General features: G+C 34.0%; 1 protein-coding gene across 1 annotated transcript; it reads right to left on the reverse strand.

Moving 5' to 3' along the window:
- Positions 1–34031: 34031 nt before the first annotated feature.
- On the reverse strand, positions 34032–44109 carry LOC117322972 (homeobox protein SIX6-like). Its single transcript, XM_033877942.1, has 2 exons — positions 43251–44109; positions 34032–34915 (listed from the first exon to the last, which is right to left on the reverse strand). Exons 1-2 carry the CDS (start codon positions 43820–43822, stop codon positions 34708–34710), a joined length of 780 nt encoding a protein of 259 aa, XP_033733833.1. The 5' UTR covers positions 43823–44109; the 3' UTR covers positions 34032–34707.
- Between the last annotated feature and the right edge of the window lie 27980 nt (positions 44110–72089).

The following is a 72089-nucleotide window of genomic DNA, read 5'->3' on the forward strand; positions in this document are numbered from 1 at the left end:
CATTTAAATATGAGCGCTGATGTGCCTTGGTATTAACTATCACTTAATTCCAAAAAGAACCTTGCTGTTGTGAAAAAATCAGTTTTCCTGTTTTGCGCATTATTTTTCTTTCGTTCTAGTAAAGAAAATTTTGCTACGAATTGAACGAAAACTAAATAAGAGTACCAATTGCTTAGAGCCATTTTCGTCATCAATATTCTTATTTTACATTATAAAAAAAAAAAAAAAAAATGAGCATAAATTTTCCACAAATAGCAGTTAGCCAAGTTGTTTATTTAATTACATTTTGTATAAGAAACTGTGTCCCATCACTTCTTTTATAAGTAAATAGGACTTCGAAACAATGTTTCTGTGTGTGTGTGCGTGCGTGCGTGAGGATGAAGGTGTGTGTGTTTGTGTGTGATTTATTGTGTTAAAATGGTACTTTTTGTGATTATATATCACATATGTACAGTTTATAACTCTTTGATTAAGAAAATATCTGTTTGACGTTCCGGTAACGTCACAAAGAGACGACGTCATGATTATGTTACCGATTCCTGCGCTTACTAGTCCGCTTAGCCTTTTTTTCACCTCTCTACGCTTATTTTAACGCAGTCAGAGTTTACTAAGCTAAAGAAGGGAGAGCTGTAAATATATATTTTTTTTTCATATACAAAATTTATATGTATGCTTTTTTTTGTATCGATATCGTTTCGGGAATTAATATATTGTATTACTTTATCTGTTAACTGGATATTGATATTTAAATCTCCATAAAATTGGGACGATTTACAAAGTCGGTATGGGTTTTTTCATGTCACATGCATATCAAATATAACTCACGAATTATGCATTTACTGCTCATTAGTTAATTAAATGTTGATTGGTTTGACTATATACGTCTACGTATGCTTATGCAACTGCATGTTTGTGGACTGTTATAATGTTAGGAACCAACAGCGCCAAAAACTGGCATTTAAGTTCCGAAAGGATACAATAAAATAAAGATAATATACATATTCCACGTGTATACGTATTATTTAATTCAATATATATACATATAATGTAATTGACATCCCGAATACTCAATGAAGGTTTTCATCGAATTGTAAAATTTGCATGATAAAATCCTGATTCTATTCCGCATTAAGTACTGTATGATATAGCATTAGGGTGGATGTTCTGTTTAGAAATAATTCACACGCAATCTTCACGCCATCTAGTAATGGTATTATCATATGTCCGAATGACGCCGCACTCTGCTATGACACCCGTGTTTCGAGATAGTAATTTGGTTGGATAGTAGTATTTGTAAATTATATCATTATCACATTTTACCGGTGACACCGGTAACCACCCTTCGCGCCCCTAACTCTACTTCCCGTTAAACATGGCGGTCGCGACTTGGGAGGGATTTGCTATCGTAGGAGGGCCCTGCCTATTAGAGAATGGTTATAATAGAAATTGTTATGTCAGAACGCACGCTGTGGTGTCTGTACGATACCCAGTGTTTATACCTACCCACTAATCGCCAAGTCTGAACACCTTAATTTATTATGTGGGGCAAGACTCATTGCTGAGGTGTTGTCATGTGTTATCACAGAATGAAACCCATACGTGTCATCCTTCGCGCCAATTGTGATCATAGCGTAATCAGTGAGGATAAGGCCGAGATATCCGGTCAAGAACAACGGACAACGCCGGAATGACCACAATGTGGACAGTGACTTGTGGTCAGCTAATTCTCTGGGTCTGACTGACCAGGGATTTGTGTATATAGTGATATACACGTATATGGTTATAAGGTAAATCCAATCTACAGATTTAGCCCATGGCGACCTACATCATTGAGCTTTGCTGGTCAAGTAGTCAAGTTTATACAACGTCACCGGCTTTGTGACTTCAGTACATCAATCGATCAAGGAGCTGGTGGCAGAACGAGTCTTTTGTTGTATGACAAATGTGCCACTTAACATTTCAATAATTGTTGAAGTTTTTGCTGCATATGCAAATTTGTGTATTACATTTAGTTTTCAAGATTTTCGTTTATATTTCAATTCTCATTACACATACTTCAAAAACTTGATCCTAAGCGACCGAGAGATAGTCTTCGTTTTTTCTCAAGTAATTAAAACATTTATAATAAGTTTAAGTCAGAGATGAGAGAAAAAAGCCTCTGACAAGTTTTATCTGAATAGAAATTCAAGTTCGAAAAAATAAAGAATAAATGTGGAACGTTTTTGGCTCCTGTAAACTGAATTTGTCCCTTTCAGCAAGGCGGACTTAACAAAATGTCACCTTGTCGTGCAACTCGTGTAAGATAAACTTTGTTAAGCGTAATCTAATAATTTAATTATTGTCTGTTGACCGTCAGGTCAATTTCTGGATTATTTTTGTAATCTCTGCTAGAACAGTATGCTACATTTCAACGAAGACTTCAAGACATATGTATCAGTTTGATATATAAATCTCTGATTTTGACGATAATGTTGAAATTACATCAACAATACGCGTGCTCTTGGATATACATATACAATACTATGAAAAGTATTTGCAAGGACTCGATCTAAGCAAGCAGAGTATCTTTTTCTCTATTTTATTTATTTATAGCCCTAAGGAATCCGTGTGCTCATTCCAATCTTTTACCCTTTAGCCTGGATCTCGGCTACAGCCGTATTACGGAGTACATTCGACGTCCATCAAAAATAAACCAAAGGATACATAAACTGTTTTCAGGTAGAAACAGAACCGGCTGTATTTCACATTCGTACCAGCTTCTACGCATTGTTTATTTGTTTTAGTAATCTATAAAAACTTTCTCCAAGTGCGGCTTGAGACATCGACCCCTAATCTGAGTGCTATCGGTATACAAGATACGTGTACCACTTCAGACTGTGGCTTTTCTGACAGCTCTCTAGCATGCACGATTAGATACAAACGTTTCAGAGACCGTTTATACACATATCATGTGCATCTCGTTCTGACGCTTGGCAGTGCATAGGGTTATGTAGGTCCTACCCGCTGAGCTGCCAGTTAATCCCCCTTCGGAATCCAGTTTGCTGTTCGACCACCAAAATATACCTCACAGCCCCAAAGACCACACTCACAACGGCAAGATATTATTACGCGTCAAATCTCGTGTAAACACGCGATATCGTAAATCCGGCTATGGAATCGGTATAAACAACGAAGAAATAAGCCGGGGTAGATTGTCTTGTAGCCGAGTAGGCGATAAAATACGGACTAAATATATAACTTTGGGGTTCCAATGTCTGACGGACATGGCTAAGCGAGATTGTCTACAATCGTTGTACACAGTTAGGGCTACTTAGTGCATAAGATGCTCACATACCGAGCTAAGATAAACATTTATCTCGATAAGAACGAAATCTGTTTTTCTCCATGATTGATAACATCTACGATACATACATTCGGTCATAGTAACGTTTGACTATATTACTTTCCTCGTGAAAAAGGGTACATGTACATGGTAACTAGGTTAAAAAAAAAAACTCACACACACATAAAAAGAAAACATCTTGTGTGGTTTTAAAAGAAATTGTTTTACGCATAAGAAAAAAAGAAATCAAATCTCTATGGCACCACGATTAGGAATATGTGATCTCGCGAGATCTTCTGACCGCGGGATTTTAGAAAGAATATACATAGTCTAAATCTTGATTTTCAAAGAAATTTTGTAAAAGAGGACCCATGACTTTTCTTAATGCGTAGGTTAGCAGAAAAGTTTTTTTACCCGTCAATATCAATATTTCATAAGTGTTGCTATTTTGTAAGCTAATAGAAGGTTGTATGTCTGTGTACAAGTCGAAGAAACTATTATATTTAGAGAGAAGTTTTGATTTTAATCGCTACAGCGAATAAATGAAAAACAGCGTTCAAAGACAAAACCTCTCCAACTACTGCTGATAGAATTTCAATAAGCGTCAAAAATATGTTATTTTACACTTCCTGAAATTGTGTCTCATGATCCTAATAAAAATGATGTTGGTAGTTTGGGACAAAAGTTGTTGAAAATGGTATTTCTGGAAAGGAATTATTAACATCATCTCCAGTGAATCGCTAACGATAGGTAATTTATGTGAAATTTTGAAATGGGTAATTATATTATCTAGCTTTTTACTGCAAACCCCTTTTTTTAAAATTCCGTAAATTCTTGCATAAATTATAATGTATAAATTCTTTAGAACTATAAATTTCAGATCGTAATAAAACTTGCTTAAAATTTTGATTTCAGTCATTAGATAGCTTTATCAACCGGAAGCAAACTTTGAATCTTTGACTTCGTCCTGCATTTACTTAGGTTGATAAATCTAAACATTGACCTCATCTGAAGACTTTAGTTGTATAATATAAAATGATTGTTGTTAATTATTAAACTGTTCGACACAATTCCAGCTGGTTCTATTGTTATCCGATAAGTTTTGTTTGAAGAACAATGATCAGACGTGTATTTGATTAAAAGCCGTCTTGTAAGCAGCAAAACAACCGCGTATTCTACCCTGCTTTGTTTGCGTCTGATCAGAAATAGAAAGCATCATATGATATACAGTGTACAAAAAGTAGGATTATAAACTTGTATTATACATTTCATTGCTAATGTTTCACATGTAAAGCACGATAGAATAAATGATTTCAGTCTTTGACTGTATATAATATGAATATTCATTAGCTTCTTGTCGATATATATCTTTGAGTATTCATGTACGTTTCCGTTACCGTATTCGACCTAATAAGAGCACTGTGGACTCGCACACACCCACAAAACATTCGGCTCACCTCGGCAGATTCCGGTACCGCCGATTCAGGTACCGGAATCTGCCGAGGTGAGCCGAATGACACACAAAAGAGATGCGCTAAGTAAAAGTATGTACTGGACAAAGTTTTCATGTTAAATCAGGGTGGAAATATACTCATCATTTAAAAAAAAGCTACATACCTATATGTAGCGAAAATAAGATCAAGAGTCTTTGATGAAAGGACTAAATGTTATATTGGCAGATCAGTGAGGTAAGAAGCGTACGTAGGGACGGGTGCGCTTATTATGTCGAAACTAACAAACTGGATTTGGATCCTTATACATTGTGTAGCATTCAATGTAGTATAAATTTTAGTGAACATTTTAGTATACAGCATAGTGTAATTTGTAGTATATATTGCAGTATACATTGTAGTATAGATTTGAGAATATATTGTAATATACATTGTAGCATTTATTATTATTTACATTGATACATATTTAGTACATTGTAGTACCAAGTAGTGTACATTGTAGTGTAATTGTAGGCTACTTGTAGTGTATTGTAGTATACATTGTAATGTAATTGTAGTATACTATTACATTGTAGTATATACATTCTTATACATGTAACATACATGTAGTTACATTGTAGTGTACATTGTAGTTTCATTGTAATGTACTTGTTATACATGTGGTTACATTGTAGTATCATTGCATACATGGCATTGTAGTACATTGTAGTGTACATTGTAGTGTACATTGTAGCATACATTGTAGTGTACATTGTAGTGTACATTGTAATGTACATTGTAATATACATTGTAGTGTACATTGTAGTATACATTGTAGTGTACATTGTAGTGTACAGTGTAGAGTACATTGTAATGTACATTGTAGTATACATTGTAGTGTACAGTGTAGAGTACATTGTAATGTACATTGTAGTATACATTGTAGTGTACATTGTAGTGTACATTGTAGTGTACATCATAGTATACATTGTAGTGTACATTGTAGTGTACATTGTAGTGTACTTTGTAGTGTACAGTGTAGAGTACATTGTAGTATACATTGTAGCGTACATTGTAGTGTACATTGTAGTGTACATTGCAGTATACATTGTAGTGTACATTGTAGTGTACAGTGTAGTGTACATTGTTGTATACATTGTAGTGTACATTGTAGTATACATTGTAGTGTACATTGTAGTGTATAGTGTAGTATACATTGCTGTATACATTGTAGTGTACAGTGTAGTGTACATTGCTGTATACATTGTAGCGTACATTGTAGTGTACATTGTAGTTTACATTGCAGTATACATTGTAGTGTACATTGTAGTGTACAGTGTAGTGTACATTGTAGTGTACAGTGTAGTATACATTGTAGTGTACATTGTAGTATACATTGTTGTATACATTGTAGTGTACATTGTAGTGTACATTGTAGTGTACATTGTAGTGTACAGTGTAGTAACATTGTAGTATACATTGTAGTATACATTGTAGTGTACATTGTAGTGTACATTGTAGTGAACATTGTAGTGTACATTGTAGTGTACAGTGTAGAGTACATTGTAGTATACATTGTAGCGTACATTGTAGTGTACATTGTAGTGTACATTGTAGTATACATTGTAGCGTACATTGTAGCGTACATTGTAGCGTACATTGTAGTATACATTGTAGTGTACATTGTAGTGTACATTGTAGTATACATTGTAGTATACATTGTAGTGTACATTGTAGTGTACATTATAGTGTACGGTGTAGTGTACATTGTAGTGTACATTGTAGTATACATTGTAGTGTACATTGTAGTATACATTGTAGTATACATTGTAGTTTACGGTGTAGTGTACATTGTAGTAAACATTGTAGTAACATTGTTGTATACATCGTAGTATCCATTGTAGTGTACATTGTAGTGTACATTGTAGTGTATAGTGTAGTATACATTGCTGTATACATTGTAGTGTACATTGCTGTATACATTATACGTACATTGTAGCGTACATTGTAGTGTACATTGTAATTGACATTGTAGTGTACATTGCTGTATACATTGTAGCGTACATTGTAGTGTACATTGTAGTTTACATTGTAGTATACATTGTAGTGTACATTGTAGTGTACATTGTAGTGTACATTGTAATTGGCATTGTAGTGTACATTGCTGTATACATTGTAGCGTACATTGTAGTGTACATTGTAGTGTACATTGTAGTATACATTGTTGTATACATTGTAGTGTACATTGTAGTGTACAATGTAGTGTACATTGTAACGTAGATCCATTGTAGTATACATTGTAGTGTACATTGTAGTGTACATTGTAGTGTATATTGCAGTATTACATGTAGTGTACATTGTAGTGTTGTACAGTGTAGTGTTGTATAGTGTTGCCAGTGTATACATTTGTAGTGTACATTGTAAGTGCTTGTAGTGTACAGTGTATTATATGTAGTGTACCAGTTGTAGAGTGTACATTGTAGTATACATTGTAATGTACATTGTAGTATACATTGTAGTATACATTGTAGTGTACATTGTAGCGTACATTGTAGTGTACATTGTAGTGTATATTGTAGTTTACATTGTAGTGTACATTGTAGTGTACATTGTAGCATACATTGTAGTGTACATTGTAGCATACATTGTAGCATACATTGTAGTGTACATTGTATTATACATTGTAGTATACATTGTAGTGTACATTGTAGTATACATTGTAGTTTACATTGTGGTGTACATTGTAGTGTACATTGTAGTATACATTGTAGTGTACATTGTAGTGTACATTGTAGTGTACATTGTAGTGTACATTGTAGTGTACATTGTGGTGTACATTGTATTATACATTGTAGTATACATTGTAGAATACATTGTAGTATACATTGTAGAATACATTGTAGTATAATACCAGAGTTACGTCCATTTATTTCAGAATTCCTACAGCCATTGGAACCGAGGACGGTGTCCGCTGGCTGATACTACCAGCGTTGGTGTTTCAAATATACAATTTTCGTTCAATAGTATATTAAAATTTCAAGTAGCTTAATGATCTGTATAATGGATTTCCTTATTGTCGGTACAGACTTTATTCAGCATAACATTCTCAATTTATCTAAATGTTAACTTTTTTACGGCGACCTCATCTTACTCGATGCAGCAGTATTCAAGTAAAAATGACGGTGATGCAATTGCGTTCATAACAATATGAATACCTTTTCTGAAGGAAGAGTTTATGCAGCAGAAAGATAGATATAAGCAAATGTCAAGTTAAAATTAGCACCTAACAGTTGATAACAAAACCTCAAATGGATTCTAAACTGAAAATGTAAAACGTCAATTGTAACAGTTCACTCATTTGAATGATCTTCTTTAAAGTTATGTTCATGATAAAAAAATTAACTTTTCTACTTTTACAAGAAAACGTGACAAAGAAAATTTTGTATTTCCTACAGCAAACACTTCCGGTAAATTAATTATAAGACATCCATACAAAGTTAAAATACCGGAACCGGAAATGATTCTGATATGTTCTAAAGAAGCACCGGATGGCCTTGTTAAAGTCACATCCGTACGTATATTGTACCGAATCACCCCTCACAGAATGTAACATAACAACTCTGAACAGCTTCGCTCGTAAGATCATTTAAGTTTTTCTGATGGAAAGATTAGAAAATGTATATTTTGATAGCGATACACAATCGATCCTATGATTTATTTCGTAACGATATTGGTTTCACGAAGAACGGAAATGAAAATCATCTGAGTAAATACAGGATCGACAGGGTTTGTCTTCCCCGCTGTTCGACAGTAGCGACATTTTCACACCCCTGTGGCGAATAGCCTTCACCGCTTTGCCGTAATTCGGTATCTAGCGGTTCCCATAAGAATGTTTAGTCAAATACAGCTCCCTGTTTCTGGTTATGTTATTGGACAGCTCATCTCGTGCCAGAAATACTAGTAATAGCTCGACTAGGCCATGTTCATTGGTGCTATCATCAACTCGGCGGGTGCCCGCCATTAGTACGCACCCCGTTCGATGCCATATCGCCGTTATCAATAGCGGTGCCACAGGAAGCTATTGTTACGCGCGACCACGGCGGGTTCATATTATGAGATTAGAAATTTTCTTTACTAAACCAAGTGATATTTGTGTAAAGAACTAGTGAGTAATATGTCAAACACTTTAATTTACAAGGTGTGTGTTCCAATCAGGTATCTTGAAAAATAAATATATCTATTTTCAGTAGCAATTTCCCGATAAAATGATCCTATATTTGCCACCTGCTAAAACGTTCCGGCGGGCATCTGAGGAAATCGGACCTAGCATTGCTAATTGTGATAAAATATTTAAAATAAATTGATTCCATAAGTTCCGTGTTGATATTGATAATAATCGTGCCATTGCGTACATTGGAACTGACTGAGAAAAAACAAACATTGGACCGCACAGGGACTTGGGAATGCAGAAAAATATGTATAAAAATTTTGTAGCACAGTTGCATAGAAATATAAATGATTCATTTCACACTCTGACACAGGGACCGTGGAATATTTTGCGTTAATAGCAATATGGCAATGTGGAGGATAGCACAGGGACCTGAAAATCGAGATAATTAAAGAGTTTATGACATAGTTGTCAATATAATTTTTATTTTAAATATCACAAGTGTTTGGGGATATTATACATTGGCAGCATAGGGACATGGCAATATAGATCATATATATATATATATAGCTTATATCACAAGGGACTAATGGGAGTATAAACCATTGATTTTCACACCCAGACACAGGGACCTTGAAATATGATGCATTGATACCATAGGGGATTCGATATACAAGCTCAAATTTAGTACAGACGATTTCAATAGGGCTACAACAATCAATATGAAAGCTTTTTGTTTTCGTAAATTATAGTATTAAAGTAGGGTTATAAATCGTTTTCATGCATGCTTTTTTTATAACCTTTTTGCATGATATCAATAACTCAGACATGTAATTTCATTAAATGCATGATCGATTTCTCTTTGAAAAAAAAAAAATTGTCTGGTCATAACATTGACTAAATTTTCTATTTGAAGGATTTTCAAAAATATCCACGTGTATATTGGCTACATATTCTTATGGTTATAAAGGTATCAGGTTGAACGCGTTTGGAAAATCACAAAACATTCTTGAACACAAAATGTTTTTTTTTTAATAATTTCCCGTTATTTAATCCGGTTTTTATCAATTTTTTCATTGAAAATTATAATTCGTTTGCAGATAGAACTTGACAAGTATGAGGGTTAATTTTGGTATACATATGTATGTATATGGATTTTCTTCAGTAAGAAATTGATTAATTAACTAATTAATTATTGTGTCATTAGTTTTTACTATTTGTCTGACAATGACTGACATTGAAATACATACACGAGTCTTTGGTACTCAACAAATATAACATTCGTTGAATGAAATTCATAACTATTATTATATCACAAAAATGTAAAAAATTCTGTCCTTTCTATCTTTCACTCTTTATTCAAAGCAGTGAAATTTACAACGGACGTAAGATTCAAAGGGGGCGAGTTTTCATCGTTAATGAGATTTTGTGTGTGTGATGTATTAAACATTTCCCGTTTATCTAACCGAGTCAAATAAATGTCCTTGGCATTGACTAATCGAATAAAATTCGCTAAGAAAACTTTTCAAGAGTTACATATAAAACTTCTGTTCCGTCCGGTATCCTTTTACAATATATATGACAATCCCTACCTGAGGGGAATGTACAAAATCACGCATGCGCATGTAATCGTGTTAAAAGTACTAGTATCATTGGTTGAGATAGAGTACTATTCAGATAAATATTTACACCTAATGATTGTTATTTTTTCAGCTGATTGTGTTATCCGCTGACCGTAAAGTTTTGAATAAAATTTTGACCAGACTGGACATTAGTCCGTATACCTCACTACACAGTTTTAATCGGCTTTGGTAAATTTTCCCTCGGAATACATCATTGACACTATATAAACATATCGTTTTCTCAGGCGCAAATTTCTAGATCGCCTGACCTGTTAAGACCACTTAATACCATTTATTTGTTTATTTGTTTAAAAAATGACCCACGGAATCCCCTGACATATCCGGCACATGTATACGCCAAATTGTGAGTGTTTTTAGAAGGAACGTCTACCGACATTGGGAGGATCAAACCAACATTTGGTCGGGAAAATAATCACATATCTGGATCAGTTTAGTGGTATTTGTATCCTATGTGTACACAAGGAAATGAGATCGCAGATTATATGTGTCAAATTATTTCCTCCCCTTGAACAAACCTCTCCTTTCCCCCTCCTCTTTCTCCCCATCTCTTCCAGCCCATCCTTCTTCTACCAGCTATCCGTTTCTCTCCTGCTCCTTCACAATTAGAAGATATATTCCATAAGGTAGCATACAGCCTTAACTTTATGGATTTTTTTTGTAATGTGTGAATTAGCATATGACATGATTTTAAAATAAATCACAAGTATAATAAAATTGTATCAGGTAGCATACAGCCTTAACTTTAAGGTAATTTATTATTTGTAAATTAGTATATAACATAAGCTTAAAATAAATCGTTAGTATAATAAAATGGTATCAGGCAGCATACAGCCTTAACTATAAAGTAATTTGTAATGTGTGGATTGACAAGTATATAACAGTTATAATGTATAATAAAGGTTAAATACTTCTATTAATGTTTTTTTTGTTATTTTAATATTCAATGTATTAAGATTTCAGAAGCCATCACAAAATCCTTTCTTCTAATAGAGCGTGTTTGATTCTTAATAGATCCTAAATTGACTGTAAATTACTAAATGTTTGATTTTGGACTAATTAATCTTTAAGATATGTAAAATTACATATATAAAAATAATTTTCTTAAATCATAGTGTTTATAACTGATCGCATAACAGCAACATACATGTAACATTTAAACTCGGATCCAATAGAAAACAGTTTTAGAGGAAAGGGAATCAAGTTTTTGAAATGATAATTACGCAAAAGAAGAGGCCTTATTTCTTTCCTCGCTTAAAACAAACAAAACCAAAGTAAACATTTCAAAACACACAACAACAAAGAGATAATCCCCCAATACTAATAGATTGATTTGTTGTGTTTATTGACGACACTAAAATAGTGATCGAGTAGGAGAAATAGAGCCCTATAGCTGTGATAGGATAATTTACAATAGGAGGACCCCTAGAGTATTACCATGTCGAACACCTACTACAAGTCTGAATTGCGACCGAAACACAAAAGCCATGTTCTATAAAGATTAGTTAGCTTACTACTTTTCTGATCTGCCTTCCTTTTGCTTCACTATAGCGTTAAACGTCACAGCCGTGGGGTTGTCAAGTAGACAATGCTGGCATAATCACGTCCATGATTCCTCGGGGCACACGGGCGGATAAGGTGTTCATATTTTCGCGCATTATCTACCATTACAATCGGAATTAACCTCGGCGATGTAATACAAATATTTCTTTATGATAACATCTTAATGACATTGTTTTGCCCCGAGAAATGTAGAAGACCCATCTTTCTGTCCACCGTTCGGGCAAATTGAGAGACCGCAATTGTCAAACGATCCTTCAAAAATATCATTTTTATTGATATAAGAAAGATTGCTACAACTTTGCCTTCGGATAAAAAGATCTTTTACTTAATATCAGAACATAAAAAAGTATCTTTTTGATGTAATACAAATCGTTTTATCGATAGGGTACTAAGTATACCGAACTAGGTGCATTCCAAAACGATTACTCTATATTTTCTAAAAATGAACTTTATTGTTTTGCGTCGTTTGTCATAAATATTGCTTTTGATGTGACAAGGCCTCGCAAAAATTGTCACTTCTAAACAAGAATGATTGAAAGTTAAAACATGCATTTTTCAGAACTTGCAAAAATTATAAGAGTAATAAGAAACGAAACCAGAGTTTTACGTTTGATCTGTATCAGGAACGAAAAGCCAATATCAAGCTGATTTTAAATCATTCCAAGCTTTTGAACTTTTTGGTTTGAGGTCTGTTATTGTATTTAAAGATAATTTTAGAATATTACATTCCATTTCGACATCGGTGTTATTTCCAAAGTTTATTCTGCAGGTACTTCATAGGAAATTGGTCTTGGCAAAAATCAAAATTTGCTCAGAGGCATCGTGCTGTCAATCTGGATACTCGTTGTAGCCTATATTTAGTATGAGTTTACCGCAAATGTATGTACAACTTGAGCAGTGGTCTTATTTATAACCCATTTTAATTAATCAAGCTGCAATATGTAACATGTTGACCAAGCGCTAAAACTTGTAAATATTACGAATCCTCCAAAAATTGACTTGTTTCCCATTGGAAAGTAGGACTTCATAAAAGGAAATTCTTCAGTTTAGAAATTAGTCTCTACATGTGCAATGTCTTCGATTGAGAAAACCTAATTGAAATAATAATAATAAAAAAATAAAAAAAATAAATGAATCTATATCATGATAGGCAATTCTCACGATTTTGATTCCCTAGATTTTTCAAAAACTACTTTTATACGTTTTTTTTTTATTTTCAATATCTTCTAGCAACACGTGGTCAAGCCCCCTGGTTTCATGTCAAATGTCAACTTAGAATTTCACATGACAAACTGTTTATTTAAAAAAAACCTGTAAACACGTGTATATCCTTATTGATATTAGATGACTAATAAAATCAATCTTTTGACACTTTCACACACACACAAGATACACATTATTTAGATATTAGGTGTTTACTTGTTTGCAAATGAATAACAATTCAACATGTCAATTGTATTTGTTTTCACAAGATTTCTTGACAATGCAACGTTTGTTTTTGATTTCCTGTCTTTAACTTGAGCCCGAGGCTAGTCAGTGTCATGTCAACTCTTTTCTCTGTTGTATGTTATACTGTATATGTATATCCTAGTCAGTGTCACAACAACTCTTTACTTGGTGGCTGTAATACTACCATACTCAGTATCATGTAAACTCTTTTCTTTATCGTCTGCAATGCCAACTAATCAGTATCATGCCAACTCTTTGCTTGGTCGTCTCCAGTACTATCTTAGTCAACGTCATGAAAACGCTCTTTTAGATAACTGAGTATCGGCGACCAACTCCAACGAAGAAATATTTTCAACAATGCTTTCTTTACTTACTTAGTAATTAGATCAAACATAGTGCCCGGATCACGTCTCATGCTACAGAATTATAAGTCATTCTTTACTTATGTAACCTTCTCCGCTACCCCAAACACTAACCCCCCTCCCCCCCCAAAAAAAAAAATCAAAAAAAAAAAAAAAAAAAAAAATCAACATATTTGGTTTAGCGAGGTATACGAATTTTCGTTAAAACATTTTATTGCATAAACAAAATTAACAAAATGATCGGACACAGGCCTTACTCATAAAAAACCGAACGGATCTGGTCTTGAAAATTGTTAAGACATGTATATGTACATGTATACCAGTACTAGGGGTTCGCTATTTACCGGTAAAATTGTTTGTACTTAGACAATTTAACAGAATGCTTAGCAGTATAGAAGTCTAGATATGACTTTCTTGTGTCCATAAAAAATTATGAAATTAAAATTTATTAAGACGTTGTTTGTGCATTTATGAAACGGTAATTCTTATGCCGGTCATAAGTTATTAACACTAACTTGTTGATTCATTTGAACAATATGATAACCAAGCAAAATAAAAATGTATTGATAAAAAGACAGTTGATTTCAATACCTGTTATAACACGAATACAAACTATGCGATTTAGGTAGATGAATCAATGAATGAAAAGATTATTTAATATTTACATATGTATATCCCTTAATTGAAAAATAGATTTCTTATTTTGAATAATGTTTTAACATACATTTTACCATTTAAAGCCATACTTAATATCTTTACAGAAAATCGTTGTTTTTGCTTTTGAAATTATTTGGCTTATTACATTTGTATTACTGAAAAAAATCTATAATCAAATGGTAAGAATTAGAAAGACTAACAGTAAAACTAAAAATAATTCTTTCTCTAAAACCGTCTCCTTCATTTTGCATCTTTTGAAATAAGTTTTCAGTATTTTATTTCAGTATTCGCCTAGCTATATGAATTCAATGTTAGTTCAAGGGCAAAATGAATGTCACGTGACAACGGTGGCACAATGCTTGAATTAACGGACTTTGACAAAGATAAAAAAAGATGTTTCTAGCTACAATAGGTTGTGAAGTTATACATTAAATGCATTATATTCAAGGTTACTTACAAAATATTGAAATTCAATGCAGTTCGGTAATTATATGTTTCTAAGCGAAGAACAATAGTTTGCATAAAAAAAAATGTATTTTTTTTGTCGTGGGCGCCATTCCAAGGCCCATATCCTGTATAATGTAGCACCGGGATTAAACTTTAGCAACAAGGAAGGAAATAACATCATGATTTTAGTTGAAGTATAAGTATAGAAAAAATGGCGATAAATGCTACAGACTTTCGGATACCACATGCATAACGGTGTTGTTATCAATATTACAAAATAACCGTGACGCCAGTCTCGTGAAAGCAATGACTGACTAAAGAATATTGGCGAGTTGTAAATAAGATCGATAGCGAGCCGTTTCATAGGCACGGAAGCTGCCGACAAGCTTAGCAATTTCAACAAAACTAATAGTTTGCTTAATTTGTCAATATTATGAAAAAATATCGTCGTGTTTTAAAACTCCCATCCTCTCGTTTTCATCACCTTGTTTTGACAGCTTAGAAAATAAAACATATTCAATTGCTTCGCCACAGCGTCGCCTGTCGAATACTTCAGTGTTAGCACAGGATAAAGAACGAAAGCCTTGTAGCACTTTAGAGAGGTTCAAAAGACAAACCCATGCTCTCACTTGACACAGCAAGTTCAAACTAACCGGAGACTTCATTGTAGCTCATTAAACAAACACTTGTCTCGTAAAGGGTGAAATAAATATTTTAATGAAGAAAAGTGATAGGTATTTAGTTAACTTTGCCGTATATGAACAGGCGGTAGTCGATTCGCCTAATATTGTTTGCATAACACTGTTGTCTATACGTACTGCATTCTGACACAAGAGAGGGAAAGTGATCCCCTTTCAACAGCAGCCACTCTTCTGTCTGCCCCCCGCCATCTTGGTGCCGAGAACCAAGGTTCAACAACGTTTTCTTTTCTTCCCGTGCCCGGTTTTGTTACAGTTGCGATTGTTTGAAAGTATGTAAACATTTAAGCCCCGACAGTAAGCAAACGTTCAGAATTCTTCACACTCTATCGCTTCCGTTTTGTGAAGTCGAGTTGAATTGTGTACTCTTAAACGTATACAAATGAAAAGTGCGAACTAATTTTATTAATTATTTAATATGGAAATCTATTATAAATCTTGTTATGCAAGGATAGTGAGTAGAAAAATCAAACATTAGATTTAAAACTGTAACAGCTCAATAGCGTAATTACACTATTATGATAAAATTAGTCAAATATTGATTAAAGAACATTAGTCGAGCTTAAGGCGTCCCATCCCACCATTTATAAGGGTGGGAAATTATAACTTAACAAGGTGCTGTTAGATTATGCGGAACATTTCGATTTCATATCAAATCGTTAAAGATGCTCGAATGATAGCAAGTCTAGTCAAGTATTGATGCAAGTTATGAAAGAAATAAGATCAGAATGGTTTTGCACTGAAGTAATCTTTCTTTAATTATTCATCACATCGGCTGTGCAAAGTGGTTGAGCATCGAGAAAATATCTCAACTATATTGTGCTGGTGTAGTCCGTTACTCAGAAGAAACGTCTGTTTTACAATGGCTACATCCTGAATGATCCAGTCACCTTTGCTTCCAGTAAACGTGGCTGGATGGTGAGAAAGCCGGATGACTGAAGTTCCGTTCGAATCCAAAGATATTTTCGGAGTAATAACCACATTTGCCTTATCAATACCAATGGAATTCGAATTTGTAAGTCCAACATACATTGGAAATCTCATTTTAATATCTATCTAGCTACACTGTGTAGAGAAACAGTTTATTTTGTAAGTCATTATGACGTAGAGTTTGAGAAGTTGAATGCATGCATTTGCTTTTGGCCAAAGATTTGGCTCTGTAGGTTGTGAGTTCGAGGCACGGACAGCGCGTGTGAAAGATCCTTTGTCTTTAACATTAATGTATGTATATATAACGCATTAGAGTTTTAAAACGAGATTGGAAAAATTCGTTCTACACTTGTTGCAGAATAAAAAGAAACAGCAAATTCAAAATGATGTCACCCATTCTCAAATCTAGCAGTGTCGTTGTATTTTTAACAAAATGGGAGCTATATTCAATAATCAAATGAGACGTGAAAAGTAAATAAAAATGTACGAAGTTAAGTAGACATTTGATTTTAATGAAATAAGAAATTCCTTTATATTTGTGACAAAAAATACCGTGATTGTATTGCTTATGCTGATTCACGAAAAAGGAATTTCGAAATGTATAGCGAAGAACAATTTTCATTATCATGTGTGAGTACTTAAGTCCATTGATGGCTTGATACACCTTGGCGTCCTTACGTGAAAGCCCGGTATCAATTGTCCAATTCGGCATGTTAAAGCGAGTCATTTAATGACAAGAGTCCATTAACAAACCTGGACAACCAGGAATATACCGTACTTACTTATCTCGTGAGATTCCTATCAACACTAAGAAGCATTAGACGCCTTTCATCGGTACACGGCCATGAAAGGTTTAGACAATATTTGATATAGATCTGGATTTTGAAATTGACCACCGCCTGATAGAGAAAAGTCGTAAAATCTCAAACAATACCAATAACTTAGCTGGTGTTATACCGTGTCATGAGCCGTGCGCTTAAAGTTGGAACACAAAAGTTTTGAAGATTGTAAAAATAGCCCGCGGTCAGTGCCAAGACACTTTTTATCGATCGAAGAGCGACATAACAAAATTCTTGCCTAGAGTACCCTAACTTCTCTCTCGAACTAATGAAATCAGATCATCATCAGAATCAATTAATATGAATGGGTAACATCATTTTCTCTAGAAGGTTGGCAATATGAACTACACCAACCACGTAAGGCTATAGCAGAAAATTACCATAGCGGACCCTAAGCGTTTAACGGCATCTATTTCATCAACCGATGTTTAGAATTTCCATATAATAATTACCCTTCATTTGCATTCTTGACTCTTGAGCGTGCGTAGACGATGTCTTGTTCGAATGCTCTGGAATATCTCATCAGTTTTCTCCCTGAAAATGGCCAAAGTAAATTGACCCTTTGGCATCTTATTTTATCGGGACTTTAACTCATCAGATATCCAGCGTTTATTTTTATCGGGTTTTTATACGTTTTCAATACTTCATCGGCAGCAATATTAGTCGCATAGTTTGTGAATGGCTCGCAATGCCCTCTTTTGACCCTTCAAAATCTCCATCTAGAATGCACGCGATATCAGCAAATACCGAATCTCTGATTCCATCGTTAGTCCTCTTTTCCTTCTCTCAAGCTATTAAAGAGAAATTATATTATGGTTGTCTCTTAACCTTTTCCGATAACAATCGCTGTAGGCAAAGACGTCATAACAGGGACGTCTTATCCATGATTTTTCTGACCTTTTCCTGAAAGTTTTCACGTGCTCGGATCAAAACTATATTCGTTCTCTAATTTTATCAGACGAGGATTTCCTGAATAAAGCTGAATTTTTGCTGCTGAATAATCTAACCGCTTATAGTCTTGCATGCTTTGTAGTAAAACCACGTTTGAAGTTGGCACGTGTTAAAAGATATTAAATAGTGATATTAGCGTTTTTTTTCCTTTTAAATTTTATCAGTGTTGTACATGTAAGTTATTATTTATGGTTTTCATTCGATCGGATGTCGTGTTTTTATTTTGTGGAGGTCGCACTTTCACTTAATAAACTGCTAAAGCGATTATAACTGTAGATTTCATACCCATTAAAACGACTATAACTGTAGATTTCATACGCATTAAAACGACCTTAACTGTAGATTTCATACTCATTAAAACGACTATAACTGTAGATTTCATACTCATTAAAACGACTATAACTGTAGATTTCATACTCATTAAAACGACTTTAACTGTAGATTTCATACTCATTAAAACGACTATAACTGTAGATTTCATATCCATTAAAACGACTATAACTGTAGATTTCATACTCATTAATGCGACTACAACTGTAGATTTCATACTCATTAAAACGACTATAACTGTAAATTTCATACTCATTAAAACGACTATAACTGTAGATTTCATACCCATTTAAACGGTTATAACTGTAGATTTCATACCCATTAAAACGACTATAACTGTAGATTTCATACCCATTAAAACGACTATAACTGTAGATTTCATACTCATGAAAATGACTATAACTGTAGATTTCATACTCATTAAAACGACTATAACTGTAGGTTTCATACTCATTAAAACGACTATAACTGTTGATTTCATACTCATTAAAACGACTATAACTGTAGATTTCATACTCATTAAAAGGTGATTTCTCCTTTTATATAGCGATACCCGAGTCTGTACCGTAAAATTTTCTATGCATACAAAATAACGTATATGTTTAATAGTTTATGTTTAAGAGTTCATGTTTAATAGTTTATGTTTAATAGTTCATGTTTAATAGTTCATGTTTAATAGTTTATGTTTAAGAGTTTATGTTTAGAAGTATATGTTTAAGAGTTCATGCTTAATAGTTTATGTTTGATAGTTCATGTTTAATAGTTTATGTTTAAGACTTTATGTTTAGGAGTTCATGTTTAAGAGTTTATGTTTAAGAGTTGATGTTTAAGAGTTCATGTTTAAAAGTTTTATGATTAAGAGTTCATGTTTAAGAGTTTATGTTCAAGAGTTCATGTTTAAGAGTTCATGTTTAAGAGTTCATGTTTAAAAGTTTATGTTTAAGAGTTTATGTTTAAGAGTTTATGTTTAGAAGTATATGTTTAAGAGTTCATGCTTAATAGTTTATGTTTGATAGTTCATGTTTAATAGTTTATGTTTAAGAGTTTATGTTTAGGAGTTCATGTTTAAGAGTTTATGTTTAAAAATTTATGTTTAAAAGTTTATGTTTAAGAGTTCATGTTTAAGAGTTCATGTTTAAAAGTTTATGTTTAAAAGTTTATGTTTAAGAGTTTATGTTTAGGAGTTCATGTTTAATAGTTCATGTTTAAGAGTTTATGTTTAAGAGTTCATGTTTAAGAGTTGATGTTTAAGAGTTGATGTTTAAAAGTTTATGTTTAAGAGTTTATGTTTAGGAGTTCATGTTTAATAGTTCATGTTTAAGAGTTTATGTTTAAGAGTTCATGTTTAAGAGTTCATGTTTAAGAGTTAATGTTTAAAAGTTTATGTTTAAGAGTTTATGTTTAGGAGTTCATGTTTAATAGTTCATGTTTAAGAGTTTATGTTTAAGAGTTCATGTTTAAGAGTTCATGTTTAAGAGTTCATGTTTAAGAGTTCATGTTTAAAAGTTTATGTTTAAGAGTTTATGTTTAAGAGTTCATGTTTAAGAGTTCATGTTTAAAAGTTTATGTTTAAAAGTTTATGTTTAAGAGTTTATGTTTAGGAGTTCATGTTTAAGAGTTTATGTTTAAGAGTTTATGTTTAAGAGTTTATGTTTAGGAGTTCATGTTTAAGAGTTTATGTTTAAGAGTTTATGTTTAAGAGTTCATGTTTAAGAGTTCATGTTTAAAAGTTTATGTTTAAAAGTTTATGTTTAAGTGTTCATGTTTAGGAGTTCATGTTTAATAGTTCATGTTTAAGAGTTTATGTTTAAGAGTTCATGTTTAAGAGTTCATGTTTAAAAGTTTATGTTTAAGAGTTTATGTTTAGGAGTTCATGTTTAATAGTTCATGTTTAAGAGTTTATGTTTAAGAGTTCATGTTTAAGAGTTCATGTTTAAAAGTTTATGTTTAAGAGTTTATGTTTAGGAGTTCATGTTTAATAGTTCATGTTTAAGAGTTTATGTTTAAGAGTTCATGTTTAAAAGTTCATGTTTAAAAGTTTATGTTTAAGAGTTTATGTTTATGAGTTGATGCTTAGGAGTTTATGTTTAGGAATGTATGTTTAAAAGTTTATTTTTAGGAGTTTACGGTTAGGCGTTTATGCTTAGAAGTATATGTTTAAGATTGTAAGAATGCTGTACAGAGAAAGCCGAAAGGAGTCACGTGATTTGGACTGATGAATCCTCACAACCCTCTACATAGGATTTGTGACATATGCGTTCTAGTAGGAACTACCAAATTAAAATATTATTATTTTTTGTAATTTTAATTTTCGTAATTAAAGGAAAGTAATATTTTGTGAAATTCAAAAAAAAAAAAAAAAAAAAAAAAAAATTCCAACAATGATTTTAACAGTTACAGTCTCTTTGAAATTAGGTTAATAATTAACAGTATAGCTATATACGGATCACAGTTTAGCCCAACGCATTATTTGAAATAGATGATATATTTTCCCGTGTGTTAAATGGTTTATGTGAAGATTTAAGTTTTTAACGGTATTTGAAATTATTCATTTCGATATGATATTACAAAGTAGTTTGAATATTGTAGAAACGCAATTAAAAGAAAATCAACTACGCCAAAAAAGACATTTTCATTAAAGGTAAATATTTGCTTCGGTGGAATTAAGATTAATGCTTGGGTTTTTGAAAGAAATCTGTCTCTATCATGATAACATGGCTTGTATATATACATGTATACTATATATTAATAAGACGTATTATATTTCGATTTATGAATGGAGCATTTAATATATCGAGCAAAATTATTGAAAGAATCAATTAAGTTGAATGAAAGAGAATGCAAAGAAATCAAGTCATTTCCAACCTTTATCATTGTAGGGGAGGGTACAAGAAGAAAAAGGCGTAAAACCAAATTGTTGGGTTATAGCTAAGGTATGTTTACAACAATCGCACCGGCGATGAACGACGCGCGTCATTGCTATCGTTTTACTGAATGAATTATTTGTCCATGACAAAGCTCAATAAACCATTTCCTAGTACATAATACCACATCCATACCATTATTGACAGGGGGAATTGGACAGGATCGATTGAGTTTCAATATGATCAATCCACATATTACTGTACTAGTTGAGATCCTTTATTAGAATAAAAATATACTCAACCATATGTATGTATTTTATTGAGGGAACACTTTTTTGTTATTGACATTCAAGCTCCTCATATTGCAAACAATGCTGATTTCTAAAGCTAACACAAGTACACGGGTCTTAAGTGAGAGATCAATGTATTTAATATGTATTGAAACAAACTATTGGCATTTGTAGATTGACCTCTAGCTGAATAAAATGCATTCCAAAGTATTCTTTTATAAGCTATCAAAACAAGTGAATCATTCCGTTTACACAATGGTTATTTATATTCATGGCATTTTGAGGTTAACATTTCCTTTCGGCTGGTCTATCATGCCAAGCATTTGCGATACTGTCCTGATTTTTAAATAAACGATCCCAATAAAACATAAAATAAATTAACAAATCTAAATTCCATTTAATGGTAAGAATAGAAAGTGTAACTGGTACACAAACACCGACGGTAAAAATGCCAACAAATGCTGAGATAATAGTCTATTATTGAAGCCAGGCAGTCTTCGATATATCCCGCCCCTCTCATCAGTGTGAGACTGTGATCGGCTTTCCCTACTTCTTATGGCCCATCAACTTCGATCACGACTCCGTTGCCATCTTGTTTGCAGCAGTGATGAAATTCCAAGCTTTGTTTTGCGAGTATTATGAATTAATATCTTTGCCAATTTGTCACAGTAGGAAATGGGAATCCATTATGACAGTGTCTAGTAGAGAGGCCATCTGTCTGTTCCTCTAAAGAGATTGTAAGTCGGGAGAAATCCTTCCTTCTCGTCCCCACGAGTCAGACGTCGGGATTACCGAGTCAGGGATGATTTCAAACATATTTGCAAACATATAAATACTTAAAATGAATACATAGGCCCTAATTATCGGTCAAAATGTGTATAAAAAGAGATTAATACGACGACTGATAGAGTTGGGGATTCCAACATCAACGGAACTTTAAAGTCTGTCTCTCGACGTTTATTGGCTGTGAATAAGAGACATTATGATGTGTTGTTGGGGACTAGACCGGAATTTATATATAGCTTTCTAAGCAATAAAATCCAGATCAATTTGTCTGTTGCACTAAAAGTGTTTTAACAAAGGAAGCGACATAAATAAGGATATTTCACTATTCCAATTCCATGTTTTGATTTTGAGAATTTTAATATATTTTTATTATTTTTTTTGTACTTTTGATATTTCAGGTAAAAAGGGAAAAATGATTTATAATTCGAATCATGCTCAAGATGCTTTATGTAATATGATTTTACGCCTACCTTAGCATTGCTTTTGTTTTGTTCATGAATTCTTAAAGAATACGTAAACGTTAAAAAAAGTATATATATAATTATCTGCGCCAGCTGCATGATTAATGTATTAAAAGCGAGAAACCTACAGACAGTATAATGTTTTTGCGTCATGCTTGTCATTTCATCATGCTAGGATAAGACATCTTTGCCATGCTTTATTTTTGAATTTGTATTTCACATATGATTTTTTGTCAAACAATTAATCTGGGCTATTTTTATTAGCCTTGTTTCTGTAACCATGAGAACTGCATTGAAGAATAACTGTTGAATATTTTAGTGAATAAGTTAAATCGTTCAATGTGATATAATTTTTTTAATATCATCAAAATAATAATATTGCTAATTACAAAGGAGCTACACTTCATGTTTATACCACACATAGTAAAATGAGTTTTCCTATATATATCAGTAATAATGTAGATTTAATCAAATTGATTGTTTGATACTTTGCATGTATTTGATCATTACATAACTTGTATATCTATGTACATAAATTTTACGAGAAAAATTGACATAATTGAGAACCTCCAATATAATGAATCATATCCTGCAAACATGCAATAGTTTAAAAAAACTAAATTTAAACTTATTGTCATTAATATATATTTTCAATAAATTGATACGGCTTGTTTATAGGACGAGTTGGGTAATTTTATGTGCTAGAATTCTTAAAATTCAGTCTGAAACCTGAAAACACATATTTGTAAACTGAATTTATTGAAATAGCGAGATATACTAGATTTATGAACTAGGTACGAGGATTCGGCTACTGATTCTTTTGTGGCTTTCTTTACTTATGATTTTGATTGAATTCAAAAGTTTTTTTTTAAATATGATTTTAATGAACCGGGTTTTGTATGAAACTTCCATAATCTTCGTCGATTGTCCTTCTGGCTGTGACAATCAGGAAATTGAGTTTAACACATGATTCTCTATCGGGTTTAACAAGCTCTATTTGGGAGATTTACAAATATTACTGTAGAAGCAAACGAGCGTTGATGAGTATAATTGTATGTGGTGTATATTTAATTCTCAGCCCATCATTCTCGTCAGCTGCCGTTCCAAACCTTTGGCAGTGTCTGCACAGCTCATCAGGGCTCGGGTCCTGTAATCAAGGTTAGAAGGCAGCTACTTTAGCTTCTCGTAGTGGTAAAGAAGTTAGCACAAGTGACACTGATTTGAAGAGAAAGTGTGGAAAGGGTTGTTCCATCCACCGAGGGTTACCATTAAGATAGTAAGGTAATTGATACTGGGGTCCGGAGCAATTCTAGGCATCACCGGCACGATGGGTAACTCGGAACGACAACCAATAGCATGGCTGAACGCTATCTAAGCTCCCGGACTTCACTGGCATCAAAATGTACCAATCTTCTAAATGACAAAGTGATAATTACGTATAATTTAGGTGTCGGGACAGGAAACACGCACCGATTACAGCAAGCGCGGCTCCCCGATAGCTCAAACACAAAAAAGAACTATCATCATGTCACAGCGAAATATTGTGTTTGACAGAGTCGTCAGTTGGTGAAAATTACACTTCCTTTGCCATATAGAACACACGGGGACAGGAGCCTGGGTCAGGTCTATGGAAGTGACACCTAATTTGGGGACAGACGCTACCACAACAGGGCCGCAGCATTACCCATCTCATCACTATTCTGGATTTTGTATTACAATATCGCGTTGAAATGTCCTCTTTACTGAGAGCCCAGCTGAGCGGCCTCCCCACCAACTATAATAGTCCCAACAAATCTCCACTCATAACCACACACAATTCTTTTTGTGGAATTTGTGTCATTTACATTCTAATCAAACATTTGAATTAAATCATATTTTATATACTTTTCCGATTCTCAATGCCATAATTGTATTCTTCATTCTTATTCTGAACCGAAACATAATGCACTTCATGAAATAATACGGCTATGAAAAATATTTTTGATTCTGACATTTCGCCTTTTCGTACATGAATGATTTATAGATTTATTAATATTCAATTTGAAAAAATAAACGATGTGACATTTAATATATGCAAGCAGATTTAAAGGCGAACCTCGTTGACCTTTTCATTATGAACAATAAGAGTAATATTGATGCATAACCCAATTACCTTTTATACGCTGATGTACGAATAATTTGCCTGTCTTCAAAATATACCGAACATCTTATCATATACATATCAAAGGGAAAAACATTAGTATTCTATCATCAGACAAACTCGTGTCAAGTGTAAACATTGCCTGACATATTTACAAGTGATATTGACTTCGTTCCACATCAAATTGTTATGAAATCAATTTTAAGAAATAACACACACTATTTTTTTTTCAAATTTGACTTGATTTGTAACTTAAAACTCAAAATACTTGGCATATAATAAAAAACAAAAAAAAACCAAAAAAAAAAAACAAACAAACAAAAACAAAAAAAACATCAATAACATTTCAGCGATTTTCCCTGGTCACGACATGCCGAATGAAGGGATATAATCTAACTGATAACGTGAATGGCTCCGCTGGCCATGGTTCCTGGATAATCTAATGTTCGGTTCTCACACCCTGTCGGTAAAATTGTTAAGTAGAAATAGTTTCATATCAATAAAATTATCACATAGAATATTCAGTAAGACATGACCAAAACTATGAAAGGATAAAGAGGATATCTAACATTGTCTTCAGTAATACACATTCGTGAAAAATATCAAAATATTTGCAACACTCGTGGTATTACTGAAGGTACTGTAAGATATTCTGTTTATTACTTTTTATAGCAAAATATACTGGGCAGCTCAATCTCTACCAGAATTCATCGCGGTCCCCAGTCAACGGCTCACAAATCGTGACGTTATGTATTCTGTCTGCATTAAGACGTCAAGTAACATGACATGACGGAGAGCTACACATCTTTCCCCCGTTGTCGTTTGTAAGCAGTGTTCTGATTGGTTAAACCAGAAAAAGCGAAAAATATAAATAAAGAAGTACTATTTTTCACTAGTGACAAATATTACTTTTATAGAATGAATAGTTTGCGATATTTCACTGTTTAAAATGTAATATTTTTTTTTTTAATTTTCTATACTGTAAACAACTGCAGGTACATGTATAAGCATTATAAATGCTACTGTAAAGTTATATCATTTTTTTCTGCTTTATGTAAAATATGCAAGTTTTGTTTTTTCTAATTAATCCCGTCAAAGCAATCATTTATTATATAACAATTAAGTTTATCTTTAAAGATACATTCACATAAATCATAATTATAAAGTCAACTCATTTCTTAAGGTCGGATAAAAAATAAAATAAATAAATAGAAAAATATCAATAAAAAAAGATGTGGTTAAAGGTCACATATAGATAAAATAAAAACCTGTCTATAACAGTCACCTTTTTAAAACTAATAAAACTATCTATAAAAGTCACCTCTATAAAAGAAAAACCTGTCTTGAAAAGTCACATCTATATAACTTGTCTATAAGTATCATTCTACATAACAAATATATTTATCTATAAAGGTCACCTTTGTAAGATATATGTAAAACTCACCTCTATATAACAAATAAACAATCTATAAAGGTCACCTCTATATAACAAAAATCTGTCCATAAATGTCACCTCTGTATCATCAAATATGTGCAAAAATCACCTGTATATAACAGAAACTGTCTATGAAAACCATCGCGGTTCTCGGGTCTTTCCCAATAAAAGAAATTAAATTAAATCTATATAAGTGTCCTGTTTATTTAGATAATTTTTCTAAACTCAAATGAGTAACTCTCAACAAGTAAATTTAGCTTGCCAGTATTTCGAATTCAATTTCATTCATTGAAATTTTGCCAATTTTGTAATTTGATATATTTTACGGACTTGTTTGACCAGAGATGGCATTCTTACCAATATTCATTAGCTGCAATATAAATCGCGTTCGAGTAATATAATTTAAGGCAAAATAAGATAAAAGCAGAGTATTCTTTTATCAAATTAATTTTTTAACAAATGCGTTATAGGGCACGAAATCGACTCATTTACTCAATGTTGTATGAACAATAGGTCCTGATAATAGACGGGTGTTGTTGTTGTTATTTTGCATGTTTGAACGGATATCATTGTTCTTTGGACGCATGCCGTGCAACTTTCTCTTGTCATAACATCTTTTATATATGCAAATAATGGCTTGCATGAGAACAATAAGAGATCGGTGACGTCTATAAACTGTTTACCCATGGTTTCATTGTCTTTCAACTTTGATAACATTATACACATGCGACTCTCTTTTGACGTATTAAAGGGGAAGTTTTGCTAATATTGCCCTCCTCACTTCTCATTGTAATTTATACTTTGTTATCAGACGACATATAACATTATACGTTTTATTGTCGACAGAATACCCCGGGATAATTGTTACATTTTGTTTAAAACACTCCATAATACTGTATTCTAACTCTCCGGTATCATTATGAGTCCTTTACATCCTCTCCACGGGAACGCACGTGAAGACTTGGTGCGCGTCAGATGGCTCGCCCGAGGACATCACTATACTACCCACTTCTTCTTCATCGATGGTTTCAACACTATTGAAATGATAATGTTAAATACACAGAATTCGCCGGCGAAGAATTATACGGTTAGAGTCGAGCCTACTTTTCCCGTTCACACGAGTAAAAAGCTAATATCTTGAAGCGTGTATCCTTTGCAATTCAAAAGGGATTGCGATTTTCTTCTCTGTCAAATAAAACCTACTCAATAATTTAACAAGGATAATCTAGTCCCAAGAGAACTCTTGATCACTATTCCGTGCCGTCCCGGATTTCCAGACTTTCCCGGACCCGGATACGTCACATGAAGCTTAGTCTCAGCCTGGGGCTTTGGACAAATCCGTACTTAATCGTTAGATTCACAATCCGTCGCCTCAGGGAGGATATCAAACGGTGAGCTCACGGTGAGATGGGTAAAGTTTTGAAATCAAGAATACACGGTATCAATGAAGGAAACTGGAACCCATGACCTGGGATGCCCCCCAAACATCCTGTCATTGGATCCCTTTTAGTGGAATCAAAATTAAAATCAGCTGTGTGAGGTTAAACATAGGATTCTCTTTATACACGATCAAAATTCCTATAGGTTTCACAAACGACCCCAAATAGTTTACTTAAAATCTTAAGAAAACAATTACAAAGAAGTGGCGAAGGATATGTAGTAAGAATAACGATGGTAAATTATCCTTCAGTATAGTGCCCAGGAACACATGTAAAGCCTCGTTAACAGTACACCAAGGGATGTATTCATATGTAAAAGAAGGGTATGGACAAAGAAATTCTTTTTTTTGATTGTCGAATTTTGGGTACAATAAGCTCTTTCAGGCAGAAAAAAACACCAGACAATACACATGCATTGCAAGTCTAATGCAAAATCATAAGACAAGGTTCAACAACATAAAATATATATATAAAAAAAAACATTCCTTACGCCTTATTCCTAAACTTTGCCTTTCTACCAATTTGAAGGTCAAGGCCAATGAAACGAAGAAGTTTATCACTATATCATAAGGATTGATGATACATATTAAACACAAGGGTCTGTCAAGGATTGGTGATTAAGTAAATAAAAATGTTGGAATTTACCTTCAACACCTTTCAGTATAATAAGACGTCTGTATTGGTAAATACACAATCGGCCAGTAAGTGGTGGAGTCGGTTAGGAGTAAGGGAGTTGATTTACCTGTGTACCGTAAGTTGGAATGTGTTGTGGTAAAAATATGTTACGAAAACTTTTAAATGACACCAATCCGCAAAATACATAAATAAATTAATAGAATCATAGACTCGAAAAGTGAAGAGATGCTAAATCCAATCATATTTCATAAAATCTACAGAAATGACCCAAAGCGAGTATTTCCCGGATTGTTGTGGGTGTTAAAGATGAACTGTTATAGGTTGCATAACATAAACTTTATCATTAATTCCTGTTTGTGTTCATACCAACCGAGTTATCTTATTACACATCATCATGCTATACTTGAATATAAACCTCAATCACTCAGAAAATAAAAGTGAAACCAACCAAGTTATTAATACATCCGTCATTTCATACCGGGATATAAACATCATATCACTCACAATATAAATTCAGAATGATGTCATGATATCAAAATGTTACTTAACCCCATCACACCAACAGAAATTTAGTCTATGACAAGAAAACAACTACCCAAGCCATGTTTAAGATTTAACCACACAAACATTGGTAAATGTGGTCAATATCAAGGTATTAAAACCAGTATCACACTGGCCAAGTCAGGCCATCCTTTCTATTGTCTGTAAATGTCAATGCAATAGCACAATCTGTTCATGTGTCACTTAAAGCATGTGTTACAATACTCGTTTTGGCATGATGACAATGATACACTCAATTGAAAATGAAGTTCACCTGGTGTAGCTGTTGTACTATGGTGGGTTATTATATTCAGGCAGATATGCATCTAACCATTTTATAGGTGGTCGATCCGAAGTCATATCTGATAAAAATCACAATGGTTACGGACTTAACAATATTGTATCCACGTGCATCTATCGCAATGAAATAATTACGTCTAATATTCTCGTTTCTTTAATATTTTCAGGTCAAAATGCTAATTTAACAAATTTGACAGAAAGTTTACGTTTATAAGAAACACCATTGCATTATGGGAAGCTGTCTTTATAAAATATGAGGGTTGACTTAGAAAATAAGCTAATTTTTATAATTCCGATAATATAGGTGACACACTGTAAAAAGTTCACTGTACAATGTTCAGTATTTAACGCAATTCAACCCAAGACGGAACTAATACGACATATGAGGATGGCGTCACAGAACGGCGTCACAGGGACGGTGTCACATGGACGGTGTCACATGGCTGCGTCACAAGGCTGCGCCCTAGGGCTGCATCACAGGTCGACGGCAGATTAGAAGCCATAAGATATTAAGTATCACCAAAATGGTTCTTAAAAGGGTTAACATATTCGCCATTAAGAACAAGTGTGATATACATGTAGAAGTGAAGTATGAAAAGTTTTTCCCCAATGCAGGCGCGCAAGAAATATCTTATATCATCGATATAATACTGTTACTTATGTAGTTTTCATCTATTTTTTTAAATCATTATTTTTTGCTAAAATCCTGTTTTAACACTTCAAGAACAAAAACATAAAATATACAAATACACAACGTTTTGTCCTCAAAGCATCAGTTAATTACATTAGGTTTGAGTATTCTTTTGTATCATTTTGTGTATGCTTTTTACACCAGTAAATTACAATAGAGAGGTAGTGACCTTTTGTTCGCTACCAAACAATTATGTTAATACAGATGTAATAAAGATACTGACCAAGGTCACATTAGTGTTGTCTTACATTTGAACTGCATGAACGATACCTGATCCAGGTACCATTTCCCTTAATTAATTTGTTTAAGACCGGAGCCGATCAAACCTTGGCCATTTAATAGTGCGATTTGTCATGGCAATGTCCAGAAAATGACGGATCCTCCTTCCTAACAAATACATCGGTTGGGCAATTGACGGCACATAATAGAACATGACTGCCCGCAGTGCTTCACTCGCGAAGGGGTCTCAAACGGAATTAGTGATTATTGACTGGAGAATAGAGATTGTAAATTAATTTGCTCACGTGCACAAAGGGTTTATAGAAGTACAGACACCTGGTACAATAAGAAGAAAAGGCAGACATTTTGCACCGCCAAACATCCCGCTAGTCGCTTTCTATAAGACAAACTAACCGTGTAACTCCTGGCTTGATGTTGTAACAATACTAGCGCCTACTAACATAAGGTAGAAAGGGCACAAGGGCTTGGATGTTTCCTTTTCTGTAGTTGTTTCTGTGATAATTTCCAGGTGGTTTAACCGATAAGTTGGCAATGTGTTCTATAAATCATCCAGCTGAATGCTACATTAAGTGAGACGTTGTGAATTATATTTCCATACAATCAAATGGTTTCGAATGTAAAGCATTAAGATAATGGAAAACACGACAAATTATCGGCTGTTTCAAGAGCAGCACAGAAGATGATGTATAGTTGATATATTTCTACTTTTGTATTTAAAGGGAAATCATGCCGCATTATAGGCAAATTCGGTTATGGAAGAATACACCGCAAGAAATATATCAAATATCCCATTATTCTTCCCATGGATACAATTCGTCATAGCATGAAAACCTGAAAAGGATATAATGCATATCAGGTATCATTGTGAAACATTAATATAAGATTAATAAGAGATCTCTCATCTGATTTATGACATTTTCGCGGAGACAGCGACAACCAATTTTGATGTGTATTCCATATTTTGCATTAAAGTGAATTGGCATCTTAACACATTTGTTTTGCAATGGAACTGGCTGTAGATAGCGTTATACAAACCGTTTATCCCTAGTAGTTTATCATATTACATATATATTCCCATACAATTTATTTGGATAAGTATAATCAGGATAAAAGTATATATCACATGCATTGTTTATCTAGTCTTTTGATTGCTTATCTAAAATATATGTTAAAGAATGGATTCCAGCAGCGTTCCATGAGACAAAGCAAACATGGATTAATTAATCCGTTAATTAATGATATACACCTGTGGTGTTATCTGAAATATTATACAAGTATCAACCTACGAAATGAAGTAAAATCCATATATAACATTATTGATATTAAAAATATATATGAATAAAAACCCCAGATTCATGCCAAACGACACTGACAATGAATGCTGCTTGTGCGATACTAAGGCGATCACGGTTCTTTTACAGCAATTGAAACATGATTTTAGAAACTGTTTTCATTGCTGAAATTGAAACGTAACTTCCGGTTTGGTCTTATTTGGTCCGATTCTGCTACTCAATACTCCAGAATTTTATAATATCAGTCAACTGTTCCGTGCTGATATGAAGAGGGATTAACAAAATATTTTTGTTTCGACAAATGTATTACCAAATCATACTCTCACTCATGTATGCCTTCCTATCATTGACCGTGTTTCAGCTAGTAGAAGATAGATCATGAAAAAAGCGATTTTATTGTGTATCAATTATTATGTATAAATTGTAGTTTACTTCATTGGTTTTTAAAATTATTTTACAATACAATGTAGTTATTTTTGGTGAGTTCGGAAACATTGAAAAATAACTATTTTTGCTTTTGTTAAACGTGCTTTAGAATTTTCAATTTGAATTTGAATTATTTCAACGTCATTTTGTTGTATCTAAAAAAATAATACTGAGTGTAAATTAAATCTAAATTTAATTTGCGGAAAACAATAACGCCTTTTCTCACTTAATGTTTTAAATTTGCATTTAGAAGAAATCGTCTAGGTTCTACTGAAAACCTACTTTAAACCGATCAACCGTTGACATTCTCTGATGTTAGGATATATACCATGACCAATGTGAACTAAAATATCGTAAATGTTAGAAAACCATCTGTATGAAGCAGTTTTATGATTCGGTTTACATCGTATTTATCAAAAAACATAAGCGCATGTGTTCTCTCGCGATGTTCTGCAATCCTTGGACAACAAGGATAGAATAATTGGGGAATATTCGCCTAATTTTAAGTAGTTTCCGAGGTAGACAAAGTTGATAGCATTATCAAATATTGAGAATAATATAATTATATTACTAATATAATTCAATTGTATAACGGATTGAACAATCTAAAATGTCATTGTCCATTAGAAGAAAAAATAAAATCAAGAACTTTTATATCGTACTGTAGAAATTAAACTAAATTCTGGTAATTTCAAAAACATTGATATTAAACTGTAGATCAGAAATAGCTAATGCTTCACAATCGCATGCATCGTAAATAAAGCATCGATATGGGCGTTTTAAAGTACCTTCACTGTGCCACTAATATAATAAATGGTCTCCTCCTCATTTATACAATTTATATAACACTCATGGCAGGTATTGACGTTTCGTAAATGAATCCATTATTCTCCAATTTGCGGTTATACCGAGTTTTATATTTACATGTACCAGGCGACGTAACTAATTCAATAACGGCATGACATTAAATATCGCCACCGGTGAATGTTTTGTCTCTATGGCACTGATATCGATGTCAGTATATTAGGATATACATCACCATTTATCCTTTAAACACTTTTTAATGTAGACATAAAATTTTATGGACGAGGCATTGTTTAATGCAATTTGCGTTTGGCAATGAAGTCTGCGAAAATGTGGCATGGCAGTTCGTGCAAGAAATGATATATGCAATGTACATTTCATGCATGGTGTTGTTGAAAAAATAAAGATTGTAGCAGTAAATATAGCTTAATAAAGTCAAAGAAGTATCTTAAAATAAAATATGCTGAGTGAGAGAAAAATGGGATGTTTTTGATTAAACTGGTATATCATTTACCATTAAGTTAATAACCAATTTAGGAGTCATAAAACATGTCTTGTGCCAAAGCCAATTATTTTCTATCATTAAAAGAATTGATTGTAAAACAATTTACAACATTTAAGTATATATATTCATCCTGATTTTAATACATGGTTTATAGCGATTATTTGTTTTTTTTAAATAACATCATATACTTTATAACTACAGAAGATAAAACATTTTCTGCCACACGAATTGTTTACTGGTAGATATATTCAATATGTCTCCAATTTGTTTTCAGTCCTGATCAATGTCGTTTATTTTCAAATCTATCACTTCATGTCTATCACTATTATTTTACCCGATATAAGAAACAAATATGAACAGCATTTATCATTTAATAAAATGACTGAAAACTAAACGTGTTGTTTAAATTTGTTTTCATTTTATTCTCAATTAAAATAACGGGGACATAACATTTCAAATTCTCCATGCATACAACTATGTAACTGTGAACCACATAATTCTATAATCACATAACACACATATGTATTGTACATACACACATATTAAAGGTAAATTATAATAAGCACTTATTCAATAAAAATGCTAACATAATTTTCATGACATACTGACACTCGTTCCTTTACGAAAGGAATTAATTTAAGATCGTCAGTCGAGTAAATACAACTAATAAATTGTTCTATTGCGTTCAATTATCTTTACCTATATTAGATTTGTTGTTTTAATTCATCATATATTAATTCAACTCCTTTGTCTTTGTCACTCTGCCATTTCCATTATTCAACATATGACTTACAGGTATATATACAACAAAACAGGCATAAATAAATCATTTACAAAACTTTTGTCTTTTTGTAAACAAGTCAAAAACCTCAACCTCTTTTTCACCATTCCAGTGTCTGTATGTCCGGATAAATAAGTATATATACACATACGTGAGGAAGCGGACAAACGACAGACAGTAAGCACGGATACATGGCAAGAACTTCCGCTTCCGGCATTGAATATTCATGACGTCATACAAGTACGTTTTCATCATGTCACGTGCAACAGAAACATTTATGACTTAATTTGTTTATGTTGGAGACGGCATTTCCGGATGTCCATGGGATAATAAAGGTGAACTATTGCTACTTCTAGAATCATCTAAATCCAAATCGTCGTCGTCATCATCATCAATGTCTATTTTGTCATCTTCGTCGAATGAAGCGAGCGAACCTGGCGTCGGCGATGACGAATCTAAACGACTCAGCTTATCCCCAGACATTTGACGCTGTTGGAGTCTGGAATAGAATAAGAAGATTTGGTTAATATGACGATAATGTATAAATGCATTACTTAAAATTCCATCATCAAATACAGGCGTTCATATTTCTCAAAAGAATGTTCTCTCTATCTATCTGTTCATGAATTATCAAATCGTACGAAAACAATTAAACTTTATGTCATGCCATCATAGAAAAAATTAAATTAAAAAATGAATAAATAAATAAATAAATAACTCCGATTTATTTCGATATCTATTTATTTGCTATTCTAAACCTAACTAGAAACAACATGTAGTTAAAGTGTCATTTTCCTTAATACATGAATATTTGTTTTTACTTTACATCGCAGTTTCCGGACAGAAAGACATTTCATTTGAGAACAACGATTGGAATGAAAGTTTCAGTTATGCTAATCATCTGCTAAATATATCACAATGTAAATACATTGAAAAATTTAATTTGAATTATATGCTTGTTTGCATAATTCCAATTCGCCTATCTACATTATCCACTTATGCTTACACTGGTGCTTTGTTGAATCAGAAACGTATTGATTTCAACGCTAGGATAAGAACCTATTCATTCAGACTTAACGTGATTACTATGCATTGAATCTTTTTTTATTCGAAATGTACTTGATAGGTGTTTTCTTACACTCCGTGACACTCGAGTTAAGCGGAAATCAACACCGCATATAGTTTGGTTATTTAAACTGAATAACACAATGTTGCTTAAACATTTACTTTGAAAGCACCTTGCCCTCAGGCATATTGATGTCAAAATCGTTGGGTCGTGAGTGACAATTCTATATCTTTATTTTTTTTCACCCAGGATTTTCCTTTTTATTAATTAGTTAGATTAGTTTACTGTCTCTGGGAGGGAACCCATGCTATGTGTCACACAGAGGGAGGCCAATATTCATGGTATTAGGGGTGAAAATCAAAACTGCGTCCCGCTGTATCTTGCTCTTGGCAGACATTTGTAATTTGTAACAACCGGAAGTTCTGACGACTCCTCCGTGCAGTCAAACAGTTGTTCTGACACATTGACAAACAAATACAAATTTCCTGCTCAATTGACTCCTCTGGAGAGCTTTCGCTCATACAAAGGTCACCGGGACCTGGCAGAGCCTGATATCAGTACTTCTGATAAATAAACCGCAAAATCTGACATATTTCTTTTACCTAGCTAAATGTTGTACTATTTGGTGTCACTTTCTTCTAGAAATGGCATGTACTTGCTATATGAATGACACGCTATGATACGTGTAATATGAATTCAACGAGGGCATTACTTATCCAATTGGCATTGTGGAATAGATATGATTAGCATATCGACATGAATGTGGAGTAAAATGATATTTACAACCTGTAGTTTTTAATAATTTAATATCTTTCATATACGTGTTTTACGGATTATATTTATTTATGAACAGAACTGTGATTTATTTTATGAAATTATAATGTGTGTTATACCTTTAATTTTGTTTGGAAAGAACACACAAATAAAATATAAGAAAATATACATCAACCGAATTCAAATTTCATATAAGTATATATAATACATCTTGTCTTCAATCAAAATCAAAATTGAATATAACTACCAATTTTTAGCAATAAAAGTTTTAAAACAATGACATATTTTTATTTTTTATTCTGTTATTTTGAATTAGTATTCGACCTTCAATGTGCTTATAATGAAACCAAGTGTAATTTATTCGGTACAAATGAAATATATCCTACACCCTATCAATACATACTATGATACGGGAGGTTTTGTCATATGATTCTCAAACTTTTCGATCGATAATTTTTGGAATTTGTATTTAAATTTAATCATTTCAAGGGAAACTTCATTACGGTAGTAAAACATAAGCATGTTATTTTAAAATTCAAAATTTGTATTAATATTCATTTTTTTCGTGAAAGTTTTTAACCCTATTGCATATTTCATACCTTTCTTCATCGATAAATAAATCAGGAGATAATATATATATACAGAAAGACTTTAAAGTAAATTTAAACAATTGCAATATTAGTGAGTAATATTGATAAGTAATGCCCTCGTTGCATTCATATTACACGTATCATAGCGTGTCATTCATATACCAAGTACATGCCATTTCTAGTAGAAAGTGACACCAATATTGCATGAATATTTTTATCAAGCGCTGTTTTTTTTTCTTTTTTTTTCATGAATGAGTTTATTTTGATTTAATCTCTATTACTTACATAATAATGTTACTACCATTTTTGCTTATCGAACAAAATACAAAAACAAAATACTTAGATAGTAATCGGGATGACGTATTGACATGATGGTGATCCGGCGTGGCATAAACGTAGATCTGATAAGTCTGGTAAGTAGTACGTAATCTCCTGACACTCGCAATATGCTCTATGATATCTCGACACTGATAACTAGACAGGTTAGTGTTTACCTTAGACCCGATATCACTTCACAAGTATTGACGCGATCTCAATTGATCCCTATTATAAATTTCAATTTCATATCGAGATGATCTTCAGACAAATACCACGGCAATAGATATGTCTGTTGTGAGAATCCATTGACTGGTGGTACATGTATGTAGAATAAATTGAACCATTATGACAATTTGTTCAATCTTTGTATTGTTATTCTTGCCCGATTTATTTACTCGTGTCACTGGAAAATCGGGTTCTAACACAACATCAGCTATTCAAAGTCATACCAAATTGACGACAACCGCTCCTTACCTTTCTACTGTTAAGGATACTTAAGTTTTTTTTAGGTACAATGTCTGTCGCGGACAAGTCCTGTTGAAGACGGCGTTTGAAATGCTTCGAATTTGTGATGCATAGGACTCGTGTATTGACACAAGAGGACGTGTATGGATATCGAAATAAGACCGTTCTTTCCTCGCCTTGTTGACTCCCTCCCAATGATGTACTCTAAATGTGAAGCTACTGTTCTGTACTCTCAATCAGAGTGTCAATGTCAAAAAATCGTTCTTTTTATTTTTAAAGAAATTTGAGCAAATCTAAAATCGCTAACCCGGGTAAAATTAGCAATTTTGAAAATGGACGCGTCAACGTTACAGATAATGCTCTTATATAATTGATAAATGTTGGATATGATATAGAATTATGTAATTTCTATGTTGCTAAAACGAAAATTAATAAATACTATTACCATGATATGAGACGAGGTCATTTCATTTCTAAAGAAACACTTTAAATAATAAATACTTCAAAATTTTATTTGACGTTTTTATCTATGAAAAATGTTCTTAAAATTGCGTATATCTTTTATCGCGACAGGTCCTTAACTTATAATTTAATACCAGAATAGTAAAATAGGAAAATAATTTAACACGTGGTCAATAACATCGACATCCTAGCTGTATACATCCGGTGAAACGTTCGTATCAAAACAGTTTATCACTCGAAGAATCAACCGTATGATATGTCTGATTAAATAAAGTAATTTAGCACCTGTCAAAATAAACCGACAGATTATGCTTGTCCCATACCACCATTAATTTATTCAGCTGTTTTGTATTTAATGCAATACTCGGACGTCGAGCTTTTGACCACGTGTAGTGTCGTGCTATCTGTTAATATATTGACACGGATATATTGCATTTTAGTGACTATTAAAATACTTGCTAAAGCCGTCGTATCGATAAAGACTCGTAACACCAGCAATCGTCTACGTGACAGTTTCGACAATTTACAATCTCTATCAATGGCTAAAATAAAGTTTTATCTGAGAGATGTTATTGATACTCTTAAAATCACCGAAAACAAATATAATTTATATTTCACTCGGTCAGTACACAACAGAGGCGAAACAACGTTACAAACCAATGGTTTGTTTTGATGGATTTTACCTTGTTACAGACGTGACAAAAAGGACTGTTTCCAATGTGACGCATTTGATATGATCACTGCGAATGTTTTCAAACGTTCTGGTATGTATGTAATTTGCTCATCTGTACATTATAGATATATTATTCCCCGAAGTTTTTTTTCTTTATTTTCCTTTTATTTAAATTTCGATACATTATGAATATTTTGTAATTACACAAGGAATTTTATTTCTTTTTTACTTTTGACTAATTGACTAATTGTCAAAAGTAAAAAAAGTAACAGTGTTGCTGAAGAAACAAAATAATTAATTGCTTTTACTAAAGAATATTGGATACTTCCAAAATTTGAATTTCGCTATATATTGTTAAAATGAAAGTTATTCTTATATTAGTTATTCAAAATATTTTAAAATAAAACAATTAAAGATTACGAATGATACACATATAATTTAGAACAAAAATATAATTTCATATCTACTGTTCAGAATAAATAAGTTGTGTGTCTAGCACAACTTTCGATCCGATCACTTGGTTGACACCCAAGCCCGATACATACCCGTAAGTACGGAACGCGTTTGTTTATGAACACCTTTCCATACAGTTAATGGATAAGCTATCTACATGGACGAATTTCAAACAGAAAACTTGTTATAATCAATAATGTTACTTCATCGATAGAACACTGCAGTGTCAGTAACTAAACGGCTTACGTAGATATGATACGCTATCTCATAAACACCTCAAACTTTATATAAATAAATGAAACCAAACTCTCCGGGCCATTATCCGATAAATCCCAGACCGCTCCTTGGACCTCTAATTCTGTAATCGCACAGATATGAAGAATAGTCGGGAGACCCAAGGTGATCATCCTTTTCTCCTTTACCTGGCTAAATGACTGATACTTACGTTACATAAACACACGTAAGCCGCAACGTTGTGACTTTGTGATGAAGTATGTTGGTACAATTATGTAACATAGAATCTCTTATTACTCTTGCCAGATCTAGGATATACGCTCTCGACTTTGGAATGTGTTGACGGCTATTAAGTAAACTATACATTGAACAGGTGCTAAAAGTAAACAAGGGAATAATAGAAAGGTGAGTGGCTTATCTATCAAATAGGATGAAGGGCCACGCATTAAAACACGCGAACAGGTGTATCTGGAACATGGTATGAATCCTATCTCAAATGCTAAGTCCTTAGCAAAACTCAATTCTTTCACACCGCCCCTTGAATATTGGACGTAGTTTCCAAGCATTCCACTCTTCTACGTGACCTGTACATAGAAGCTGTCTTAGATCGACAAGAATTTGACTTCATAACTGTTCATCTGGGGTATTAATATAGCCGCCAATCAATTCCCCCCCTTCTACGCTATTATACTGATGACAATACAGTATTACGGGAGCTGTATTATTATGACTTAGCAGGGTTTATCGTAGATCATATTTTTCTCTTCTATTGTTTCTTTCAGGTTTCATTGCTATTCAACTACACCGAGGATGATATTTTTATATTATGGCGACAGGTCTCACTAATCCATACCCCCTCGACACTACAAAGGGATCGCTTTGCCATGTAACTAAATTGGTTATCTAACTAAATAAATTGCTTTGAATAATAAATTAATTTCTGCACATTCATGTACTTATCTTAAATAATATCAACCCGCTCTAAATAGATTGATTTCTGTGTCAGATTAACACGTGTAAATATTTCTGCGTGTATACCTCACAGAACACCTAATATAGGTAAAATATATTCTGAGTAGATGTGTGTTTTTTATAATTATAACTTTATTGCTGTTTAATTTAAATGCTAAATGGTATGACACATCGTTTGCGGCATTGCATAAATTAATGTATTTCTGATGTTATGCAATATATTCAATATTTGTCTACATAGTTTGCTTTAAGACAAAATGTACAACATGCATATATCTACATATATTGTCAGAATGATAGTATTTTCTTCATTCATATTTTTATACATCATATATGTGAAAATCTACATAGAACGTCGGAACGAACCCTGGAGGTGTCAACGGTGTTAATGAACGAAGAATGTTTAATTATTATTTCATTTTAGATGTTTATAAATTAACATAATCGTATATATCCCATACAATACGCTCTTGGTTGTAACTATTACACGTGAAGTGTCATTTCTTTTGTTATAGATGTGTGTAGTGTACATATATATATCTATTGTTATACCTAATACCTTCGCCACATCTACCTAATGTCTCTCTCGCCTGTGTTGACGGCCCACCGAGAGCATTTGTGTCTTTAACTGTGAATTCTCACTATGAATTTGTCACTGCCGTTCATTTTACGAAAATAATTGATCGACCTAGTAGGTCTAATGAAGCCTACCCAGGGGCATTGAGGTCTGAATAAGATTAGGGACGGTTATTTAGTCAAGAGACCACGTACAGTAGACATTAGATGGTCAATATTTAAAGTGCTAACTGCTTGACCATTGCTTGACACAATTAGAATAGTACCGTTACAACTTACTTAGACCATACATTAAACATTTAAATCCGTTTGCTTCTTGATAACAAATAATATTAGACGCCCCTAGTGTTGAAATGTATTCAGTGTAGCGTCCATATCAAACATAAATGTGTAACTGACATTGTTCGTGTTGTTTTCTTGCTCGTTAGTGGACGGATAGCAAATGAACTTTTGTATACAAATCAGCGACTGTTTACACGTTCAGTTATTTCAGTTTTATTTATGTGGCTTTTAGGAGCAGGAAATACCCTTATGTGATAATTGATTCACTTTCTTAAGAAAAATTTACAGAGGATTCAAGGAGTCCAGTGCCTGACGTAAGACACTTATTTATGTGTACTTAGCTATAATATAGCACCTTTGATGGCTGATAATTACATGAAAAGACAGGTTATTTTCGCCTTAACTATGTTTGTATATAAGTCAGTTATGTTATTTTCTGTAAATAATAGTGACATACAATGCAGTAGTGTTTTTTTTTTAAATCTGGAAATTAAGTTAGATATTATTTTTTTACGAAATGTTGATTAAAAAAATTGTCACTCTTGTTGAAATTGTTCATAATTATTGTACAATCAACAAGAAAATCATGTTATTGCATTAGAAATAAGTGTTGAATTTTATTTTATTTATCTATTATTGGATATGGCATTAAAGCGGTTTATGTTTACTTCAAATGTACGACCAAATATCATCAAAAAAATCACATTTGAACAAATATCGTCCCGAATGGCGAAATTTCAAATTTGTAAATATTTCCTGGGCGTGTTCCGCCTGAGGATGTTATCTGTATCATTCTTAACATCTTATTCAAGAATAATACAGAAGTGCCGACAAGTATGTCGACAGTAAATCCACAAACTACCTGACAACTTCTGACAAATCGTCGGCCCCGGGGCTCATGTTAGCCATTGTCATCAAATATATCGGACATATTCAACAAACAAATGGAGTAGATGAAGATGTTTACATCACCGACTCAAATTACAATTAAAATGTTAAATATAAACACATGTTTAATAAGGACAATAGTCCTGATTTTTTTACCTGGTTTGTTTTAGAACTTGATTTATATTTATATAACAAACTACTATTTCTCTAACAAATTTAACAGAAATTTAGCTTTTTAAGGATGAAGTATGTGGAAAATTTATAGAAATATCCAGATTAATTTTTATGTTTTAGATTATTACAATATCTTTAAACCATTTTCATGTAAAATGAAAGAGTTATTTTAGCACACAAAACACAAAATATATATCAAAATAAATTAGCCATACTCCCATATTATTGTTATATAATTATATGAAAACTAAACCATTCAATATTTGTGCTTTCCTATAAAAAGAATTCATGATTCCTACAAAATGAAAGGAATTATACCAAAATTATTTTCCTTTAAAAACTCATCAAATGAATATTAAAAGGACATTTTTGAAAAAGAAATATGAAAAGATCATTCTTATTATGACTTGATAAAGCTTAGGAAAAAAATAATTATTAATAAAAGTGTTTATTACATTATCATAATCTTTAAAATCACCAGAAATCTACAGTGTTGTATCAATCATATTACAATATACAACGATAAAATTAAACTGGAAAATGTTTTGTCAATTGTCATTTAAGAGGTTGAGTTGCCAGTCCTTCTAGCTTCTCACTTTGAGTAAATCTATTTGATGCGATTAAACAGGTATTCATGAGAGTAATCAATCTTAATATTTAAATGCCAGCTTTCACAAGGCGAAATATTGTTATGCAAGTCCCAATTACAGCAATTTGATATCTTTTATTTGTTATATAGGCAAAGTAACAAAACTATGATGAACTGTTTTCTCTTTAAGAGAAAGGTTGAGGACTTGTATATATTACAACAGAAACACTTTTAAATTCAACAAACAAAATAGCAACTGAATCGCAAGCAATAAAGAATAATCTAAAATATACTTATATATGTAAATATTTAACGTACCTGTTTTTTGTAGCTGCTGCTCGGTCTCTTTGTCGTCTGTTTTTGAACCAATTTCCAACTTGTGTTGGTGTTAACCCTGTGGCTTGTGCCAATTCTCTCTTCTTTGTGGGATTCGGGTACGGGTCCTGCAGGTACCATTCTCTAAGAAGATTTCTCGTCCTTTCCTTAAAACAATGTGTCTTCTGTTCCCCGTCCCAAATTGTCCTCGGCAAAGGAAACTTCTTGCGGACTCTGTATTTGTCGACTGGACCAAGAGGCCTGCCTCTAAGTTTTTCTGCCTCTTGGTAGTGTGCCTCCAGCCACATAGCTTGCAGTTTAGCATGAGATTCTTTTGTGAATTTATGATTTTCCAAAATATGATAAAGGTCTCTAAAGTTCCCCGTATGGAAAGATACAAGAGATCGTGCTCTTAACACAGATTCATGTTTGTTTAAAGCATCACATGCAGACGGATTCACTGGCAATGACCACAGAAACCTTCCAAGTCTCTCAATGTCACCACTTTCTTCCAAAGTCTCACAAACTTGTGCAACTTGCTGCGGCGTAAAATGCAAAGTCGGTAACGCAAACATCGTGAGTGTCAATTCTAAATAACCGCTTTAGTAAATTGTCTTTTAAGAATATTTAAAAAACATTTTATATATAAAGTCCTTTAACTGCTTAAAAGCAGAACTGCTCTAGTCGTTTGAAGGGTATTCCTATTATGAGATGTTTGGCTTTGATACCCCTATCTTTGTACACCAGGCAGATACACTGTCAGGATTCCTTCCAAAGACTCGTATTGAAGGTTAGTCAGTGATGAGTAAACATATCAATGTAAGTGTTTGGGAGGAGCCTGGACTCGGTGAATGTGTCGTTTTTTATCGCATGTGTCCTGTAAAGGCTATTGTAAGCAAACTTATCGAGCAATCAAAATTCAAAAATGGTTGCAAAATGATTGGGCGATAGCACTGTCTTCATAAAGTTGTCATAGCGACCTCTGTCAATCACAGCGCACGCCTGTCAATCAGAAAGGCGGGAACTAAAGGCAGCGATACTGATTAAGCTGTTCGGTAACGCCCACCTCGCCTATATGGAGGCGTGGCCCTACGTCAGGGTGATTCACACCCGCGAGTATACACGGCGATTACAGGTAAATTGTTCAGGTGAAGTCGTATTTGTGATGATAACTCACCATGTGGGGGTGTCACGTGATGAAAGCGATCATCCCTCTTGATCAAGAAGTAGATTTAGAAGTGACTATACCTTAACATATGGAGTCAAGAGAAATCGAACGATTCTGTTCAAATAAAACATAGCAATGTAAGAAGGCGGAAATGTAGGATTTATTCTTTAAGTGAGATCTACCTCGTACACCGGTAGGGCTTGTTGACATTGCATACTTAGGAGATAATTAGTAGCGGTAAGAAAAATAAGACCGATAATTCGATACGGCTGTCAAATCTGGTACCGTTTTGCTCGCTCTTTTGATGTGGAAACACTCGATATCTTGAGATGTTTCTGAGCTTCAGCGCTGTGGTAATGTTACGGCATTTTAAAGGAATGTAAACAAATCTGTTAGTAATACTATGACATTAAAATAAACGAATTTAGAATTGGGGGTATGAATTGACAGAAATACAGACGAGAGTTAAATTGATTATAAGATAATGAAAAACATTTATAAATCATAACGTTGTACGAATGTACACATTTTTTTTTATCAAATTTTGTTCAATACATCATTTTATCAATGAAACATACATGTATATAAACACATTAAGTAATTTATCCTTGTTTAGTATTGGTGATATATTGGTATATGAATTGTCTATGCTGTTATGTAACGTCAATCTATATACATATGTATATAGGTGTCAGATTTATATAAGTATCTTGACACTTATGTCTGATTCCTTTTTGTATTATTTATATGTTGTATACATATTATAAAAATAGAAATTGACAAATAAAATACAGTTTAAACTAGATTAATAATTTATTTCGTTAGTACATACATATATGTATAATAAAGATCTATACCAAAAACGTATGATTATATTATTCCACGAAGCCATACATAAATTGTAAAATGCTATCGTTAACTAGGGTCGGGGAAAAAGTTGGCTTGATTTTCACTAAATGCTCAACAGTCTAGATTTTTTTTTAAAAATGTTCACATGAATTTAGTTTTACGAACAAAGACGGAACGTCAGAAGTCGTCCTGTTAATTTGGACGGATGTATAGCATGTTGTGGTCAGTTTTTGTTTCTTGACCACACGTATCGTAGCGTAAACTGACCAGTGATGACGGCTCAATAACGGGACAGATATCAGTCTATTCATTAGTGCTAATCGTGTTAGCATCACTGTGGTCAAACTGTCACCTAGACCGTGGGAAAAGGTGAGTATTTTTTAACACTCCCCGTATTTCTGTTGGCGCACCAGGGGGACTGGCCACCTTTTCAGCTCAGCACAGCGAGCCCGTTTAGTGACAAAACATAAACCTATCGTAATAGATTACGATAATTAAGTGTTAAGATATTTATATAATAAATACAGAATTACAAAGGGGATGTGTTTCTGTTCCGTTATATAGACAAAAAGTGTAAAATACTATTGGTATAAAATAAACACGTGGATTTTCTGGATAAATATTAGAGTAAGATATGACTAATAAAAATAAGATGCATTTATCAATACTGTGTTATTTTTTATCGATTTTAATGTATAAAGTTATGTTTTATTGGTGTCAGTCGTGGTATTCCTCTACAATAATAGATAAATAAATAAATAAAAAAATAAATAAATAAAAAATAAATAAATACGAATTTAGAGTAAGTTTGAATACAAATTCGACTAATAGCCTACAAATGGATGTGTTTGAGATATAGATCTTCAAGTCTGTTTACGTAATAAGTGGCAGGTCCTTTATTTGACACAAATTACACACACATATATATAAATATATGCACACAGGGAAACAATAATTTTGACATGGGTATATGTGTTGCACATGTTGATGGGGAGGCCGATTACGGATGTACGCCGTGTAAGAGTTCTCTATATCTATACCAACATGTAATGGGATTAGTACTTGATCCACAATATGACACTCATTAGTGATCCGTCTAGATCTGTCCGCATGGTTAGGCTTTCGACCTACCGGATCTGTGTAGGATTACAATAATGTATACATATACACACAATTGTATATATATCCCCCTCATCGCCATTCTCACCCCGGGGCTAGTAGCTCTTTACAAAACCCGCGAAACTCTACAAGGCCGAGTTATATAGTCTATTTCTCATATTGAACCGCTCAGTGTATGACCATAGCTGTTCGCGCGGCGACATACCCTGCAAACAAACATGTTAGCGACTCAAACAAAATATTCACTCGCACAAATTTTGCCTTTTTTAGGTCAGTTATACAATTTATTTTTATTTTATCTACTTCAGTGACATTTGTTGTATTAGACTGCAAGTTACGAAATAATTTCGATTATTTTTATTGAAGTTAAAAGGACTATATTATTTATCTGCATTCGAGGTAAAAGAATTACGATTTCTGGATTTCGAGTTAATTATGATTGATATTCATATTCGAGCTAAGATGTATATTTGACTCACGTGAGTTGGGATTAGGTTTTTTTTTTAAAACTCGTCTTCATTCGAATTAAGGAGGTCTAACCGTACTTTTTTATTTGTGTCATAGATAGAAATGTATGACTGTGTATTCTTTGCCTATCTGTCTGTGAAAATCGATAAAAACGTGTGAAGCATATGTAAAATAAAAAAAAAATGTACAAGGCAAAACGAAATTTTTATTATATAAAACTGAAGTTATCGCATTGGAAAAACACTAAACCGAGTTGAGTATTATCCATGAAGTTAAAGTTTGAAGTTGTATAACTAATCATAAAGAATCTGCCTATAGAACGCGCGAGGGAGGACACGGTTACATGGAAACCTGATACACCGTGGACTGCTTTTAAAATAAGCAATTATGAAGATATTATGAAAATTTATTGTTTTAAATAACATCGATGATACTGGTAATTAACTCAATGTTTTCACTATGGGTGTGATCCACGCCCTCACGAGGCAGCTACAACTTACGCTGACGGGATCATATGGAGCAGAAAAAGATAGTTGATGGTGTTAATTGAACATTGCAAATTATAGCTAATTAAGATGACGAAGAGTAAATTGCAGATGTCATCCTGCTCGCTACTCAGCGTGGCTGGAATCCAGGCTATGTTCCAAATTGCGTGATGGGTCAAAAAAGTGATTCGCTGTTACCTAACACAAGGGATAAAACATCATATTGATTAACCAATTATTTTTCTTACAAATGAAAATGCAGTTGACAGTTCGGGTATCCCTTACCTATTTTTCTTAGCTGGATACCAATTACTCTCATATTAAGCCCATGACCAACTAGAATGTCACTCCCTGACGCTCGTCTTCTTGTGACGTTTTCCAGGCGGCGCAGACGACAACTGATTCCCGCGCTGGCCACCGCGTGGAGCATCCCTCGGTTAATTATTGTGGCGCGAAAAAATGACAGTTTGTTGGTGGTTCTGGCATGAGAACGGACATCACAATTGCGTGATATGACCAGTACCGTTATTGACTGTATCGCCAAAAGTGAGAAATATATTTAGCAACTTATTTGGGCAAGCATTGTCTATAGATATTAATGAATTTGTATATCAGACGGTGGAATCGCTACAGATATTTTTCAGGAACATCGTGGGAAAGTTTTGACCGTTGCACGGATATGTTATCGCCAATTGCATGGTGAAAATTAATAAATCGTTTAAGGGTCTGTGTGGTTTGTCGGCCAATGCATTAGCTAAATGTTCAGACAATACATGCCCAATGAAAGTGGTGATATATTATATTATGGCTATTTAGAATACAGACAAATCCTTTTTCATACGCCATTTGGACATTGCTGTAGCCGGAATATGACGAGTTTGACCGGTATTAGGTCATATGGTGTCTATGTGAACAATGGCCGTAAATAAGACAGTGTGACCAATCGTCAGATGACCAGACTGGACAATTAGATAAACCAGCGTGACATATGTATGGGAAAAGCATTTACTATAATCATAATGATAATAAACAAAAAGAAGAAATAATGATGATAAAACAACTGAAACTGAAAATAAAGATAAATAAATAAATAAATAAATAAAGATAGATAAATAGGTAAACAAATAAATAAATTATAAATAAAAAAAAATAAAATAAATAAAAATAAACCCGAATCATTCTTTGGAACATTTCTGAAATATATATTTCTATTTCTACCTATTTTGGAATGTCGTCTTGAATCATGAGATTGACGTTCGGTTGACGAAAGTGAAAATCTAGAGATGTGCCTACACGTATGTGATGCTTTTCGCGTATATTAAGAGTGAGAATATTAGCCCCAGAGACTCAAATTGTTTCATTTCCTGGACACACCAGATGATGTTGGGCTAACTGTTAAATGTATCTAGAGATCAAGATCTGCTAATTGAAATTTAATCTGTTTTTTTTCTCCATTTGATATGGTTGAAATTATTATATTTGGATCAATTTCTTTCTTGCTAGATTATTCTAAACTTGAGGTATCGGAACGGGAACCGCCGATAATTTTGAAATAACTTGCATGTACTTGTTTGAAATAAACTAATCCGGAATATACATGTAGCTTCAGGTTTCAATAATGATGTTACATCGCTCATACACATGTGTCGTGTATGTGTAAATAGGTCTGCAGGAAATTCTCTTGATTGGTATTTTAGAGGATAAGACACAATCAGGATATAATGAGCCGATTGTCATACAAATTTAAATAAATGATCTTTGCGCCACCATTTTCTTTTTCTTTTTAGATTACTATGCATTTCCATACTGATTTTTCTCGATACCAAGACATAAAAAAACAATCCCCCCCCCCCCCCCCCTCCCCCAAAAAAAAAAAATGCAAAAAAAAAATGAAAAAAAGTGTAAAAGATTCTCTGTCAATTTTAAGTGATAGTTGGGGAAGGGAGTATTAAAATAGGAGCTTTTCTTGCAAAAATTATATTGGTCATGAACGAAGACATTTCACGTTTCGTGCGATGATGTGGTTGAATAAAAGTATAGTCTTACAATGGAAATAATTTGCTTTTAATCATATGAAGGTAGTTATCTCCCCTACATATGTATCGCGTTTTCCTGGTGTCACTGCCAAACATGAGCACTGGCAGGGGGGATAACTCTTATAATCTGTTCTTATCCATAGGCCTGGTGTTCGAGTGGACATCTTTTTCTCTGGTGATAGCATTTTAAAATCCATATTTTGTAACTTTTGTAATATGACGGTTACGTTCGCGATGATCTTTAAAACCAGGATAATTCTAAAGTGATAGGGTTAGGGAAAATAATCTTCAATGAACAAGCTGATTTTTTTTTGTTTGCGAGGACGTTACGTACATTCGCCAGGTCAGAATCTAATATCAGATCTAGAAGCAAGTCGGTACATCGATACAAGTATGTAATTACCCTTCTTTCGATAATATTCTATTTTTTCTCTCTTTTCCAGTTTTCTAACAGTATTTTCCTTCATATTGTGTCATTTTTGTACAGTTTCGTTCATGTTATCATTTTTAGCTTGACCTCGCGATTATTTCTCTAGTCCCAGTACCCGACGTTTGACTGACAGTCAACAATTCAAACGTCTAGATATATTGTTTGGGGTCAGACGAAAACTGTTTCGTTATAACAACAAATGTGCTGCCCGACTTCTATCATTTTTTATAAACAACACAAAATAAAACAAACTATCAAACAAACAAATAAAAAAATTGATTGAGCCAGCTTGAAAACTATGTATTGTTTGTAACGTAACAAAAGAGTATGGGGGTTAAGGGATGCATCCAAGGTACACATGTACATTTATGTTCGTATTTCGTTGTTTTTACATTACATATGTTGTAAACATGTAATATTGTAATTGAGAAGCGGTCTTTAATATTTCATCAATTCTCTTCTTCATTACACCACGAAATGAAAAGATATCTTAATAACATACATAAACCATACCTACTGTACTGCACGGTGCTTATACATTAATTGTATGTGCCAGTTGATGAGCCATTCGAGGACTTGTTCCCGTTATCAACAATTACCGTGACAGAGGTCGACTTCTAGCGGAAAAATAAACAACGCAGGCTTAATGTTTCAACAGGTGGAGATTTGATATAGATTTGTATGGCAAGTGTCATTAACGAAACAGAAGACGTTTGCTCTTTCGGAGCACATTGGCATTCTTGTACTTTTTCAGGATTTTCCGTGCAAGTTGTATATTTCTGTTATATGTTGCCCTCGTTTAATCGATGTTGAATTTGAATTATGGTTAAGTTATTACGCCGATATTCAATATTGATTTTAGAAATCATTCATCCAAATGTAAATATATGTTCGAAATCACTTCCAAAGGGAAGTAACCATTGTATATATCAAATGTAAAAATTCAAATGGTATCAAGATCAAGAATAAAGTTGGAATAAGAAGACAACTATGTTAGTATCATTCGGCTCATCTCGGCAGATTCCGGTAACCTATATCTAGGGTACCGGAATCTGCCGAGGTGAGCCGAATGATTGCAGCGTACATGCTCAATCCCGCAGAGTTACTTCCCTTGGTGCAGTTGTAAAGGCCCAACTGCCCAGAAACAAAGCATGTATTACATGCTTAGAATTATCAGCAACAACGTCACTTACCTCCAATGTCACAAAACGGGCATCAATAGGCGTCATAGTCGTACATAGAAGAGGCACAAAGCCGCTCTGAATGGTATTTTATATATATTTTCATTTTCTGTACATATCATGTACGTTATTCACGGGGATGGGTTTTCGGTCCAGGAAATATAAAATCTTTAATTGTAGAAGTCTGATGGGCGTGTTCATTTTATCACTCTAAACTGTGTTTTGGATATGTCTCCGAATTTGAACCGAATCCTTTTGGGGAGTCATCTCCGTTCTTCAGAGAAATGATAAGCAAGATCACAGCGCTTCGTTTTGGAACCGTTTTGCAACGGTGCTGTGGTGCGAAACGTGATAGAACGTGACTACCGCGCGTGCCTTAAACGTGACCAAGCTCAATTTAGATATGTTCTACTGGATAGATAGGATGTTTACTCTAATTAATTAATCATTAAAGTTTTGACGTCACAGAACATTCGCACGTGCTTACAATTTTTGTCATTGCCATAGAGTGCAAATTGATGTTAGATATTATAATACGTGATCGGATGACCATAAAATGATCAAAACTGAAACCACGATAATGATATCTTTATCTTAGATATTATGGTGGAACATCTCCATTGTCTTTTATATGGCTCGTGCTGTTACGTGACGTACATGCTTTTTAACAAAATATCAACCGGTTCGATTAAAAAATAATAAAATCTGTGATAATAGGATGCCGAATTTTAACCGAATTGCACTAGGTTCTATACCTCGAACTGAATTATTTGCGTAAAAATTCATTTACATTTCTCTACATTTTGCATATCAATATACCAATTTACTGTTGAGTTTAATTTTATTAAGGTAAATTTGAAAACATAACAGAAACATCTTTTTTAACAAAATATGTCAATAAAGAGGTGAAATACATGTATTTTCAAAAGGGTGTTAACATGTTTTAAAAATTAACCAATCAAAACCATGTTTCAAATTTTCTGCGTGCCTCACTTGTGAAATAGACTGAATATTACTAAAACGCAATCATATATCCTTTTTATCTAGCAATATTGACAACTGTTTCTTTCGTCGTGCGGAGACAATAATCCTACATTGGATCAAACAACGATGGTGAAAACATGACAGTGTCTGTATATAGTGGGACCAGACATCCATGTATATTGTAGGTCATATGTCTACAGTCAACTAGGTCATAAAACAGTTAAGGTCATATGACGACGGTGTCTACAGTTAACTGGGTCACACAACAGTTAAGGTCATATGACGACGGTGTCTACAGATGATGGGGTCACACAACAGCTAAGGTCATATGACGACGGTGTCTACAGATGATGGGGACACAACAGCTAAGGTCATATGACGACGGTGTCTACAGATGATGGGGCTACGCAACAGCTAAGGTCATATGACGACGGTGTCTACAGATGATGGGGACACAACAGCTAAGGTCATATGACGACGGTGTCTACAGATGATGGGGCTACGCAACAGCTAAGGTCATATGACGACGGTGTCTACAGATGATGGGGCTACGCAACAGTTAAGGTCATATGACGACGGTGTCTACAGTCAACTAGGTCATAAAACAGTTAAGGTCATATGACGACGGTGTCTACAGTTAACTGGGTCACACAACAGTTAAGGTCATATGACGACGGTGTCTACAGATGATGGGGTCACACAACAGCTAAGGTCATATGACGACAGTGTCTACAGATGATGGGGACACAACAGCTAAGGTCATATGACGACGGTGTCTACAGTCAACTAGGTCATAAAACAGTTAAGGTCATATGACGACGGTGTCTACAGTTAACTGGGTCACACAACAGTTAAGGTCATATGACGACGGTGTCTACAGATGATGGGGACACACCAGCTAAGGTTATATGACGACGGTGTCTACAGATGATTGGGCCACACAACAGCTAAGGTCATATGACGACGGTGTCTACAGATGATTGGGTCATACAACAGTTGAGGTCATATGACGACGGTGTCTACAGATGATGGGGTTACACAACAGCTAAGGTCATGTGACGACGGTGTCTACAGATGATATGACGACGGTATCTACAGATGACGTGACGACCGTGTCTACAGATGATGGGGCCACAGAACAGCTAAGGCCATATAACAATGGTACATGACGATGAGGAAGTCACAGTATCTATAGTAATATAATGTTACAGTGATGCTGATTCTGTAAAGAAAGACATAATTAAAAAGAAATGTTAACATCTCATTTAGCTTGATAAAGATCTAATTAATAACAAAAGATGGGCTGTATTTAGATATTCAGAGGTAAGGATAGGTTCGAGCAAATAGAAGGCATAAATGAGTGTTTCAACCCTAAAAAAACCCCAACAAAAACAACATATCTATTTCAATCTGAAAACAGGTATTAAATATCAGAACCGATTTACTTAGTCGAGCTACCCAGCCTAGACAACGCTATACAGATGATGCACATGTCCAATTAACGCACGATAGTCGCGCCGTGACAGACGCCCGGATGTTGCGGCCACACACAAACAGACAAAACAACCATCTTGTTTACACACTGTGAAACACAAACTGGCAGACTGGCTTCCTCTTTCTTTTTCATCAACCAGCTAATAAAATGCTTCCAAACCTCTGCTCTAAATCTTGTCAAAACGGTTCAGTCGAAGTGATAGTGTTACAAAGAGATGGTGTTTTTACCCTTGATGTAACGTTATGCCAAGAGCCGTCGTAGCACGGACAAATAAAAATGCTACCCCTCCGGCTATAAAAGTCAGATAATGATCAAACGGTGCAGAAGAGATCGAGATTAGTTTTACACCTTTGAAATATCGTTTTAACAAAATGTCACTTTTGTCGAGAAACAAGCCGAATGATTCCATTACGAAAGACTAGGTGATGAAAGTTCTCATTTTGTTTGTAGCCTGAGGGATTTTCGCTACACAGATTGGCCACACTGCATCATTGAGTCAATATCTATTTTCTTCTCGGATACCGGCTTATAATATTATACGCTCCTGATGACACTCGAACACTCTTCTCGGAACAGTCATATCATACACCAGAAAGGAATCAAAGCAAACAAGATTAGATGGCTGAAATACGCTAATTCATACGTTTGAGAAGTGTTTGCCCTGTTCAAATATTCCGGGATAAATTTGATTTCAAAAAAATCGCCAGAAACCGAATGAAAGAGAAATTGTGAGACGATTTTCAATCAGTTTTCTATTACTGTTTACATGTATTATGATCATATAATTTTGGAAACTTAATTTTGGATGCGCACATCTTGAAGGAGGCGTGATGTTTGAGGTTGCTGGAAGTGAGAGCGCTCTCCAAACAATTCAGAATCTTGGTGTGTTATTAGGCGAGAGGCCGTTATACGGAAAACGAGAACGTCAGGGATAAGAGATTTCCGGAAAAAGAATTATTTTTGGCCTTCGGAATAGAAGTTTGGCCTAATCAAGTAACACAACCTCGTTTGGACCAGGAGAATAGTGTTAGGCGCTTTATATAGGATTAAATGAACCGCGATAAGAACAGGACATTGCGGTTTTAAGAGTATGTTGGGAGAGGGTGGAGAAATGAGACCGATCTTGATCAAATGAGAACTCAGCAAACACAGACTTTGTTTGGGGACGGACTGAAACAGAATCAGAGACACAATCTACCAGACTGATTAATGTTGGCCCTCAGAATAGATTTCGCAATGGAAAGAGCAATCTTAACTCAAGACGTTTCCCCCCCATACATATCTAGCTGATCTGTACGTAGAAAAGGCTGATTTTATAGACCTGGATTACTGTTTTAAAGGAACTCGCATGCAGTAGACGGAATGTCTTATTTGCAGGAGATGATACGACTTTTCTTAAATGACAGTGGTAAATTACCCCTACTGCGCTTTACATTATTCCATGAGGTATAGACGCATTGGTAAGACATCTCTATGACAGAAACATTAAAAAGACACCTCTATATCAGACACGTTAGTAAGACATTTCTGTAACAAACACATTAAAAAGAAATCTCTATGGCAGACGCATTGGTAAAACATCTCTATAGCAGAGACATTGGAACGACATCTCTATAACAGACACATTGGTAAGACATCTATATGACAGACACATTGGTAAGACATCTCTATGACAGACACATTGGTAAGACATCTCTATAACAGACACATTGGTAAGACATCTCTATGACAGACACATTAGTAAGACATTTCTATGACAGACACATTGGTAAGACATTTCTATGACAGACACATTGGTAAGATATTTCTATAACAGAAACATTGGTAAGACATTTCTATGACAGACACATTGGTAAGACATTTCTATGACACACATTGGTAAGACATCTATATGACAGAAACATTGGTAAGACATTTCTATGACATACACATTTATAAGACTTCTCTATGACAGACACATTGGTAAGACATCTCTATGACAACCATATGAATAAGACATCTCTATAACAGACTAATTGGTAAGACATTTCTATAACAGAGGCATTAATAAGACATTTCTACGACAGACACATTAATAAGACATTTCTATGACAGACACATTGGTAAGATATTTCTATAACAGATGCATTAATAAGACATTTCTATGACAGACGCATTGGTAAGACATCTCTATGACAGACATATTAGTAAGACATTTCTATGACAGACACATTGGTAAGACATTTCTATGACAGACACATTGGTAAGATATCTCTATGACAGACACATTAGTAAGACATTTCTATGACAGACACATTGGTAAGACAGCTCTATGACCGACGCATTGGTAAGACATCTCTATGGCAGACACATTAGTAAGACATTTCTATGACAGACACATTGGTAAGACATCTCTATGACAGACACATTGGTAAGACATCTCTATAACAGACACATTAGTAAGACATCTCTATAACAGACACATTGGTAAGACATCTCTATGACAGACACATTGGTAAGACATTTCTATGACAGACACATTGGTAAGACATTTCTATGACAGACGCATTGGTAAGACATCTCTATGACAGACACATTGGTAAGACATCTCTATGACAGACACATTGGTAAGACATCTCTATGACAGACACATTGGTAAGACATCTCTATGACAGACACATTGGTAAGACATTTCTATGACAGACACATTGGTAAGACTTCTCTATGACAGACACATTGGTAAGATATTTCTATGACAGACACATTGGTAAGACATCTCTATGACAGACACATTGGTAAGACATTTCTATAACAGAGGCATTAATAAGACATTTCTATGACAGACACATTGGTAAGACATTTCTATGACAGACGCATTGGTAAGACATCTCTATGACAGACACATTGGTAAGACATTTCTATGACAGACACATTGGTAAGACATTTCTGTAACAGACACATTGGTAAGAAATTTCTATAACAGAAACATTAGTAAGAAATTTCTATGACAGACACATTGGTAAGACATCTCTATAACAGAAACTTTGGTAAGACATCTCTATGACAGACACATTGGTAAGACATCTCTATGACAGACACATTGGTAAGATATCTCTATAACAGACACATTGGTAAGACATTTCTATGACAGACACATTGGTAAGATATCTATATGACAGACACATTAATAAGACATCTCTATGGCAGACACATTGGTAAGATATCTCTATGACAGACACATTGGTAAGACATTTCTATGACAGACGCATTGGTAAGATATCTCTATGACAGACACATTGGCAAGATATTTCTATGACAGACACATTGGTAAGATATCTCTATAACAGACACATTGGTAAGATATTTCTATGACAGACACATTGGTAAGACATCTCTATGACAGACACATTGGTAAGATATCTCTATAACAGACACATTGGTAAGACATCTCTATGACAGACACATTGGTAAGATATCTCTATAACAGACACATTGGTAAGACATTTCTATAACAGAGGCATCAATAAGACATTTCTATGACAGACACATTGGTAAGACATTTCTATGACAGACACATTGGTAAGATATCTCTATAACAGACACATTGGTAAGACATCTCTATGACAGACACATTGGTAAGACATTTCTATAACAGACACATTGGTAAGAAATTTCTATAACAGAAACATTAGTAAGACATTTCTATGACAGACACATTGGTAAGACATCTCTATGACAGACACATTGGTAAGACATTTCTATGACAGAAACTTTGGTAAGACATCTCTATGACAGACACATTGGTAAGACATTTCTATGACAGACACATTGGTAAGACTTCTCTATGACAGACACATTGGTAAGACATTTCTATGACAGACACATTCGTAAGATATCTCTATGACAGACATATGAATCGGATATCTCTATGACAGACGCATTGGTTAGACAGCTCTATGACAGACACATTTATAAGACTTCTCTATGGCAGACACATTGGTTAGACATTTCTATGACAGACACATTGGTAAGACATTTCTATAACAGAGGCATTAATAAGACATTTCTATGACAGACACATTGGTAAGACATTTCTATAACAGAGGCATTAATAAGACATTTCTATGACAGACACATTGGTAAGACATTTCTATAACAGAGGCATTAATAAGACATTTCTATGACAGACACATTGGTAAGACATTTCTATGACAGACACATTCGTAAGACATCTCTATGACAGACACATTGGTAAGACATTTCTATGACAGACACATTGGTAAGACATTTCTATGACAGACACATTGGTAAGACTTCTCTATGACAGACACATTGGTAAGACATCTCTATGACAGACACATTGGTAAGACATTTCTATGACAGACACATTGGTAAGACTTCTCTATGACAGACACATTGGTAAGACATTTCTATAACAGAGGCATTAATAAGACATTTCTATGACAGACACATTGGTAAGACATTTCTATAACAGAGGCATTAATAAGACATTTCTATGACAGACACATTGGTAAGACATTTCTATGACAGACACATTGGTAAGACATCTCTATGACAGACACATTGGTAAGACATCTCTATGACAGACACATTGGTAAGACATTTCTATGACAGACACATTGGTAAGACTTCTCTATGACAGACACATTGGTAAGACATTTCTATGACAGACACATTGGTAAGACTTCTCTATGACAGACACATTGGTAAGACATTTCTATGACAGACACATTGGTAAGACATCCCTATGACAGACACATTAATAAGACATCTCTATGGCAGACACATTGGTAAGATATATCTATAACAGACACATTGGTAAGACATCTCTATTGCAGACATATTATCAAGACATTTCTATATAAGACACCTCAGTGAAACGATGGGGAATTACTATTCTCTGCAATTCACATTCTAATCTCTGAAACAGGCACATTGGTAAGATATTTCTATGACAAACTCCTTGGAAATATATCTCTTTACCAGACATATCGCTATGACATCATCTCTATAACACATATTGATCAAATATTATTTGATAGCTTCACAAAAAATACTTTCATTATATGCTTCTTATAACAGTTGGTATGTTAAATGGTATGGAATAAAAGTGTATCCGCTTACTTTATAACTTATTTATCTATTTGCTGGCCTAATCCCCCCGTGAACAGATGAGGTCATTTAAGGCAATGGTAGCAATGTAGTAGTTGACGGCTACCTCTTCAAAAGTTATCTGAATAAGGAACTTTTACAGAATATAAATGCCCATTATCCTAGCTACCTAATCTGAGGTCGCTTACACCAATGGCGTTTACCGATTAAGATACAGCCGTCTCACTTTTCATTCCAACAAGTTTTCATCATTATTATCTAGATGCATTTAACTATAAATGCAACATTCTGGAAGAAAATCATATATTTTGAACTATATACATTGTATATGTACATCATAAACAGTTTATTTAAAGCAGAATAATATCCGGAGTTCAAAGGTCGAACCTAACTTATATAAGTTTTATATTTTTAGATTATGTAACAATACTGAATGATTAACAGGTACAAAAACACATTACCAATAAATAGTCTTAGGATTGAATGACGTCATCAAATAAGAAGTAATGTAGGAAGATGTTGCTAACAACAAGATATTAACACTACTTTAAAATGAATAACTGCTGTTCACACATTTACCTGTATAATAGAAAATTAAAGCACTGGTGAGATCGCGTGTATAATACCAATTCCTTTCGTTCACGCGTAAATGAAGAAAGCAGGCATTAAGAAAACTAGTCCCTCTAACTACTAACATAATCTGTGTTTCTTGTTATCAAATTGATGTATTTATTCGTCTCTAATTCAATGGCACCATATAGGACCCAGCTATGTCCTCCAGTCCGGCCTGCCAGTGTTGAGCGTTAAACAGGAATCTTTGAGCACCACGTGCGTTTCTAATGATAGAAGTTATTTACAGGGGCAAGCGCAAAACGCAAACGTCCAATGCAAACGCTCAGGGCAAACGTCCAACGCAATCGTCCACCGCAAACGTCAAACGCAAACATCCAACGCAAACGTCAAACGCAAACTTCAAACGCAAACGCTCAAGGCAAACGCCTAAACAAACGCCAAACGCAAAGTGCGACACAAACATCCAACGCAAACTTCCAATGTAAATGCCAAACGTCCGGCAGTTTCCAAAGGAAAAAATAATTAAGAAAAGAAAGAGAAGCGATAGACACGCCCTGTTTAGTCGCTTCTATGCAATCATGCAATGAAACATAGTACGCATATTCTTATTCTTTCAGCCTTGGGTGCGGGTGGTGGCGGTGATGGCGGTGGTGGTGAGATGGGGCCTTTGAAATGATGATGAAATGCAAGTTGTATGTTTAGGAGCAATAGTCTGACAACAAAGCCGGTATCGTTGTAAACATGAATCAGTTTAAATTGTATCTTCAAACCTTATACACTGTACCACAGGTCAGTTCTATGTAATATTTCATCATTTTTTCACCAATTTATATTATTATACATTTAAATTGATTGCTTTCTATCCTAACTCTTACCATCTGCGGTCAATTACCAAATCTTTAATTCACAACACGTTATCCTGATTTGGAATATAACTCCCAGGGCCTATTGCTTTCATCTGATTAGATATACACGTTTACCTATAACCTTAAGGAGTTATCTAATCATCAAATGCTATTTATGGTAGAACACTCCAATTTCAGGAGCTTCATATTAATATCATAGGCTGTCTAAATTAAAAAAAAATCAATATTTCGTATCGTATTTAATGATCATTTAGCAACTACCCTCATTTAAAGCCATTTGACATTTACCTTGTTTCATAAGAGGCGAAGTGTTAAATGAATTAAAACACGTAGGCACTCTACCAAGCCAGTACGGATTTAATGTAACCTTCGCCTTCAAGTTTCCTGTAATGGTTTAGCTGCAAGACAAAGAGTCACGCCGTTTAGACATTAGGTAGGCGAGCAGTGAAATACATCCAAACAGGTAAGTACATATGTACATTGTACCTTATAATACATAATTTGATATAACCATGGAAACCATATTTTTATCTGTAGGCTGATTTCATTCCTGAATATTCTCTAGATTAACATCGGGTAGATTCTAAGTCTTCTGCAATATTCTTTGTCCAATCTTGCTGATGTTACTTTTAAAAGTATTTATTTAAACATTGAAATGTTTTCAGTTGGCAGTTATGGGTTGAAAATGCCGACTGGACAAAGGCCAATTCAATGAAGCGCTAGCTCGTGCGATTTATTGAAAAAAATAAAAATCACTATAGATATATAATTATAACGGAATTCAAGTTTTCCCGCCATTCTCGGCTGCGAGTCTGTTAACAGCTCTGCCATGTTTTTCCGCGTAAAAAATAGTGCGAAAGATAATAGAGAACCATATAAGAATAATAAATGTAATACAAATATTAATACATATAAATATGATATTAATACATCTTACACTTTTTAAATTTGATTTTCTACGATAGAAGCTTTATTTTCTGTTCGTTTATTTTGTCTCGGCTGCAGATGTGTAACTGTTATATTCATACGCTAGTGGGCAGTTATGATCTCGTAAAACCCACTTATAGTTGGCAAGGCCATATAGTGATAAATATAAAGCGAGAAAGTCAATGACTAAGTTTTGTCTACAAATAACAATACTATTATAATAGTATCTTATACATTTGTTATTCAACATTACGAGGGCTGATTGATAATTATGTTGTGAGCCTCATATTGAAGAGTTTGAATTTTGCCGGACATATTGTATTATTTTCCAACATAATCCCCTTCAGTATCTATACACTTTTGCCAGCAGTGTTTAAGGGTCTAAATGCCACTTTTCTTGGCTGATTAGAAAGTCATCCACTGCATGTTAGAGTTAAGGTTAGGGTGCCTGAAATAGCTGTTTTCAGTTTTGGAAATGGATGAAAGTCTTATGGAGCGAGATTAAGTGAATAAGGCGGATGCTCCATCAATTTAAAGCCACAATCGTGAATGGCAGCCATGGCAATGACAGACTCTTTCACCCTAACCCTAACCCTAACCGATCTTGGCCATTTTGCAAAAGCCACTTGTCTTGTTTACTTTAGAGTGCTACCTCGTCGATATAAACTAACCAAATGAAACCAGTCCTTGGGTACACGGCCCTATATAGTCAGAGAATAGTAGGACTTAAAAAGAACATTATGGAGTACCTCCCTCAATACGAAGCTCACAACATATCAATCAACCCTTGGAATGGAAGTTTTTATCTAGAATTTATCTATTTCTGATAATACATGCATTATTTTTAATAATATATATTTCTAGCATTGTAGTTTTTGATGTAGATTACGAAAGCCGGTTGGGACCATTTTCGTAGAAGAAAATAAAAATTTTTTCGCGTTATTACGCGAAACTTACGCGTTATATCGCGAAACTTTCGCGTAATTACGCGAAACTAACGCGTTATATCGCGAAACTTTCGCGTAATTACGCGAAACTAACGCGTTATATCGCGAAACTTTCGCGTTATTACGCGAAACTAACGCGTTATATCGCGAAACTTTCGCGTAATTACGCGAAACTAACGCGTTATATCGCGAAACTTTCGTGTAATAACGCGAAACTAACGCGTTATTACGCGAAACTAACGCGTTATTACGCGAAACTAACGCGTATTAGGCTATGATATGACTGTGATATTCCCCCTTTCCTGATTAGCCAATTCTAAACATTCTCACTTTGCACAAATATTATTATCAACCCCGAAGCCGTGCTACAGTGTAGGACAAAACACCCCGACCCCAACCCCCGGACTTTAGCCCCCCACCCACGGACAAAAGCCCCGTCTATATAAATTTAGTTGGTTTACTTTATATACTATAGTAAATCTGTATTTTTAATAGTAAATAGTGATGTTATAATACAAGTAGTATTTCATCAATAATCGCCGATTACATGGTGCCAGCAGCTTCCTAAAACATCTCCTTTTTCAGTATCTGTGTCTCAAATTATAATATAATTATTGTAATTTTAGGAAATCATAGAAATAATATAAAAATAAATTAATACAACAGTTCAATAAGTTGTTGTTTGAAGCGGTTGTTTATATTGCAGAAGCCACTGGTGACTGAAGTCACTTTTACATATTTGTATATATAGCACTTAATTTAACTCAATATAACCATTGCTAAAATCAGACAATGAATTCTTTTTTCAAATCAATAAAAAATATTTATTTTTATAAAGGGGCTTTTGTCTACTTTTTGATTAGTGTGAAGGGGCTTTTGTCCTAGAGGCTTATGTCCACGGGGGCTTTTGTCCGTGCCCCCTCTCGCTACAGAGTGATATGATCACCAAATAGTAAAGTACGTACCCAAATATAATAACAGGGCCTATTCCGCAATCCTTGACGTCAAATCCAGGGTGACATAACAATCCAACAACTCGATTACGCACCCAAATATAGTAACAAGGGAATTTCCAACTATCCATGTCGTCAAAAATGTATGCTTACATGTACATTTAGGTACGTGCTCCCGGACAGAGTTTAATAGACTGAATTCTTAAATGTTTTAGTTTTTACATTTTGTTGAATTTTAAGTAACAATAAACAATATAGTTAAAATTCATTGTTGACTTTGACTTATTAATTGTCATTTTGAACTTTTCTCCGGTCGATCACTATTATTTTTTCAATCCTATGACAGGTAATGATAATCATTCTGTAATATGAAAATGTATCAGTTTTGTCATATAATAAAGCAGTTATCGACCTGTTTTCAGGTGAACACGATGACCTTCGGCCTCGGGAAATATCATTTTCTCGAGTTTATCAATCATAATATTCACCTGAAAACAGGTCGATAATTGTTTAATATCACGAAAGTTTTGCTTTATTATGCGCAGCAGGTTCTATAAGACTATGAAATGGTTTCAGAGAATCAGATAATGACTCTAAAGATGGAGGGCGAGAACGAAGTTGTTTTTCTGTCCAGAATTTTGTAATTCATTGAGAATGAATAATGCAACATCGGATATATCCGAGAACTAATTTCCCTATTGTTAAACACTATCGTTTCAAATATCGTTTAAGTGTTGAATTGCTGAAAACAACACTATCCACTTTTGTTAAAAAAACTCAAAATTTCAGCTTGGGATAGGCCAAGCTCAAAATAAAATCTCACTAAACTGTCGTGCCTCATGTCAATACTCTTCAAAAGTAGTCGATACTTCTTATAGCTATCTATATATATTCGTGATATAAAACGTTAGTTTCGCGTAATAACGCGTAAGTTTCGCGTTATTACGCGATAGTTTCGCGTAATAACGCGAAAGTTTCGCGATATAACGCGTTAGTTTCGCGTAATTACGCGAAAGTTTCGCGATATAACGCGAAATTTTTTTTTTCTTCTACGAAAATGGTCTCAACCGGCTTTCGTAGTAGATGAACTTTTTCGTTTCGGTAAAAGTGGATTATTGCAAAACTTTCCATGAATATAATACCGATATATTACGGTTGTCTAGGTGGTAAATAAGGAGCTGTCAGGACGCTCTTGATTGGTCAACTGAAAGACAGAAGAATTCGGATAAGGGCTGATTAAAGTGATTTTAACTAGATTTCATAACCATTAAACGGTCATTTCATTTTTTCGGCATAGCCGCATAGTATTCTTTTGGCACCGGATATGACGCGACAGATGGCGTTACTGGTCAAGATGAAGTATGTGATTGGTCAATGTAGCGGTAAACGCAAAATGCAGATATGCATTTAAAAACGAAACAACGTTAAGATTGAATGCAAGCTGAATAAGTGGATGTATATTTTCAAATGACACAGTAATAAAATTATATTCCTGATTTCAAGTGTCTTATAACCACCAACAATGATTCAAACTGATATATTTTTATTATCCGTGCTGAAACGCATTTTATTTCACAAGCAGTTTTACATTATAACCACCAGCATTAAAACTATGCCGTTTATCTTTTTTTTTAAAGATATTTCTTGTTTCCGGTAAATAATGAACTGGGTTTAATATATAGCGATACATGAGTCTTTACCGTAAATTGTTCTTTGAAAATGTGTTTACGGGTTTGAAAAACATTGTTTATTTGAGTTGGTGTTTGTAAATAATGCTACACGGAGAGAGCAGAATGGATTGACGTTTGCGCGATTGACGAGTCTTCGTAGCGTTCTGTTTACGACAGACCAGGCGTTTCGGAAGAGTAAGCATTTTATGCCTCATTAACAACACCTGTCATACAACTCTAGGTCAAATTCTGTGTTAGTCACCTTCTCAAAAGGATAACTACAATTGTAGGTGGTGGTAATATTAACAGAACTACTGCTCAATATGCAACGAACAGGTCTGAAGTTGGTAATTACTGTATATGCATTGTATGTATCTAAAGAATGAAATTTATTTTTTTCAACATTCACGAGGTCATAACAACATATGCCGAGAAGCCAATGTTGTTATAACCTCATGAATGTTAAAGAAATAAATTTAATTCCTTATATTTTCATTATGATTATTTTTTTTTATTCTATCTGTTTAAGCAACCAAAAATTTAAAGAATGCATTATTTTTCATGGGTTTTACCTGGGAGTTTTCGCGGGAAAGTGTCGGCCAGTTCTTGGCACGGTCTTAGTAACCGTCCGAACAACAACACAAGTAAATGTAGTTCCATCTAAAACACTTATGCTGTGAGATTTTTTTGAGTGATTTTTATCTTTTGAACATTAAGGAGACCGTACAACATTGGATTTATGTAAACATTACATAGATCGTTTTTGTTTAAAAGGACACGTGAAGAATAATTATATGAGACGGCGGAGAGTTCCACTTGTGGTAACGCGGTCTCCGACATTACTACACACTGTGATGAGGCTAATGTTGCTATGGAAAATAAATACAACTTCCGTCAATGAATTCAAGCTTTCATACTGAATACAAATATATAGAGGGAAACTGTTTGATCTAAATATTTCCTCCTGAATAGTCAACCTGAATCAGGAAACGTTAGTGACAACTGGGGTTAGGAGAATGTAACAGATGTAGCAGTTGGTGACTACCTAACTGATCAACATACATGAGACCGCAACATGTTTTTCATTTTTAATTACATGTTTTTACCTTTTAATACTACATTCTGAGAAAAACAGACATATTTGTTTTGTAATATATATAATATTCATGCGTTACAAACAGTTTATCCAAGGCAGGATAACATCCGGTATCCAAAGGTCTAACAGGACTTATACAATTTTGTTTTGTAAGCCTGAATTATTAACATGTGGGCCAACATATTATCAGTGAATAATTTTAGGTTTAAATGACGTCATCAATCAGTTGCTAACAACAAGATATTAACACTTCTTAAAAGGCGAAGTTACGGGGAAGACAACACGTAGGCGATCTACCCAGACAGTGTTAGTGTAGCCTTCGCCTTCAAGTTTCCTGTAATGGTTTTGCTACCAGACCAAAAGTCACTCCGTTTAGACATTTGGTAGGCGAACAGTGAAATACATCCAAACAGGTCAGTACATATGTACCTTATAATATATAATTTGATGTAACCATGGAAACCATATTTTCATTTGTAGACTGATTTCATTCCTGTATTTTTATACCGCGAACGTCAAAAACGCAGTTTTGTCTACACCCCCCCCCCCCCCCCCGCCCAAAAAAACAACAACAACAACAACAAAAAACACAACAACAAACAAACAAACAAACAATGTCATCCTGATAGTTTCTGATACATTTATTGGTTAATATTAGAGTAAAAGTTTATATTTAGTATATAGCTGATAATAAATTATTCATTTCCAATGGTATGTACATGTACTAGTATTAATGAGCATTGATGTCTCTGATGTAAAAATACGTTTTAATTTGTGAAGTGAAATAAATAATACCGATACATAACGGTTGTCTAAGTGGTAGAAGGGAAGTTTTCTCAAAGCTGGAGAACCCGGAGAAAAGCCATCGGCCTGCGGTCAGTACCTGGCATTTGCCCCACGTAGGTTTCGAACTCGCAACCCAGAGGTGGAGGGCTAGTGATAAAGTGTCGGGACACCTTAACCACTCGGCCACCGCGGCCGTATTTGTACAGCGGTAAATTGTTCGATCCAAATATTTTCGATTGAATAGTCAAACTGAGTCAGGGGAATGTGACAACTGGAGTCAGACGAATGTGACAACTGGAGTCAGACGGATGTGACAACTGGAGTCAGGAAAATGTGACAACTGGAGTCAATAGGATATGACAACTGGAGTCAGGAAAATATGACAACTGGAGTCTGGAAAATGTGACAACTGGAGTCAATAGGATATGACAACTGGAGTCAGGAAAATATGACAACTGGAGTCAGGAAAATGTGACAACTGGAGTCAATAGGATATGACAACTGGAGTCAGGAAAATGTGACAACTGGAGTCAGGAAAATGTGACAACTGGAGTCAGGAAAATGTGACAACTGGAGTCAATAGGATATGACAACTGGAGTCAGGAAAATATGACAACTGGAGTCAGGAAAATGTGACAACTGGAGTCAATAGGATATGACAACTGGAGTCAGGAAAATATGACAACTGGAGTCATGCTAATTTGACAACTGGAGTCAAGAGGATGTTTCAAATGGAGTCAGGCGAATGTGACAACTGGAGTCAGGAAAACGTGACAACTGGAATCAGCCGAATGTGACAACGGAGGTCAGGACCAGGACCAGGACAGATCGGCCCGTTTCTTAGCTTCCCGAGAAACACATAACTGACACGGGTTGGGGCGTCGAAACAAGCAACTGAGTTTGTAGTTCGTATTTCTGTTAACAACATATACTTCTACAACTTTAAATAGATTGAAAATAGCTATTAGACAGAATACATTATTGAATATATAATTGATAATCCAATCTAGCTGAAACATATAGGAAGATTTTTTTGGGTACTATTTTAAACTTATTTTTCTTTCAGAAATTTCTACACAAGATCATAAACCTGGTAACAAACAAAAACGTCAGGCAATGATACCATAAACTGTTTACTAATAGAAATGATGGTTTCAACCAGGATTAAACTGTTCGAAATTACAACTTGATAAGTAGATTAGCCGCAATAAAATGAAAGAAATGTTAGTATTGACGTGACAATATACCAAATATATGATTGCATAACTGATTTACAGGCAAAGAAAGTGATTCATGATTCAGTTAACTTTATATACACAAAGAGTTCAACATCTAGTAAGGTGTAATAAAAATCAAACATGACGAGTTCTACTTTTCTAACTTGTATGCAAAGCCAGGTGATTACATTGTTAGAAGCAAGGTAGGCTAATTACAGGTTCCGTAAAATACGCATTGGCTATACAGAGGACGAACCTAATTCATATTTGTCGTTTAAAAGATGCCAGAACGTCTCAACTTAGTCTTCGTTATATTATATTAAAACGAAACCATTATCATGATCTCAGAGTTAACAAGCAATCCATGTATGCCACGCGTGATACGAAAGGGTAGCAGCCATTGAATATGTATTTGTAAGACGTGCTTGAAAAACAGGATGTCCTTGAATGACTTACGTATCAATTACTGGCAAGAGGCACAATGTATGGACATATTTACTTAACTTCCTTGGAACATTGACAGCTTAGGTAATTATACTGTTCATTTATCGTATTTAAGTGAAATGAATCAAACATCAATATTTGTACAATTTCCTTTCCGGAGTACTGCTCAAAGCGTATGGAAACACGAAAGAAAGAACGAAAAAATACCAGTTTTACTAATTATATGTTTGAGAATTCCAATTTTACACCGGGTAAAGCTATCCTTTTGGAAACGCTCACATATAAAAGATTTCAAGGCGGTAGGACGTCAGAGAAATTATCAATGTTAAACTGTGGAAAGATTTGGCAGCAAATGCTTTTTAACAAAATCTTCAGACAGCAAAAGGAAAGCGTTGAAAAACACCTGAGAGAATTCAATCACTCAAATAGCTTTTTGTTGTAATCATTACGTAATCATTTTCCTAGTCGAAATGAAGACTATAAACAGCAGAAGACCCCCCCCCCCCAAAAAAAAAAACAAACAAAAAAACAAACAAAAAAACAACAACAAAAAAACAAAAAAAAAACACCAACAAAAATCAGCCCACTATATGGACATGTCTTTGAAGAGATACGATAAACTAGCATTGCAATAAGCATAATTGTGTTCAGTCGGGCTCAGGAGAACGAGGAGGAAGACACATTCACATCAGCCCAAGCCAGATCGAATGGTCCTATCTGACAACAACGTCGTGCATAGTAATACAAGCTAGAATTATTCTAATGTAAAACCAAGGAAGGTGAGGATTTCTACGTTTTCTTATGATATTCCTTAACATACATTTCTTCCCAAACATATCTGTAGTCCATGTCTGTGTCATATCATTTTCTATTTTCATGGTAGACTCTGTTACAATTATCTTTTTTTCTTCATCGTTTTCATTCGGCCACGGCCACTTAAAGAACATCATGCATATTAGTTCGACATCCTGAAGATTTGGATTGGTCGGGGATTCCAACTTTATTTATGTACCATCACATTTTTAAGAACAAATCGTTACGAGAAATTTGATTAGGGATATAGAGAATCTGAAATTTTCACTTTGTTTAATTTAATCATAAATTTGTAATTTACCTCGGGTGGTTTGCACGCAATGGGAACTTCCTACCTGTATCTACGTATGATTGAAATAAGCTGTTATCACTGTAGTATATATATATATAAATAAATAAGAAAAATCGGGACAATGATATATGTATGAACAATCATATTTGTTCAAAGGAATGTCCTAGATCTATAATTAGGGATCACAGACTCCAACTGTGTTTAAAATGTTGAAAACAAATGACTCTTATGATGGGAAAGCGGACATGTTATTATATACAAATGGAAAAAATTACGATAGAAAAACATAAATTATTATGCTTATACAGCTTAAATGTAGGTTGTTCCACTTGGTTGGTTACTAGCCTTAAACATTTTACATACTTGAATTGAGAAACTTAGATATAACATAGAAAAAAGTTTTATAAATTGTCTTTCATTTAGGTTATTTTCCTCCTCTAGCTTGGCTTACTAAAACATTCCCTGAGATAACAATGTAATATACATGTATAACGGATATGTACATGTTAAGATATCGTACTGATATATATGTAAATAGTTAATATCAAGCATTCTTATTGTCAATATGCATATCGTAGATTTAAGTTGATTTGGAAATATTTTTTTTTTTAATTATTCTTAATTCTTATCTTTATGCAATTTTCTGTTCATTAATTTGCATTTAATGTATCTTTTACCAGTCTAACGTAATATTAAATGTATCTATAAGTATATCTTTTGTACATTCAAATAATAATTGAAACCATAACATTGTTCACATTGCTTGTTAATGATTCAGTCTATTGATGGACAGGTGAACAGGTATAAATCTCGAGGAATTTTAAAACGTTAAATTGTTACTTACACTGAGGAATATATGTAGACGTTCAGTATTTAGTGTGATTCAAGCCTTTATCGTGGGCCTAATGCTTTTATATAGATCTAATCCTTGTTAGATATTAAGTCAATCACTAAATATTTTTCTGGGTCTAGGTTTCTAAATATTGTAAAATATCTCTCTCAATGGACAGTTATAGCCGCTCTGTCAATAGAAATGAAACTTATACTAAGAATAGCATAACTGACATTGTCACTTCATATCAAAAGATATCCAATGTGTCAATAGTCGTCAAGATGTATAACTGGCATGTTGAAAGACTTAATGCTATTGATCAAAGTTCGAATCATTCTATCATATTATAGCGATAGCCACAAAGCTTTTAAACATTTAAAGCGTATAAAAACATATATGGCCTGACTTAAGTAATAGATAGTGTGTTTGTACAGCCGAACTGTGGTATAAAGCAGTATTTGTTTGAAATAGATTTTTTGTTGTCCACAAAGATTAATCTCACAAAGAGATGTGTGTTCTCGCCTCCTGATTGTATCAACCACTACCAACAAGAAAATACATGACTCTTGTTACATTTGGGTTTTATTTGAAATTCCCACCGAAGTTATGCACAATTTCTTTTTGCAAAATGACAAAATTTATCATTCGAAATGATCAAACGACGCATATGATTACGGCACTCGTATATTTTTCATGTCTTTCACCATATATACTAACAAGTATTGTAAAACCGCCCCTAAAGTGACATGATTGAAGAAAACATAATATTATAGTATTATCATTTCGGCAGAGCTAAAATGACGCTACATAATAAAAATAGTATACATGTATTAAGGAAATCTTCATAAATCGTTTCTATGATAAAGCATTGCATTATAACTTATTAACATTCCTCTCACTAATTAGGACAACTGACTTAAAGTGTCAAAATAGGTGTTGTAAAATTACCATAATGTTACTTAAATAATTTCTCACCTAAATATACACTGTCACATGGAAAGCATATGAAGACATTTTCTCTGTCGGAATACTTTGGAATGATTTTTCTTTGTCTTATAATATTCTCTATGTCTATGAAAATCTGTTCACTTGTTTGTTTCCATTTCAACGTTTTTCTGTGGGAATCTGTTTTTGTGGGTTTTTTTTTTTTCATTTCAACGTTATTCTGTTGGAATCTGTTTAGGCATTTGTTCCCCATTTTAACGATTTTTTGTAGGAATCTGTTCAGGCGTTTGTTTCCATTTCGACGTTTTTCTGTGGGAATATCTCCACGTTTACTGTGTCTACTTTTTCCTGGGATCTTTACACATTTTTGGCATCAAATTTGGCTATTCCTGTTGTAAAATGCTCACGTTTGCTGTCTCCATTTCAAATATATTGTTCTTGAGTTTTGTTAAGGCAAAATAGCGTGTATTATTTTCTACTGATAAATGTGATACAAATTAATTACCGGTTAAAAAAATAAATTTAATCATGACGCCATTAGAACACTTAATTTGACTTTCCTTGTATTTTTTCGTGTTTTCCGGGTAAATCCATTTCCTAACAATATCTTGCAAAAATGTCATAAAGCACACACACTAAATAAAATTCACTTCCTCCGCCAAGGATCGAACCCTGGACCTCTGACTTACCAGTCGTATGCTCAACCGATCGAGCTTAGGAGAGGATCTCTCTAGCTCAGCAATATTTCGTTGCTAGTATTTACCAAGGTTACATACTCTCCCTCTAGGAAAGAACGCTGAGTATAGTTCCTGAGTCCATACATGGGTGTCAATTAAACAGAGAACATGAATACAAATGTAATTAAATTCAAATCACTGCTCCAGCTAGGGATCGAACCCGGGACCTCTGGCTTACTAGTCTTACACTCAACCGATCGAGCTAAATATATCTCTAGACGGCTAGTAATTACCAGGGTTATATCTACACACAACTATAAAGAGACAAACATCAACGATTATTGAAGGCGTAACATCTTCAGCAAGAATATGATTTTTTTTCTCCAAGAAAACACAACCACCAGGCAGTATACCTAAGGACATCACAAATGCCAAGTGCTATACCACAAAACAAAAACAAAAAGAATTTACTGCATG

The sequence above is a fragment of the Pecten maximus genome, chromosome 3, assembly GCF_902652985.1.
Source record: "Pecten maximus chromosome 3, xPecMax1.1, whole genome shotgun sequence".
In the NCBI taxonomy this organism is placed as follows: domain Eukaryota; kingdom Metazoa; phylum Mollusca; class Bivalvia; order Pectinida; family Pectinidae; genus Pecten; species Pecten maximus.

Excerpts from the sequence above, each read along its gene's own strand:
- LOC117322972 (XM_033877942.1), bottom strand. The coding sequence starts at position 43,822 with ATGTTTGCGTTACCGACTTTGCATTTTACGCCGCAGCAAGTTGCACAA. Across the intron at positions 34,916-43,250 it reads GCAGCAGCTACAAAAAACAG|ACTCCAACAGCGTCAAATGT; the intron begins GTACGTTAAATA and ends ATTCTATTCCAG.